This window comes from Silene latifolia, chromosome 7 (assembly GCF_048544455.1).
Source record: "Silene latifolia isolate original U9 population chromosome 7, ASM4854445v1, whole genome shotgun sequence".
NCBI classification, from domain to species: Eukaryota; Viridiplantae; Streptophyta; class Magnoliopsida; order Caryophyllales; family Caryophyllaceae; genus Silene; species Silene latifolia.
Genome location: NC_133532.1, coordinates 111636347 through 111708435, shown reverse-complemented (window position 1 = coordinate 111708435; position 72089 = coordinate 111636347). Strand labels below are relative to the sequence as shown.

General features: G+C 36.3%; 3 protein-coding genes and 1 non-coding gene across 4 annotated transcripts; 3 read left to right on the top strand and 1 right to left on the bottom strand.

Moving 5' to 3' along the window:
• The first annotated feature begins 5107 nt into the window (after positions 1-5107).
• On the top strand, positions 5108-5179 carry TRNAP-UGG (transfer RNA proline (anticodon UGG)). Its single transcript has one exon. It is a non-coding gene; the product is annotated as a tRNA-Pro (tRNA).
• A 15708-nt stretch (positions 5180-20887) lies between these two features.
• Positions 20888-22874, bottom strand: LOC141592546 (threonine synthase, chloroplastic-like). The gene has a single exon (XM_074413272.1). The coding sequence runs from the start codon at positions 22726-22728 to the stop codon at positions 21175-21177; it is 1554 nt and encodes a 517-aa protein (XP_074269373.1). The 5' UTR covers positions 22729-22874; the 3' UTR covers positions 20888-21174.
• A 21045-nt stretch (positions 22875-43919) lies between these two features.
• On the top strand, positions 43920-60348 carry LOC141592549 (myosin-17-like). The gene is made up of 44 exons (XM_074413280.1): positions 43920-44318; positions 45789-45917; positions 46340-46483; positions 46965-47110; positions 47195-47351; positions 47780-47838; positions 47973-48132; positions 48369-48655; positions 48738-48884; positions 49156-49257; positions 49369-49426; positions 49519-49620; positions 49768-49805; positions 49908-50034; positions 50112-50282; positions 50556-50687; positions 50815-50924; positions 51256-51316; positions 51622-51799; positions 52160-52365; positions 52554-52673; positions 52771-52869; positions 53003-53224; positions 53509-53634; positions 53714-53839; positions 53914-54039; positions 54115-54240; positions 54313-54438; positions 54522-54647; positions 54721-54860; positions 55346-55568; positions 55664-55699; positions 56115-56180; positions 56302-56472; positions 56782-56946; positions 57201-57401; positions 57509-57646; positions 57726-57796; positions 57911-58010; positions 58385-58441; positions 58661-58717; positions 58839-58919; positions 59576-59658; positions 59762-60348. Exons 1-44 carry the CDS (start codon positions 44316-44318, stop codon positions 59880-59882), a joined length of 5424 nt encoding a protein of 1807 aa, XP_074269381.1. The 5' UTR covers positions 43920-44315; the 3' UTR covers positions 59883-60348.
• Positions 60349-61240: 892 nt separating this feature from the next.
• LOC141590530 (uncharacterized) lies at positions 61241-61729 on the top strand. Its single transcript, XM_074411116.1, has one exon. It carries the CDS (start codon positions 61241-61243, stop codon positions 61727-61729), a length of 489 nt encoding a protein of 162 aa, XP_074267217.1.
• The last annotated feature ends 10360 nt before the right edge of the window (positions 61730-72089 follow it).

Sequence of the window (72089 nt, the reverse complement as noted above, 5' to 3'; positions counted from 1 at the left end):
CAAAGGAAGGAATGTCAGGCAACTCAAAGGCCAACCCAAGATCAGATTCATCTTATCGCTTCCTCTAAGAATAAATATACCTTGCCAGGGCTACAGCCAAACGGGACAACCATGTGGCCAATGCACCTTCGCAGCTGCACTTTTGCCTGTGAAAGCTTACCAAGATCATATATTTATGTCGAGCTTGTCCGATCGATAAGGATGTGGTTGGAAGTAATGGCAATAGATATAAAGTTGTATTATGAATCTATAACCAATAGTAATGAGTCTGCATCACTTTCTTGACATTAAGTTATGAATCTTACACCTTTTATTCTTTTCCATTTAAAAATGATAGGACAGTGATAATCAATACTCGTCTTCGAATCTTGTCAAACTCATCTTATGTTATTTCGTACTCCCTCCGTTCCGGTCATATGTTTACACTTCCTTTATTTTGTGAGGGGAAAATAAAGAAAGTGTAAACATATGACCGGAATAGAGGGAGCATGTTCTTATGGAAAACCAACTTTACATGCATGCATTGTTCTTATGGATCCCTTTAATTAGTTTTCATCATAAGTGGATTGTACAAAAGTTCTTAAAATACTCTTATGAAACTCTGGTAATATTTATGAATGACGAACATCATAAAATTAGATCACTTCAAACTGTTTGTCCTCCACTCCCCCCTTGCAAAAAAACACAAAGCAATACCATCTAGATCTATAAAACAATAGAATAATTTAAGTTCATACTCCAACTAATTAGAGAAAATTTAAAGGAGATATATAAGACAATATAAATACAAAGTTAATTACTGAATACAACAAAAAAAGCTAATATACTATATATGGGAAAGAAAATACGTAGAAACCGGTTACTGCATTAGACACCATTAATCCACCATACTCGCACTCACATCCACAACAACCGTCTGAGTTACAACGCCAACCACCAAGGCACCAATATTGGCACCAATATGGGAAAGATATATAATGATGATCGAATATTCTCGGACAACGTAATAATTGCGCCTGCTCGTTCCAGTGATCGCCACTTCCTACAGAAGAACAAAAAAAATTATAAAATTAATTTATGCAAACACTACCATGCAACAATACATTAGAGCAAAAGGCAAAAAAAACCTATAAAATCAATCGATTTTTACGAAAACTGCAATGCCACATTACACTACAAATTCCATAGAAAGAAACAAAGTTACGTACAAAACTACATATGGACCAAATTTAATGAAGTTGTATTATATTTATAAGGAGCCATTAAGTAGTGTTCTAATTAGTTTAGGAATTTGCAATGTATACAACCACGTTTCTATCAGTTTGTACAACTGTGAGGATAGAATTGTGATAGAATTTTTTACTATACGGTTGGGATAAGATAATTTATTATCTCTAGATATAAATTTATTAATAAATAGGTGTTTTATAAAAATTAGAGACTCTATAATTGCCTGAAAAAAGCCTCTTTTATATATATACTAGATTTAATGCCCGGGCAATGCCCGGGCCATTTGGTAGAGAGTCTTTATAATCAGTTGTTACATCTTCAAAATCAACTATGACAATGTCTTGTCCAAAATGATTAAGATGAAGCATAAATACTTAGCAGAGATGATATGTCAGTAAGTTATTGAGTGATCATTCTAACTATTTTTCTTGATCATCTTATTCTTATCGTGAGGGCAAAGTGAGTCTTTATACTTATTTTCATAATAAGTGTACGATATAATGACTTTAGGTCTTATTTTTTTCGGCTAAAAGGAGCTGGACTGAACTGAATGTAGCTGAACTGAATTGAACTAAACTAAAATGAATGTAGGTAAAATAAGAGTTAATTTTTGAAGAAATAAATGAGTTAAACTGAACTGAATGTAGCTGAAGTAAGGGTTAGGCCTTGTTCTTTTTCGGTTGAAGAAAGTTGAGATGAACTGAGTTGAACTGAACGGAACTTAATGAAGTTGAGCTTAATGGAACTAAACGAAATTGAGCTAAACTGAATTTAGCTGAAATAAAAGTTAATTTGTGAAATAATGAGCTGAACTGATTAGAGTTGAACTGAAATAAATCAGAAAGAAGAAATACTAATTTACGAAAAGATGATTCGAACCAAATAGAGTTGAACTAAACTGGACATAACTAAAATTAAACCAGAAAGAACAATACTCTAATTAACTTATGAAAAGATGAGCTGAACTGTATTGAATGAAGCGAACAAAATGAGAACGGGCTGCCATTGTGAATGCTATCTTGTATATAAATAATACATAATGATAATAGTAATCTACCCATTTGCAAATCCCGTATGTTGTAGGACTCGTTACACTGTTGGTACGAAAACCCTTTTGTTTACTACTCAAATTCTTGTCATAGGGAAAATGATCTTATTATGAGGTTTTTTAATTTTCTCGTTTTGTTATCTTTTTATTTATAATGAAAATAATTACAACTTCAAATAATAATAAAAAAGTATAGCTCCATGTTACGTAGTTTTTGCAATCATGAACTCTATTTCGGCATTAAATTAATTACTATAGATGATAGTATTATAAGCAATCCCATCACTCACCAAACTCTTGCAAATTAGATTTTTTTTATAAAACTACATACTCCCTCCTATTCCGAATAAGTGTTCCATTTGGACAATGACACGAAAATTAAGGAATATAGTTAAAATAATGAAAATTATTGTATAGGGGTAAGAATATATTAGTTAAATAATGAAAAGTATTGAATATGATGGGTTATGGGTGGTTGGGGTAGTAAATAAAGAAAAGAGTTAAGGGTAGTAAAGTAAAAAACCATGTCTAAATATGGCAAATGGGACAGTTATGTGAATAGACGGAAATGGCAAATGGGACAGTTATTTAGAATAGGAGGGAGTATTAAAATCCTTATACTTGCCCAAATTCAAGTTAATTATATTATTAAAATTGGTAAAAGAAATTGATGCATATTCTATTTTTTAGCTCACAAACTCTACCCGGAGACTCATCATCTTATTTTTATTTTTTTTTGAGAAAAGATCATTATCATTAATAAAAAGTCATACGACATCTACAACATATGGCAAGCTCAATCGGATACAAATCGATTACAACCATAGAAAATAAATTCTTGTTCAAAGAATGAAACACGCAAATGTAGTCTCTATCATCGATTCGCCGCAAAAGGCTTTCATCTATAAGAGGGTCTCCGAATCTTCCTTGACGAGTATCCATTTCTTCTGACGTGATTGATTGTAGCCATGAATCGGACAAAATATGTAAAACCATATAACGATCTATAACAACGCTGATCTTCCACGACTTATTAGAAAAGTGCAAACGAACCAGAAAACGAAAGCTCTCAAACTGAGAGAAGGACACCACCGATAGACGGGGACGGAGCCCTCAGAAAGAGAGACGAAACAAAAACGAAAGCGGAAATTAAACAAAAACATAAAGGAAAATAGATTGTAAACTATTGATTGAAAAATAAAGCAATTTTGGGGCTTACCATCGATTGATGATCGATGGGAACCCCGTATAATTGATGGAGGCTAGGGTTTTTAGAAAGAGTTTTTTTTTGGATTCTACCAATTTTCGGACTTCTTCTGTTTCCTTCTATTTGAGATTTTAAATTGACTTGAGAGTCATCATCTTATTAATTACTAACTAACCCTTATTATGTCACAAAATCCGGATTCTTGATGTTGTTTGAAAATCATTCAAAAACGTTGGGCTCTAGGGTGTAGTATCTAATCTAATAGTTTATAATCAAATAAAAAATTCAGATATCTTTTCATTATCATATTACACAAATTCTTAACAAAATTATTTATTAAGTTTACAATTTTTAATCTAGTAGTATTCAATTTGACGGGAACTACTACATACTCCCTATATTGCTAAAAACTGGGAAGAAGAAGTTGTGATGAATAGTGGGAAGAAGAAGTTGTGATGAATAGTTTACCGGGCTAAGTTGATGATAAGTTGGAGTAATAAATAAATACCAATATTCATATTCACATTAAGACTGGCAAAAAAAAAGTATTCACATTAAGATACTTAACAAAATCCACATGTTTGTAGTCAAATTTTATCCTCATAAACTTGTAGATATAATGAACTTTTCTCGATCATGTAAATAAGACCAATATTAACTTCCCCATTCCTTTGAATGGTAAGAAGTTGTGATAAATCCTTTTTCATTAATATCCAACTTCAGAACTTGTCATGGCAGATTGTCAGCCTTGTTTTGCCTTGTTGCCTTTTGAGTAACTGATTATACGATTTTATCGTACCGTATGAAATAATGATATACTGGATTAAAAAGACATTTCAATTCAATAATTAATAAGGGGAAGCAAATTTAAGGAACCGTTGATTAGTCTCCAAGACTTGCATCTCTTTCTCCTCCAAGAATTCCGTCATCATTTAAATCATCATCATAATCAGTAAAGAAGATGTAATTCCTAAACATCGGAAGTTTTCCATTATATGTTGGGACGATCCAATTCGGTTTCCCCAACCTGAAATCTGCCTTACTAAATCTAAAGTTAATAACACCACGTAGTTATATGCAAATATATTACTCTGTATATAATAAAAACCTTGAAGCCAATACTATTTATATAGGTTAGTGGTGTTTCCAACCTAGTTGAATTCCGGTACCCCAAAGTCAATCTCTTCGTTTAGTTTTTTTCTGGCCAAGTGACCGTGTCCTACTGAGACTCGACTAACTTGACTTTAAACGTTAGTTACAGATTTAAATGAGAGTATATCTTAATCGCATAAATATTTAATATATTAAATAGGTAGTCGGTAAAAGTTGGACTCTCTATAATCGCTCGAAAAAAACTTCCTTTATTAATATAGATAGATAGATATTGATTGATTGTGATAAAATTCACCCATTAACCCGTCATAATTTGACTCCATCATTTTGATAAGTTTAAGAAATATCATACGAAAATATTTCCATGTATTGGCACTTTGGCAGGAATTATCTCCATGAAAGTCAATCGATTGGGTGCTAAGAAAGGCATTTAGAGAAATTATTTTCCTGTACTGAGGAAAATTGTTAAGACGGTATTTAATGTATCAGTCAGACTTTATTTAACAAAAGGGCATTTGGTCTAGTGGTATGATTCTCGCTTTGGGTGCGAGAGGTCCCGAGTTCGATTCTCGGAATGCCCCTTAAATAATTTTTTCAGGGTCTAAAGTTTTGCTCCCAGTCTTATTAATTACTGTAGTTCCTAATTTTATGGAGGATACATATATAACTTTAGTATTCTTTATAGGCAGTAATACTAAGATGGTAATCTATTTTTTGTCAAATGAGCCGCAAACTATCTTATATATATATATAAAGCTGGGTTGAAACCCTGTGGATTCGACATTTGTCATCTTTTAATTGGTTAATTAAGTTGAATGATGTGTATTTCAGTCAAAGTTCGAGATGAAAGTAACATGATGGTATGTATACATGCATAGAATTCATGTATCTATGATTAATAAGAAAGAATACATGTTTTTCTTCGTAAATGTTTTTAAGAATTCAAAATAAATTGACCAAATAGAATTAAATACAAAGTAATTAAACACTTACTGCATGAATTGACCAAATAGTGCAACGTGATGAATGACCGAATAGTGCAATTCACATGATGATATTAAGTGTTTGCAATTAATTTAGCCAAAGCCATTTGACCGTAGTGCCACATATAGGCAGTGTATATGCAGTGTACTTATTACAATAATTCACATTTACTCTATATTGTAATGGTGCATTAAATGAAATTGTATATAAATACGGAGTATTTGATAGTGCAAGTCGAAACATTTTGTACAAATAAAAATCATGCCTCGCAACTTTCTATCGTCTCTATTTTGACGAAGACCAAACCAAGAGATTTGACTTTCATATACTCCATAAAGATGAAGACCAAACCAAAAGATAGATTTTGACGTTGTTCATGTAGATTATGTGTTCATCACTACAAAGGTGATTGTAAGTTCCTTAATTTTAAACTGATTTTCACTTCTTCTTTTCTACAATAGAGCAATATTTAATCTTATACTTTATTATTCAATAGCAGATGGTAATTGAAGGATGAACGATTTTATAACTATATTAATAAGACTCAATATTAATGTTGCAATTATAATAAGGTGTTGTCATTCAATATAAAATAGAGTAATTTAGCTATATACTCCATTGTTTCATTTGCTAATAACTTCAATTATCTTTATGATTCACAATTCTTGCATAAACAATGCAATTATTGAAAGTGTAAAAACTTTTTCCAAAAAAATAATGCAACTTCATCTAGAAAACTATAAATTAAAGAGAGTAGGTAAATAGATACATTTTGAAAATTAAATAAGAATACAAATGTTCTCGACAAGTAGTGTTTATTATAATAAGATTGTCTCTTCTATATTGAAAAAAATTTGGAAACACTAGATTTTATCACTTTTACATTGATGTACAATCATAAAGCGATGTATATAATTTGAGGCGAAATTAAATAGTGATATAGGTAGTATTTGTAATTTGGGGTGAAATTAATACGTCACACTTAGCTTACTAGAGAGTCTAAAATATATGTCTATAAATGTAGGGTACTTTATAAATTTTATATTTCAAGGCATTTAAATATATATTTATGTTGTCAAATTTGAAATTGGCACATGTACTAAATATCGATGTATTGCCTTGAAAATATTGAAATTTAATAAAATATACGCAGAAATCTAAAACTAAATGAATTTAGAGTATGTCTTATATCTAAATCTTAAAGCTTAAAATGCCCTACTGTTTTATCTAAGTTAAACACGACCACAAAAATTTAAGGAAATGTTGAGCAAAAGACTTGATTCCACAACCTCTAACTGAATAGTAATACCACTTCTAATTTCTATAGAGTATACAGCAATCAACTATAGCCCATATAGATTATAATACCCCTCCCTCGGCCCCCTTCCTACTTAATGTGATATTTTTTGTGTGTAGTCTTTAATTTTTAATGGTTGATGCTCATTAATAGTTGACATACTAAACATAGAGGATAAAAATGTGATTTAACATGAGTATGCATCTCAATTCAGTTCATGGATCACAGGCTACTTAATGAAGGAACATACAATAACGAACCACACATCTCAAATGATCGATATGTAATGTTCCTGGATTTAGAGAAACGATTATTGATGACACTAATTAAAGATGAAATATACGAGAAAAATGATGTCAACGTGTCTACATTCGAACAATAAATTGCATTGAAAATATAATATGGACTATTTTTATACACTTATATTTTCTTATGTTATGCGGTAACAATTCGAATTTGCTTTTGGAATAATACTTCCAACGTAATATATACAGTAGCAGTTTGCATATACAAAATATTATTGACACGAAAAAAATATGCACAAAATATTGCTCATTAAAATGACATATATAAGAATAATTGAGGGAGTATTGCAAATCTGTGGAGCGGGTTAATAGTTTCAAGAGTGAATAGACTTGGAACACGATTTTTGTAACAAAATATGGAAATTTAAAAGGCACACATAGCGGGTGACATAAAACAATTCTCTCCTTTCTCATATTAATAGTTAGTAGTCTTTTACTTTATATTCATTGTAAAGTCTATTCTAATAAAAGCTAAATAATTAAACAAATGATGGAGATTAATAAAAGCTAAATAATTAAACAAATGATGGAGATGGATTGGAGTAGTTGTGATTAATTTTTAAAATCCAAGAATATTTAGTCCTTACTAAATAATTTTATAAATTTATGATATATATACAAACATATACAAACTTACCGTGCGAAGCACGGGATTCTACCTAGTAAGGATATACAGTTAGACCTGTCAAACGGGTCGGGCGGGTGGGTTACGGGTTCGGGTAAAATACGGGTCAGGTCAATTTCGGGTTTGTAAAATACGGGTTTATACGGGTCGGGTTTATACAGGTTTCCGGTCGGGTTAGGGTCAATTTCGGGTTTGTAAAATACGGGTTCGGGCGGGGCATGTTATACGGGTTTCGGGTCGGGTTAGGGTCAAAACGGGTCTTAGTGACTCCTTTTCATATAATTGTATAAATTATTATTTTTCCATCTCTTTTTTCGAGATTTTTTTTGTATCCTTTTATTTACTCTTAAATTAATGATCAATTTATCTTTTATTTTTCTATCTAGTCATGAGACCATCCCACCTTATAATAATCTTTTGATGTGGGACAATTTATTTAGATATTGTATATTCATCAGAGTTACCTAATTTTTCAATGTGGGACAATAATATACGGAGTACTTAGAAGTACACCATATTTTTTGCACCTAATTCGACATCAAACGTGGTTTACTAATAAGCAAATACTATACTATCTATTAGTATTCGTACATTTTTTTTTTCTTTTTGTCATAATTAAAATATGTCTGTAAATAATATGACACTTATACTCTAATGATAACATTTTTTACCATAATATAAATAAAAATTATAAACATCATTTGAATATAATATGGAACATACATATCATATTGTGGAGATAATGACACAATCCCTTAAAAGCTCTCTACGACATACTGAAGAGATTCAAAAGATTTTGGATTGATATATAACTTCCAATGATTCCACTTATTTATGTTATTTATATGTAGTATATTCATCACATTTACATTATTTTTCAATGTGGGACATATAAGATACTAAGAAATACACGATTTTAATATGTGCAAATTATATGAAAGCTATACTCTAAAGACATCATTTTTTTTACCGTTAATCTAATTATATTATTTTCGTAGTTTTTTTTTTAAAATAAGTATTATAATATCACTAATATATAATCGTCTTTATAAATATTTATGTGCTTAATATTTGTATGTTATTCTTTGTGTAATGACAATAACTCAAAAAATTTTGTGTTGATGCCTGAGTGTCAATGATGACTTTTATTTAAAATCATGGGGTCAATCCAACTTATAATAATATTCTCATGTGGGACAATTCAACTATTTATTCACAGTATATTCATCACACCTATATTATTTTTCAATGTGGGACAAATAATATACTTAGAAGTACCTCCATATTTTTTGCACCTATTTCGACATCAAACCCGATTTATTTGATAATGAACAAATACTATACTACTCCCTCCATACCAGACCAACGGTAACATTGACCGTTTTGCCACTATTCATGGTCGTAGAGAATCTTCGATATTATTCTTAATCTATAAGACAAAATATAGTCATGTGAGATCTTGTTTGATTTATCGTCATGAATGCTATAAGAATATCAAATTTTTATAATTTTTAATAATATATAACAAAAGATATTTACGTTGCAAAACGTGTCTCGACAAGTGTGAAAAAGTCAATGTTACCATTGGTGTGATATGGAGGGAGTATCTATTAATATTCGTACGTTTTTTTATCATAATTAAAATAGGGATATTCTCTCGTGTACCCTCAACTTTTTCATTTTCTATGATATACCCCTCTTTTCATGCAAAAAAACTTTGACCGTCAATAACTCTTGGCTACAAGTTCAGAATACGATAAACTTTTTTTTCAAATTGACCGTCTTTAAGAGGTCTTCCGTGTGAAAAAAAATTCACCGACGTTTCAACTCGTAGTCGGGAATTATGGTCGGTCAAAGTTTATTCGTTAAAAAATGTTTGACCAACCATAACTACCGACTACGAGTTCAAAAAGCGGTGAATTTTTTTTTCAAATTGATGGCCTTGACGAGATAATCGGTTTGAAAAAAAAAAATTACCATTTCCTGAACTCGTAACAGAGAATTATTGTTGGTCAAAGTTTTTTTGTGAAAAACGAGGGGTACACCATAGAAAACGAAAAAGTTCAGGGGTACACGAGAGAATATCCCATTAAAATATGTGCAAATGATATAAAACATACTCTAATGATAGCATTTTTTTTTTCACGAATCTAATTACTTAGTTTTCATAATTGTTTTTATGAAATATATAAAAATTACACTTTTATGCCAAATATATGTAATATCTCAACTTTGTGCGAAATGTTGAACTGATAAGTTGTTATACGGTGCGTGACAAATAGTGAGTAGCGACTATATATGTATCTGCTAATCATTTGATTAATTAATCATGTGTTAAAACTATACTTTAAAACATATATCAGCATGCTTTATTTAATATTTTGAAAGTTGGAATATTTTTAATTATTTTATATTAGTATAATTTGCTTTAAATACTAAATTTTAATAAAAATTTCCATCAACGGGTCGGGTTACGGGTCCGGTCGAGTCTTGACCCTAAATATGCGGGTCATTATCAGGTCGGGTCATTTTCGGGTTCACATTTTTTTGGGCCGGGTTCGGTCGGTTTTTCGGGTCGAGACATACTATAACAGTTGGAGAGGGGAATTTGAAGTTCGGATATGAGACTTAGGGGTGTTTTGTTGGCACTTGGCATCATTAGAATGGATTTGGATCCATTTCAAATTTTCAATGTTTAGTCGAAATATTTTGGAATAGAGTTAGATATTTAATGGATTATAACTCCATTTGAATCCCTTGAATTCCCATACGCACCTCCTCCTCCCCTCCCCTTGAATTCAATCTTCATTCCTCCATATTTATTATTAAAATGAATCAAACAAGTTTTTAAATATATGAAATTGGAACTCCATACTTGAATAGTTTCTCATTCATTCCATTCTATTCTTAAGCACTTAACCAAACGACTTTTAATATTTATTAATTGTTATGCCTTAAGGCCTTGTTCTTTTGGACTGAAACGGATCTGATCTGAACTGAACTGAACTTATAGGATCTGAACTGAATTGAACTGAACTTATAGGATCTGAACTGAACTGAACTGAACTTATAGGATCTAAACTGAACTGAACTGGACTTATGGGATCTGAACAAAACTTATAAGATCTGAACTTTATTATTATTATTATTATTATTATTATTATTATTATTTTTATTTTTTTTATCAAATGCGCGCAGCTTTCATTATAATAAAAATAAAAGGTTTACATAAAATTGGTGGGGACATTGATAAAAAAAATATAGTCTAAAACACAAGGTAAGATAAAACATTTTTCCGTTTTATATACAATGGTTTGTTCATACATTATACTACGATAAAAAATAAATCGCATATTACATCTTTTTTTCTAACCATTAATTCCCATATTATTGTCAAAAATAAAACCTAACGGTCTCAACTAAATATGTAGTAGAGGCAGTCGAGTATCGAATCCACAGGGAGGAATGTAACTACAGCTATCTATTTCTAATTCTAAGGTAACAATTGGGTTTGATTAATTTTTGGTTCTAAACTACGGAGTAAAAGGAAGAGAAATAAGGGCAGAGCAGTAAGGCAAGAAAATGATTTTAAACTATCAAATAGAGAGGGACATGTCGGGAATTCGGTTCACTACGGTAGTACAACAACTCAGCAGTAAATGACTCAGACGAACTAATGTGAGACGGATATTAGAAGGTCCTTTCGGTCCACTTCCCACCCTAAAATACCACTAACTTAACTTTCGTCCTCATTAGGGTAGTCTACTGTTTATAGCAGGCCTATTTAGTCCAATCTTTCGATCCGGGGTTAATTGTAGCAGTTAATGGGTGACATAGAAGCGTGCACTCAACTAGGTCGAGAATTACAATTATATTGCTATAGTGACAGAGTCTCTTATGTCAATTCGCCTAATTCATTCACTACGTCGTCATTATTCTACCGCAGATCCCCTAATCCCAACATGAAGGGGTTTAGCTACTCATATTCGTAATAAAACTAACAGCATGTAAATTTCCAGCAGATGACATAATGAAATGATAATAAAAATTGCTAATAGAAATTAGGGCAGAAAGAGACAATAACAAAGGAAGGTTAATTATTATTAAAAGGGAAAGAGAATTACAATCCAGCAATTTCCGGCGTAAAGAACGAAATCCGAGCAAAGAAAATCCAACGTCGAAAGTAACAGTCTAATGTAGAAGAGAGTAAAAACTAGATAAAAAGAATACTGGATGAAAAGAGAATAATAAGATGACTCATAACCTAGTTAAACATAGGTTATATAGCCAAACAAAAAAGTGTTTAAGCGAAATTATTAAAACACGGACTAATTAAAGCCCACAGACGGAAATCCTCTCGATCGAGTAGGGAACACCACTCGATCGACCAACGTCTTGGCAGAAACCCCTCGATCGTCCAGAAGGGTTCTCGATCGAGGACCAGATCAAATGCAGCTTACTCGATCGAGTGAGGAACAGCTCGATCGAGTCTTGGGAAGCTTAGGGACCTCTCGATCGTCCCATAAACTGCTCGATAGACCACCAATCAACTCGATAGACCACTTGAGTCTTCAATTCAGCTCACGTCTTCACCCAAATGCTTCGTAATGCGTGCAACGACACTTCAAGTGCAGCATCTCACTCTGGGACAATCCCGTCTCCTCTAAATGCATGCAAAAAGGACGAAATGGAGCATGGTTTCGCTACTTCCGCGATTATCCCTACAAAAAGGACAAAATACACCAAAGTAGCCAATTCGGGGCAAAATACTATAAAAACAGTATATAAATGCATAGAAATACGTGCTGAAATAGGCCAAAAAGACTATACATTAGGCACGTATCAATTATCATAATCCTCATCACTTTCATCTTCACTATCACTATCACTCTCACTCTCGACTACGAATCCATAACCTCACCAAATGTTTTTGACTATGTTGTTCCGCACCTTATACATAATAATTAAGAAATAAAGAATTTCGTTTAATGTAAAAAGAAGCACGACAAACAGAAACTGGACATTAAATAAGATCAAAACGTACCTTGGTACGTGAAACGAACAATGGTGATGAAGGAGGTGATTAATGGGAGAGGTGATAATTAGGTGAGTGAGGGGAGTGTGGTAAATATATTGAGTTTATGAAGGGAGTGAATAATTTGTGTTATTAATGAAGATTGGAATCATGGTGAAATTATTAAGTTTTTTTTTTCTTTTTTTTGGTTTAATTTATTATGTGTATCGAATAATTAATATGAAATGTTTTTGTATTGGTTTTTAAAAATAATACTCCGTATATAATTTTTCTGAACTGAACTTATAGGATCTGAACTGAACTTATAAGATCTGAACTGAACTTAAATTAAGTGACTTTAAGTCCAAAAAAACAGGGTCTTAGGCCCTGTTCTTTTGGACTGAAATTGTCTGAACTGAACTGAACTTAACTTAATGGAGCTGAGCTGAACTGAACTGAACTTAAAGAAGCTGAACTGAACTGAACTGAACTAAACTTATTTGAACTGAACTGAAATAATAATAAAAAGATTATACTACTAATAATAACAATAATAATAATAATAATAAATATTATAATAATATTATTCATTAATAATAATATATTAATATAATATAATATATTAATAATAATCTAATAAGATATATAAAAATTAAAATAGTAATATAATAATAAAAAGAATATATTAGTAATATAAATGATAACATTATTAATAATAATAACTAAAAAATAAATAATACTAGTAAAATAATAATAATAATAATAATAATAATAATAATAATAATAGGTCTAATATAATAACTTAATAATATAATAATATTAAGAATAATAATAATAATAATAATAATAAATATTTGATTAATAATAATGAATATATTAATAATATAATATAATAAGTTATTAATAATATTAAATATAATAATAATAATAAATATTTGATTAAAAATAATGAATATATTAATAATATAATAAATATAATATAATAACTTATTAATATAATAATATTAAATATAATAATAATAATAATAAACATGTTATGAATAGTATTAATAATAATGAATATATTAATAAAATAATAAATATAATATAATAATAATAATAAATAAATATATTAAATATAAATATAATTATATAAACAATACAAATTAATTATTAATAAATGTAATAGTAATATAATAAATATAAAAATAATATAATAATAATAATTACAATCGTAAATAAATTAATATAATAATAATGGTATCAATAAGAATATAAAATAAGAATAATAATATTAATGTTGAAATAAACTAATATGATCTGAACTGAACTGAATGGAACTGAACTGAACTTAACTTATTAGAACTAAAATTAAGTCCAAAAGAATAGGCCTTAGTCTTAATATTACAGTTTAATTGTCAGATACCAACGACATTCTTCCAAAAATAAATCTATATCTATATATCTATCTATCTATATTAATAAAGGAAACTTTTTTCGAGCGATTATAGAGAGTCCAATCTTTAAAGAAAACTTTAGAGATATATTAAACGCGAGATTCCCTAACATTTAATAGTTTAATACATACAACAATACTAATCTAACTACAATTCCGAGTACGTACGACCATTTGTTATTGGGTTAGTTGTTATTTGTTATTGATGATTTTTGGTGTGACATGAATTCTAATACAAAACAAATGCCCAAGCTACATAAGATAAGATAGTATTCCAATATAACTAGAGTATTGTACGTCTAACGTAGTATATATATTTAGGTTTCAATTTACATCTTGCATAATACTATCTCATAGTTGAAATATTTTCCTTCGTCTATATTTTTGCTCTTTTTTATTTTCAATTATTTATGATTTTAGTTATTATATTACTAACATTGGTTAATTTGTATACTTTGATGCAGGTAAATTGACATTATTGCTGAAGATCATGTATGAATTTGACATGGTTGAAACCTAAAGAAGCATATAAATTTAAATACTTTGTTATCATAATGAATGAAGGTAAGGTAAACTATTAATGTTTTAAATTTATTCCTTTTTGTAAGATCAAACAATTTACACTTTTCCGTTATTGCTCTTATAGTTACTCCCTCCGTCTCTATTATTTGTTTTTACTTTGTTCTCATTTGTCGAATGTATATATGTCGTCGAATTGTATATAAATCTATACAATTAACTGATAGAGTAGACATGAACCTTAATTCACTTATGATAGAAATTGTTAATCTTGCGGACTTACAAAACTCCCGTGAATTCAGGTTGATAAAAGCACCTATTACCTTTTGGAAAATTCCAACACCATGTTTTCTAATATATGGATGAAACATGTTTGTATTATTTTTTTAATGTTAATGTTATAGCAGTCTTAATTGACTCAAACGCATTAAGAGTTTATACGGGGTTAATTTCTATTAGTAGCGGATCTTGGTCCTTGGAGCAAGCAAATATATAAGAGGCAGGGGCGAGTTTTAAACTATGGATTCAATTATTGGGACAAGGGTAGTCGGATGATCCAAACCTGTTACACAGAAATATAATCTATGTTACAAAAAATTTTGACATGTTTACGGCGTAAATTTATAGTACTTACGTAGGACAATAACATATGAGTTTGATAAAGTTTTTATACAACCTGACAACCATCTTCCATGTACTTAGATAACATAATTATAGCCCGTATAAATAAGCACTGCTCATTTGAATGCAATATGATGTTATTACTCCTATCGGTTATGTTTGTAGGGTCGTCTCCATAGAGATTGTTTACATAAAGGTTGTATAAAACGGATATGTTAATACAAATACCATAATATGATCTCTTCCTACAAAATGATTTCTACAAGGCCGCATTACACGAGACTTTGTATACATTTATATATAGGAATACTCAGTTTAACTTCCTATTGTACATATTAACTTCAAGAAAAATAGAATAATAAAACGTGACCAAATACGACGCAAATCTAACACTTTTAAATGGGTATGATGATTTCTTATTGGCTAGGAGGGCACATTAATGGTTCTCTTAGAGGACCTAAGAATTTTTTCCGTAATGAAACATATAAATTTGTTTATATTCTTTGGATATAAAGATCAAGTTCAATTTATACGTCTATTGTTTGACAAAAAGTATTTACCAAATTATTTTTAACAAATCGGTTTCAGTTACGTTATCGACTTCAAATAAAGCCACATACTTTTTTTTTATTATTGTAAATAAGTCTTTGTCAAACTTGAATTAAAGAATATATTGTTTTTAATATTGTTAAAGAAAATTACAAAAGACTTTACCAAGCGGCCCGTGCATCGCACGGGCATTAACTCTAGTATATATATAAAAGAGAGTTTTTTCGAGCGATCTGAGAGCGTCCACATCATCAAAAATTAATTTAGGAAAGTATCATAAATAATAATATTTGATGTAAAAAATAAAGTGGAGAATCTTTTAATTATTATAATATATATATTTCCTAAATTATATTCAAGTGATATTTCCAATTTTTATATCAAACTTTTACATTTCATTTTGGCAAAAAAGTATCGTTAAAAAAATTATTAAAATAATATAATTCGATTCGTGGTAAAAAATGCTATCATTAGAGTATAAATTTCATATTATTTGCACATATTAAAACTTCTTAGTATGTAAAATTGTGTAATTTTTAGTATATATTGTCCCACATTGGAAAATAACGTAGGTGTGGTGAATATACTACATATAAATAGTAGAATTGTTCCACATCGAAATATTAGTATAAGGTGATGTGATCCTATGATAATAAATAGGAGGCATATTTGGAACTTATGTATCCACCCTATTTTTTTTGAGTCTCATAAATATTGTTTTAAAGAGCTCTTAATATTTTCTATCATTATCTACGCTATGATATAAAAAATAAAGTGGAAATCGTTGGGAACTGCCCGGGAAAGAGTTAAGAACATGAACAAGAAAATAAAAAAAATACAAAACTAAAGGTTTTACTAATGGTAGTCTTCTGACACAGTACAAAACTAAAGATTTTACTAATGGTTTTCTTCTGAATGCAGTAGTAGAGCGTTAATGAGTCGTTATATGTACGATTTAGAGATCCATATCTAAGGATCGAGACTAAGTGATTTTACCTTCAAAGAAAAATAATATGTATACAATAGTGGTGTTTTTAAGAAGAAACATGTACTTCTTGGTATGTTATATCTTTCACATTGAAAAATAATGTAGGCATGATGAACATACTACGACTAAATAATTAAATTATGTATCTCACATCGAAAGAATAGTATACGGTATGGTGATTCTATAAATATAAATAGGGAGCATCCTTGAAACTTAGGTATTACCCAAAATTTTTGATATAAAAAATATGTACTTTTTAGTATGTTATATGTCCCACATTGAAAAATAATGTAGGTGTGGTGAATATATTATGTATAAATAATAGAACTGTCTCATATATATATACATTTTCTATATTATATTAAAGTGATGTTTATAATTTTGATATAAAAACTTTATATTTCATTTGACAAAAAAGTATCGTATGAAAATTATATAATTAGATTGTGACAAAAAAATGCTATCATTAGAGTGTAGGTTGTACTGTATTTTCTTATTATTAAATCAGGTTGATGTCAAAGTAGTTGCGAAGAAAAATGGTGTACTTAGTATGTTATTTGTCCTACATTGAAAAGTAATGTAAGTGTGGTGAATATACTATGTATAAATATTAGAATTGTCCCACATCGGAAGATTACCATAAGGCAGGGTAATCTTATGATTATAAAATAAGTCATAACTTGAGAATCTTTTTGATTCTCTTAAGTATTAATAAGTAGAGAAATTTCTTAAAAAGAGTTTGTATTAATGTCTCTACAATAATATTTCTAACCTAAGTTAATCTTTGGAAAATCTTTTAGTTATTATAATATATATACTCTTTATTTCTTATTTTATATTCAAGTGATGTTTCTAATTTTTATGACAGAGGATGGATATTTAGACCTATAATCTAAAACCTGGTATCAAGCATGTTTATTGTGATAAAATTAATCTAATGACTTGTCACAATTTGACTCTATCACTCCATGTCATAACACCTCGTGAAGAAGTTATATGGATAGAAGCAATAAATAATCAAGTGAGCTGTTTATGTTTTTTCTTCCTTCCAATATTGTCACAGTCCTAGAACAATGACCATAATAAACGCACATAAGTAGCTGAAGTTGGAAGTATCCGTCTTAACAATTGGTCTCCCTGTGACGGGTTACCATTTGTGGTGGATATTTTGTGAGATAAAATGGTAACAAAATGGGTTAGTGGAGAAAGGGGACCACATGAATAGTGTTGTAGAGAGAGAAAAAGTGGGTACATTGTGAGGTAAAGTGGTATCCGTCACTCAAGAGTGACGGATATGGGCCGTCACAAACAAGAATTTGTGCCGTCTTAAACCTATTAGGAAAACATAGTGCTAGACTGCTAGGCTAGGTAGCACCAAAACGGACACGGACACGGCACAGACACGTGATACGGCATCTCATGAAATTTAGGACACGGGACACGCTATTTAAATTTAATAAAATATACTCCCACCTATTCTATATATTCTTCCCTATTTCCTAAAACGGATTATTCAGGTTTTCTTCCCCTTTCTTATTTTGGAAACTTTTACTCTTATTTTATTCATTTCTCTCTCCTATCACCAAACCCCACTCAACTCTTTTACTCATATTTTATTACTTTCTTTAATGTTTTGACCCCACCATTTCTTATTTAACTCATAATTATTCATTCCTCTCTCCAACTGCCAAACCCCACTCAACTTTTTACTCTTATTTTATTCTTCTCCTTAACCTCCGTGCCCACAAACAAGGGGAAGAATACATAGAATTGGAGGGAGTATATTTTATAGTTATAAATAACGTATGATTTTAACTTTTTAATGTATTTGATATTAAATTTACATAATTGAAGGTAAAATTTGACCTTGACTATAACTAATTCTTATTTTCCACCTAAACTCATCTTCTAATCAATCTCTTTTGACATTTTATTACTCGTCTAAACTATAGGCGTGTGTCCGACGAGTGTCGGGTGTCGGACACGGGACAGCTAGTTAGGAGGAGTGTCCGTGCTACCTAGCTGCTAGGACAGTGGGCAATGAGTATAAATGTGACACACAAATAACACAATTTGTCACGTTTTGGCATCTTATGATTCTTATCCACTTTTATGGCTAAAACTATACGGAGTATGACCCATCCAGCATAGCCAATTTTTGCCTTGATTAAGAAAGGCAAAATTGACAGAATTAAGGGCAACCTCTTTTTGAGCTGTCAAAAGACTTGTGCCGCAGCGACCCGGATCAACCACGCAAGTGACAACCAATTTCGAGATTCATGTCGAAACCTAACATCTACTACCATGGATAAAATCGGGGAATGACAAGCATGCAAATAACCATTCATCTATGTTTTTTCCGCTACGTGTCAAATAAAGCTACTTCCACTCGACATGACATTTCGACACTAACATGAAAACTATTCACAGAAAGAGCCATGTTTGTCACAGCATATGCAGCAACCAGCAATCAAGTTTGAGAAACCTAGCCAAAGTGACATAAATCAAATATTACACAGGAAACTTTGCATCTGATTCTAAAATCATAAAGTGGAAGACATAGGTCCAAAAGTCTCATTGATATTTAAAACAACTGTGCGAAATAGAAAGGAATAAAACATGTAATATGCTTCAGCTATTTAACAATAAGACATTATCAGTGGGCAGATCAAGTCCCTTTCTGGGGAACTAGAAATCAGGGGATAACAGCTAAGCCAATAAAACCAGCTAAAGAAGGCCACACCATCCCTGTGTAGATAAGCTCGACTCAAGTTACAAAGTCAATCAACCTCATTTTGACTGCAAATAAGATGGTCTTACACCTGAAATCAACCCTTTAGCCATATAATTAACGCGGAACACAACTACTTGGGCTGGTTTCACTTTAAAGATCAGTTCATTTCAGACCGAGCAGAATGCACTACTCTGCTAAACCTATAAATGAGAAGAGTTGGCATGATCAAGAACTGACTGCAATATCGCTTCGAACTTCTAATTTGTACTGGTAACCTGCCTGCACAGTTCTTGATCATGCCAACTCTTCTCATTCAATTTCAGATAAAGAGTAAGGTTTATAAAAGTCGAGTCAAAAGCCAGAAACTATGAGCTTAACTAAGAATCATCTACAGCAGGATGGTTTTTAGTACCCAAACTCTCGATACTTGTATCCAAAATCCAAAATCATATTCAATTGCTGCTCCTCTTTTACTTGCCAACAAATCAGTAACATCCCATTCAGCTTATACCTAAAGATACTGCCGATGTGTCAACATAATCTGAAGAATTGCAGAATCTCTAGGCCGTTCCACACGAACAAGGAAACTATAGACCTACATTAGGATCAACCAAGACGAACAAGGAAACTATAGACCTACATTAGGATCAACCAAGCCTCACTATATAAAAAAGGGCGTACTGACTACATATTTTAGCCACACTGCTAAACTCGATATATGGCACACAACCCAAGTTGTCATTTCTACTTCTTCCAAACCATCAAGTGTGGCATTAGAATTTAGAAAAATCCACCCATATGCAACTTGTACACACTACACAAATACGCAGAAGTATGAGGCTGATATTCCTACTTCTTCCAAAACCAGCAAATGTGGCATTTATAGTGCTGTTTTTCGATATGGGCAGGGCCTTAAAAAAACTCGATTCTCAGTAGTAAGGGAATATGAGGCTGATATTTAACCAATACGGCCGATCCTATGCTGACCACAACTAGTATGAATGATAACAAAACAAGCCATAATGGAACACACAATTATCCATGTCATCACAACATAGTAATCACAAACTCACGATCACAATGCATACAGCAACTGAAAATCGCAATCACAATGCACACCACAATAGAATTTCATGCTTAAAAGGGCTAACATAGAAACTTGCCAGCGAGCTTCTCTAAAACAGCCAATGCAGCAGACAGTATCATAGACGAATAGGATGAACGGATAATCAAAATAAGTTATCTAGAGCAAGAAAACTACTACAACATAGTTCAGAACCTAAGTAACATCCGAAAACAGCAAAACAGACATAGTCGAACCCAGTGAAGTTCAAAAGCAACTAACATATAACAACTCAAAACTTGTGGTAAGTATAAATGTAACACCTCTAGCTCCGATAGAGGCACCATAATTTGCTCAACCTAGCCAAGGAAAGTACATTAAAAAAAAGCGACAACAATAACAACCACCATAGTTTGTTGGTTTTTTACCACCTCACCTTAAATCAAACCCTTTTAGATTTATTCAAATACCCTTTAAGCACATCCATGACAGCTCCAAAATCCGCCTTAACTTCGACAGGCGGGTTAGCAAACTTGCAGGACATATCAGGTATAGCCTTGGAGTGATAATCAATCTTAGACTGAGTAAACTTCAACCCATGAGCCGTACTAACGACAACAGTCCTATCATTCGGTCCAATAACACCCTTATTCCTCAACTTTTCCAATGCTGTCAACGCAACACCGGTATGAGGACAAATAAACATCCCAGTAGAATCAGCCTTTGCCATAGCATCCATCAACTCCTCCTCAGTCGCTTCCTCGACAATGCCATTACAATTCTTCAAAGCAAACACCGCCCTATCAATACTAACCGGATCACCAATCTGAATAGCAGACGCAAAAGTAGTCTCTGCCTTAACAGACTTAAAATCCTTCCACCCATTCTTATAATACAAATACAAGGGATTCGCATTCGCAGCCTGTGCACAAACCAACCTAGGCATCTTATTAACCAAACCCAATTCATAACACATCTTAAAACCCTTATAAAACGCGTAAATATTCCCCAAATTACCCCCCGGTACAATCACCCAATCCGGCACCTCCCAATCAAACTGCTGCAATATCTCAATAGCCGCCGTCTTCTGCCCTTCTAACCTCAAACTATTAAGCGAATTCGCGAGGTAAATAGGTAATTCAGCAGTAACCTCCCTAATTAACTGCATACACCCATCAAAATCCGTATCAATACTCAACACAAACGCCCCATTCGCAATCGGCTGAACCAATTGCGCCATTGATATCTTATTCGCCGGTAAAAACACAATAGACGGAATCCCAGCCGACGCGCAATACGCAGACAACGCAGCAGACGTATCCCCAGTGGAAGCACACCCAACCCCAACAACCGGTCGGTTCATTTTCCTCAACCGGTTCACCTGACTAACCAAAACCGTCATTCCCAAATCCTTAAACGAACCCGTATGCGATATTCCGCAATGTTTTACCCAAAGATCGGACATTGAAAAAAACTGTTTGCCATACCTTTCGGCCCAGAAGAGATTGGAATTACCCTCGAAAGCCGAAACGATGTCGTCGGAGTCGATTTCGGGGAGAACCCATTCTTTTTTAGACCAGACACCGGAACCGTACGGCCAAGTGGTTTTACCAACACGGGAATCGAAGAGATTGCGCCAGTAATTACCGTCAAATTTGGCTAAAGCGGACATGTCATGGTGGACATCGAGGAGGCCGCCGGAGCGAGAGCGATAGACGATTTCGTCGAGAGAGTAGGATTCTGTTGAGGTGGGTGGTGCGTTGAAAGGGACGTATTTAGCTGTGAAGTTGTTTGGGGATTCTGGGTGGAGGTGTGCTGCTTCTCGGATGTTTTGGTGTGGGGTTGCGCGTGGTGGTGTTGGGGTGGATGGGGTTGCGGTGGCGGTGATGGTGAGGTTGCGGCGGTGGAAGTAGGGGACGGTGGATTTGGGGGTGGAGGTTGGGAAAAGTGGGGTGGTGGTGATGGTGGTTGGGTGGAGGAGTGAAGAGGGTGACATTGTTGTTGGTGGTGGTGGTTGGAGAAGGAAAGAGGAAGAGGGTTGAGAAATGAAAGGGGGTTTTAGGAGTAAAGACCTAGGATTAGGTTTTATTCAATCTAAATCATTCATGATGAATTGATGCATTGGTGATTGGTGATGATGATTTGTTCCACTTGGTTTTTTAAGTTTTTTGGGAATAAAATTACACAAATTCTCATTATAGACGACACTATCCGTCTATACGTATAGACGGATACTATTCCCCCTCACAAAATATCCATTTGTCATAAAGTGGAAAGTACATGGGGTGCCCCACCTTGTCCTCCCTACCCATTTTATTAGAGGTCTTTACCCGTCTGTTCGTCTCACCCGTCTATACCAAGACCTATTGATAAAATTAAGAATTCTCTTTTTCAAATGATGCTCACTAAAAGATTATTTTGTTTGTTTTGGATTTGGGTATAAATTATTTGTTCTTTTTTTTTAAAACCGGTAAAGATATGTTACATTATGTTGTCGCTTTGTCGGTCATTGTTGCACGTTAACCAATTAACATAACTGCGGAACAGGTAATTGGGCATGAACGTCTTCATCGCAAAAAGATAACAGTATAACACGGTTAGATATTAGCATTTGTCGAAATAAGATAACATGGTTGGATAAGGTGCAAGTTGAGGGAGTACAGGAAATTAGGCACGAGCGTCTTCATCCACATGCATCTACAAAACTAACAATTTGTCAAGTACCATTCGAGAGATTATGGTTGTCGAATGACAAGAATAAAATGTATTTATGTTATAAGAGCGTAAAAAAAAGGTCATATGCAAACTAATGAAGTCTGCCTTCCATGGAGAAGATACTCCTAGATATTGGCGATTGAACTCAGCATTCATTTTTTTTTTTTTGGTACATATGAGGGGCGAAGCCCCGAAACTAAATTGCTATAATACGAGAAATGGAAACTCCTAGCACGTCCTCACGGAGAATGTCTCGTAAACCAATCGGTGGAGCTGTAAGGAAAGAAATAGACGAAGACGATATTACTCCTTTATTTGCGAGCCAGTCAGCGGCTCGGTTTGCTTCACGATAGGAATGATCAATTTTAACTGTCCATCCATTCAGCCCTATTAATTCTTTGCAACGTTGAACAATGGGACGTAACCCGCTGCTAAGGAGTTGTTGTTCCCGAAAGAAGCCTACACGTGGACTATTGTCCATATGGACCAACACTTTAGTCAGACCGAGAGCACGGGCGTGTTCCAGACCCGCTAAAAGAGCGCGCATCTCCGCTCTCATCGAGTTGCAAATGCCACAAGAAAAATAGTACGCGGATACAAAATTACCGGAATCGTCTCGTATAATTCCACCACAGCCTGCCTCTCCTGGGTTACCTTTTGCGGCGCCATCTGTATTAAGAAGAAACCAACCGAAAGGGGGAGGATGCCACCTCACAAATATTTCTTCATACCTAGAGCCTGGTGGGGAAATGAACAGCGAGAATGGGTCAAAAGCATTCTTAGAGGAGGTGACTTGTTGTTCGAGGAATCGAATGGGATCAATAGGATTTTCGTTTCCTCTACTGAAAACCTCATTATTCCTCCACTTCCAAATCCACCAACAGGTCAAGGCAAACTTCATAGGCCAATCAACTGGAGCAATCTGGGATGTATTACGTATATTGTCTGAAATCCATTGATGAAACGGGGTGGAGAAAAAGGATGTTTGGGACGTGGGTAGTCCAAGCTGGTGCCAAATTTTCGTCGAGAAGGGACAGGACCTAAGGACATGGTCCGTGGTTTCGTCATTGCTTAAGCATCTGGGACACATCGGGTCATCGGCTAAATTACGACGGACTCTATTGTAGTTGCACATAATACGATCATGGGAGGCTAGCCACATAAACATCCGGATCCTTCGCTGGACTGGAATTTTCCATATGAGGTGCCAATCAACAGTGTCTGGGATCGTGGGCACCTCAGTTGGGCGAATAAATGCTAGAGCTGATTTTATAGAAAATTTACCACTGGTGGTTCCGCTCCAAAAAAAAAACATCCTCAATGTACGGTTCTGGTGCGAGAGTATAAGTGTTAATTTTCAGTAATTCCTCTCTTGGGAGATAATTTGAGAATAAGTCCCATTTCCAACCTGACGATTCGTCCCACATCTCGCAGACCGTAGCGCCTAATATGGATTCGGGTATAGGCATAATAAATTTATCGGATAGGCAGCCTCCATCAACCCAAGAATGGTCCCAGAAGAGAGTAGTTCGACCATTACCTATCACGACTGATGTACCTGCCGAGACAATCTTGGCTTGTGAAGTAATTCCGGCCCAAACGTTGGACATATTTGGCTTGGGTTGAAACATATCGACGTCACACCTACCATTACAATATTTGGCGCGAAGGACCCTTGCCCATAAACGTTATGGTTCAGCTAGGACACGCCAATCAAGCTTGGTAAGGAATGCGGCGTTGGACTGTCGAGAGGATCTTATACCGAGACCTCCCAAGCTCTTCGGTTTTTGAATAGTCTCCCACGAAATTAAGTGTATCTTCCTTGTGGCTTCATCACCTCCCCATAAAAATCTGCGGGTTTTCTTGTCCAACGTATCACAAACAGTCTGAGGTACTTTAGCAGTTTGCATATTATAATTTGCTAAAGTCGATAATGTCGACTGCACTAGTGTAGCTCTCCCAGCTAGTGATAGATGTTTGGTCTTCCAACCAGCCAGACGCTTATTAATTTTTTCTTCTAAATGGGCAAAGGTAGCCCTCGTTACACGCCCATTAATAGTAGGAACTCCTAGGTAAATACCGAGATCATTAGTAGCTTCGATACCCAAATAGTTCGTAATTGTCTCCTGTGTAGCAGAGGGCGTGTTTGCCGAGAAAAAGACCCTTGATTTAGCAATGCTAACTTTCTCTCCCGATGCTCTACAGAAGTTGTCGAGGACTCCATTGATTACTTGAGCTTGTTCTAGACTTGCTTCCGCAAAAAGAACCATATCGTCGGCGAAAAATAAATTAGAAATTGAAGGGTCGTCTTTGCAAATAGACGTGGGCTTCCAACGTTTTGCTCTAACTTCGACATCGATTGCTTGTTGTAATTTCTCAAGGCACATAACGAATAGGTAGGACGATAATAGGTCGCCTTGACGTACACCTCGGGTTGGGGTGAATTTTTCAGTGGGTTCTCCATTCCACAAAATTTGCATAGTAGTGGTGGTAACGCACTCCATGACCGTATCAGTAATTAGCGGCGGGAAGCACATGTCCTTTAAGGTATCCCTAATAAAGTCCCATTTAAGCCTATCATAAGCTGTTTCGAGATCAATTTTGATAGCCATAAGACCTTGTATCCCACGTTTTTTCTTCATGGTGTGAATAGTCTCTTAGAAAATAACAATATTATCCGAAATTTGTCGGCCGGGTACAGAGCCACTTTGGTTCTCTGAGATTAGCCAAGGCAGAACTACCTTGATCCTATTAGCAAGAACCTTGCTGACGATCTTATATACCACATTACATAAGCTTATGGGACGAAATTGGGAGACTTTTTTCGGCCTTGTTACCTTTGGAATTAAAACAATGTTGGTGTCATTTAAACCCGGTGGCATGCCCTTCCCTTCTAATGCTTTCATTAACATAGCACAAACGTCTTCTTTAACCGTACTCCAATGTTTTTGGTAAAACAAGGCCTGAAAACCGTCTGGACCCGGAGCCTTGAGAGAACCCATTTGAAAAATAACACGTTCTATTTCAGCTACTGAGTAATAACGAGATAGCCCGTCCCAATGAGTATTGCTAAACTCCTGAAAGAGGTCGTATGGTATATTGGTGTTTGCGTCATAGGATGTATCATCTGTATATAGCTCTTTATAATAATCAAGCACACGTTTCTTCACGTCAGCTGGTTGCTCAACCCATTCGTCATTATCATTTTTTAACGCCACAATACGGTTTCTCCATCTTCGAATAAGTGTGCTAACCTGAAAGTATGAGGTGTTACGGTCTCCGTCTCGCAAATAATCAACCCGTGACTTTTGGTACCATAGAAGTTCTTCTCGTTCAAGAATTTCATCCAGCTCTTTTCTTAATTTAGCCTCCAGTTTAATGAGATTGCTAGTCCGTTGCACCGAAACGTATTTCTGACAGCCTTCAATACGAGCTAGAAGATGTCGTTTTTGCCGAAAAATATTGCCAAATACCTCTTCATTCCACTGTTGTAATTTCTTAGATAAGTTCGACAGTTGGGTTACAATGTTCTCTGATGGTGACCAACTGTTAGAGACAAATTCACTGAATTTCTCATGAGTTAACCACACGGCTTGAAAACGGAAAGGTCGTTGTATCGAATTCAAAGGAGCAAAGCCATTAGGAGAAATTAAAAGAGGGCAATGATCAGATTGGAATGCTGGCAGATGCTTAACACTCGCCTCACTAAACATCAAACTCCAATCACTATTACATAAGGCACGATCTAACCTAGCGCTCTGACGTGTTTCCAGCGAGTTACCCCGAGCCCATGTATGAAGCGGGCCGGAGAATTCAAGCTCAATTAACTCACCGTTTTCAATCCAGTTATCAAAGTTTTCACATCTCCGAGCCATATTATTATCTCCTCCATGTCATTCTGCTAGGTTACGGGTTTCATTGAAGTCTCCTGCTAGCATCCAAGGATGGTTATTTGCTCGGGCATAGGTCTCCAATTCAGTCCATAATTCTCTTCGATTCATAGGGTTCGGACTGGCATAAACAGCCGAGAAGAACCAGGGAAGTTCACCTCTTCTAATGACTTCAACTGTGAGATACTGATGGTGTTTAACAACAGGAACGATATCCACCAATTCTGGTTTCCAGTAGAGCCATATACCACCACTAAACCCGATGGCATCAACTCGGGTATGGCCGATGTACCCAAGGATATTGCACAATTTTTCAGCATGTTCTCCGTTCATATGGGTCTCAATAAGAGCCATAATCGTAGGTTTATATGTTCTGACAACTTCTTTTAAGGTAGTAATCTTAAGTTTATTCCCCGTCCCTTGTATGTTCCAAACCATACAAGATATGTGGGAAGAAATAGGACTCAATCTAGGAATTAACTCTGACATATGAAAAAGGGCAGTATTGTAGAGCTGTTAGATAAGCGCGACTTACAAGCGACAAAACATGCTCAATCCTCCATGGAATCGACATCTCTATCAAGAGATCTGTCGACTCTTGTTTGATCGTTTCGAACATGATCTCCATCACTGGACTCTCCGGTACCATCACCCTCATAAAGGGAGCGAACATCTCCATCCATAGGGGTATCGTGATCTGAAACCGGGGGGGAACCATCTCGAACTGGGGATGTTGTGGGAGGTTCTGTAGTTGAGGAGGTGGGTTGTCTAGGTATGACACATGGGGAGCCGGAACGAGGCCATTCAAAGATGTTGGAATGGTTGGGATGTCGGAGTGTGTATGCGTGGTGGCTAGATCAGTGGGACTAACGTTGGGATTTGTTTTTGCTCTGTTTTTTGGTAAGTTTGCAGTAATCTGTGAGATAGGTGGTTGATTTGCAGATGGAGCAGAGGGTCTAACAGGGGATTGTGAGAAAGACGCAGAATGGACTAAAGGGGAATTTGTAATATCTTGCAAAATAATTGATTGATTTTTTGGAATATTATTATTGGTTGCATTTTTCTTAAAATATTTAGTAGAATTTTTAGGAATCTTTGTATTGACCCGATTCTGGGTTATATTATTATGTTTAATATTCTGGGGAGGATTAGGAAGTATATTAAGATTACTAATACGATTGGGAATAATATTATTTGGCATAATAGGTGGATTATTGCTAGGAATAGGAGAAAATTTTGGAGGAATTTGAGCATCTAAATCAATCCTTTCCTCGGATAGGGAAGAGAATCTCGAGCCCGGACTGGTGCTCTGATTCTTTCCAAAATCGAAAATGCTCTTACTGTTTCCCGTTTGGAATGGATTCGGATTCGGACTATCCGGTTTTGCAGTTGTCTTCCTCCTTAGAGGTTTTTTAACCAGCATCCATTCTCCGAAGTTAGCCTCTGTTTCTTGCGGGGTAGTGACTTCTGCCTGGTTCGGACTCACAAGTGCATGGGAAACTTCGACTGAATTGTGGGTCTGGTTGTCAGAATTCTCATTAGGAGTCGTGATCTTATTACCCGAACAATTTTCTCGCAAGTGACCTAGTCTTCCACATTCAAAGCAGATCATCCGCAGACCCTCGTACTGAATGTGATACATCTTTTTATTCAACCGAAATTTAGATAGTAATGGCTTATCTATGTTAACTTCAATACTCATACGAGTAAACTGACCGCGTTCCGCAATCTCAGTATTCCTGTCTATTCGAATGACATTTCCTATCTTATCCCTTATTTTCATAAGGAATTCTTTATTGAAATACTCGACTGGAAGGTTGGGGATACGAACCCACGCTGTTAAGCGACTTATTTTGTCCTCGGTCGGGACAAAATTCGGGATCCATTTCCGAATAGTGAGGTAGTGGTCGTCTATCATCCATGGACCTTGAGTCAAGACATGATCCAGGTCTTCAATGGTAGTAAAGCGAGCCACATAGTAGGAGTTACCAAGATCGGTCAGTGTGAGTTTACCTCGAATTGACCATTTTGCTTGTAATTTTCTCATGAGAGAAAGGTATCCTATTTGTTCGTCGAACATCTTGATTATTAGGGACCGCCTCCAAGGTTTTCTAATTGACGATTTCTCATCTTTAGATAGCCTGATAGTAGGGCAAGTACCATCTTCTTCTTCTTCTATATAAGTGGTATCTTCGTCTTCTGAATCGACGGCCATATCATCTAAATCGTAGATATCATCATTCATCGATTCATTAGCATAACCCTGGACCATGTTACTATATGAAATGCCAGATCTGATTGAAGGTGGAGTAGGAGGATTCTGATTGATACTAGGCTCAAAGTTCATTGAATTATCAGACTCAATGACCGACTTCGGAGCATTAAAATCGCTGATATGCATAGTCTTGCGTTTGGTTTTTTTTGTGAACGATCTTAGAGAGTCAGTCTCCGGAGGGAGACCATCAGGCGGGCTTTGCATTCAAAAAGAGAGGAATTCTAGAGAGAGAAATTTCTAGAGAGAGAAATTTCTAGATTATTGAACTCAGCATTCATAAGAACCCAACAAATAGATGAGCAACAAAAAGCAAGAAACTAATCTCGATTAATTGGCCCAAGCCATCACAAAAATGAAGACCATCTTATCAACCCAAACCGGATGTATAGTTACCATTATAGGCTCACATAGGCCATTATCGCACTTAACATTGAAGATCAGTGATAAAGAACCCTTATTTAAAATTTAATAAAACATAAACGGGCTAAAATTACAAAAAGACACAGTAAGAAGTAAGAACAACCACTGTCTCCGTCAAAGCACCACCATCGTCACCGTCAATGCAAAACTACCACCAACACCAAAAGCTTATAAGAGCATCACCACAACTAAAAACACACACATATTAATCAGAATCTATAAAAGAAAATTGAGAAAGAGGTTAGGAGTTTAGACCTAGGATTAAGCTTTATTCATTAGTTTGATTATAATGATGAACTAATTATTGATGATGATGGATTGCTTCCACTTGGTTTTAAGTTTTGGGAATAAAAACCAATAATTTTGCTTTTGATTGAGATATTAAAATAAAAAAAATGTTTTTTTTATTTGAATAGAATTTATTTGAACTTTTTAGTGGCAAAAAGAGATGCAATTACATGATGTTTATTGTTTCTTTGGATGACAAGTGAACTCATAGTTGATACGGTCGTTATGTACCAAAAATAAATACCTAAGTACTACTAACAGAAGTCAGCGATAAGTAGGGTCGATCTCCACAGGGAGGCGGTAACTATCTACTTGTCAATTTAGTCTGTTTGAGGTCACAAGATGGGGGGTTTGAAATGTTTGAACTAAACTAAAGAGCTTAAAGTAAGAGAAAGGAATAAAGAGATTAACAATAAAGAAGGCTTGATTCCACTACTTTCTGGTCCATTCCTGCAAATAAGACAAAACAAACCAAAGTAGCATATTCGGGGCATTTCGTAGCATAAAACTACGAGGATAGTATAGAAATACGTGCATAAAGAGGCCTAAAAAGACTATATAAAATGCACGTATTTGTCGTTACTTTTCAACTACCTTTTTTAAGAAGTGTCGGGATTGAAGTAAAATAGAAGGCATAGCCTCCCGCCATTTTACATTTTTACCTCCACAAGATTGTTTTTGGTGAGGTTTGAGCCTAAGACCCTTGTGAGTTCCACCCAAGTTCTAACCACTAAACTTCACCATTGCAGGCAAACATGATGTTTAATGTTGTCTCCGGCTCTCAGCCATAGTTACACATTAATTAGCAAATACGGAACAAATAATTATAAAATAGGCATTATCACAAAAAGATAACATGGTCACATTTTTGGCAGTTAATGTATTATACAAGTGGTTGTATATACAACTTAGTCAATATAACTGAGCGTTGTTACAAACTTGTCGAGCTCTATTAACAAAATTATTGAGATACGGTACAAAGTTATTGAGCTTACCAGAATAATTATTAAGCTCAATAACTTCGCAAAATAGCTCAAGAACTTGTAAAATAGCTCAACAACTTTATGTAAGAGCTCAATAACTTTGAGGCGGTTGTACAATCCTATTATACAATTGGTTGTAGGATAGTATTTGTGCATTTTAGGAGCAAGTTGGTGAAGTACGAGATATTGAGCACGAGCGTCTTCATCTACCACAACTAACAACCCACAAAAAAAAAAACGTCATGTGACGAAGCCAACCTAAACCGGACAAATAATTACCATTACTGCCTCATAAAGGCCATTGTTCATACTTGCAGTTGCATATACACAGAAACCGACATAAACCAACTAACAAACCAAGAAGGGTCACTCTGCTTAACGCCAAAGATCAGCTATTAAAGTGTAACACCTCATTTAACCAAGAGCTTTTAGCAAGACATTCCCAATTCAATAGGGTTGTTACCATCTCGATTTTTCAAGATAGTACATATGAAAACACAATAATAGAACAATTTAATATTAAAAGTCTTAATGAAGTAACGATTACAAATCAGATGTAAACCCCAAAAACGGTATAGCTGAAGTCTAAATGAAATCAAATATCAAAACTACTAATGAGACTACTAAGTGACAGGTTCTCTTGTGAATAGTGTCATCCTCCAACCCAGTCAACATCCATAACATATCCACATCAATTACCTATCAGACTCACTGCTCACCATGTACCGGAAATATCAAATGGATCACCTCAGGTAATTAATTTAGAAAAGATTGAACACACAACAAGCAAACAGTCAACCAAAAGGTTGAGTAGGAATAGCCAATACACAAAACAATCATCAAATGCGACAACTAGGACAATATCAATCACAATAGCCAACCTTAGAATCCAACATCCATAACCAACATCAATCATCCAAGTGGAACTTAAATCACGTGGCGCACATGCTGGTCCACAACCTGCGTGCTACGATCACACAACCTTGCTTGCGCTCTACTATCACGTGGCTCTTTGAGCTACACTCATGCGGCCTGCGCACTACAATCACGCGGCATCAATCCCTCAAATCATAAATGTGCACATCGCCCTTGTAGCGGGCCCAGAAGTGGATACTCTGGGGTGGCGTCCGGTGGAGGCGAAAATTAGTGGCCCGTATTCATTCCCTCACACTACAATCATGTGGCATCTCAATCCGATCCATTAGTCACAATATTAATCCGAATCGACAATCACAATATCAATATCCATCACAACACTTAACAATGGCCAAATTGTCATCATACGATAAGACATGCAAAACATCAAACCCAAAAGATGAGTAGAGATTATCCTAACTCAAAGTAATAATCTGCACAAAATAGAGCAAATCCAAGGATCAAGAAACCAAGCAATCAAAATCAATCCTCAATAAATCTGTCATCTACAAGTAATAATTGCACATACAATTACCAACTTAGAATCCCTAACTAGTGATTTCCCCAAATTTCAAAAACTTAGGGTTATGGCATAACTACACTAATAAGAATTATTATAGAAATCTAAAGAAGAAACAAGGACAATTGAAATCAAGAGGGTAACAGTTTACTTATGAATCAAAGAATTAGATTAGGTCAGAAGTAAGAAAAAAATCCTCAAATCGGTTGATGACGAATCCTGTAGTCTTTCTCTTAATATGTGTTTAAAGGTTTTAGGAGTTTAGAAACTGATTCTAGGCTTAAATACAGTTTAAGAAAGATTAGAAGCGGATTCGGAAAAACCCTCTTAACATCGCCATGACTTAAATAAATATCAAAATCGTCAAAACCGCTGAACCGCTCGATGATGCGTGCCTATTTCATACATTTACTTTACTCATTTGCACGCATTTCTATGCTTATTTAGTAGCGGCTGGCTACTATTCTCCCATGAATCGGCTACTTTGGGTTATTTTGTATTTCATGCAGATATGGACCCGAAAGAGTGTAAACAAGCCAAAACCCGTCCCTGGAGTTGCATTTGAGATACTAGTGAAGTTAAGCTCGGGAATGATCATCTTGGTATGCGTGAAGACGTAAGGAATCATGTTTAAGTGATGAAGGACGCTGCTGTATCTGAAGAAAAATCGATCGACAACTGCTTTTAATTGATCGACTGGCTGCACTTGAAGAAAAAGTCGATCGACTGATATGACTGGTCGATCGACAACTTTGCTCTGAGGATTGGTCGATCGACTATTATTTTGGTCGATCGACTATTTCTGCTTATCAGGCCGTGTTGGCTTAGTTAGTATTTCGGCCCATTAGTCGTTTATTCAATAACTAGTTTAGCTCTCGTGCAATGTATGCACGGTATATATAGAATTTTACTTTTTTTTAGTATATTATACTTATATATGAAATATAAATTAGCTAATTTTTTTTTTTTTTACGTTTCTTATAGTTATATTATGATTTGAAAAATCAAAGTTTAAATCGTATTAATCATGAAATAAGTATTTCAATGAAAGTTTTTCCTATTACCGAGAGATTAATGGTGTTATTTTATAAAATTTTACTGATAATATATTTTTATCCGCAAATTTTTATCATGGAAAAGCAATGAATTTTTTCGTATGATTCTTTAAACAAAAAAAAAAAGAATTTCTTTTTATATCATAAGAAGATTGGAGATAATTTTGTATAGAATGTAAAATACTAAATAACATAAATATATAAATTTGAAAGATTATGTGTATTATAATGCACAATATTTATAGAATATGCTAAAAATAACTAAACTTTATATTAGGAAATATGTTTAGGCGGGAAAATTTGGAGCTTCGCCTATTCATTTAGTAAATAGGGGATTCTCAGCTTTTTCTATATAAAGGAGAGCTGAGAACTTGATTAGGGCATCTTTTACTTTGGCAAAAATGCGGTTTCACGTTACTTTTGTTCTAAATTCCGGATCGGAAGCTTTGTAATCTTTCTTCTTCCATTTTCATTCGGTAATTTATTTAACTTCAGTTCTTCAGTTATTTCTTTCTATTATTTCTCTTGTTTTTCCTTGTCTTACTTTTATCGTATGCTTAATTATTATTTACGTTTCGTCGTCATATTTAATTCGATTATTATTGTTATTGTTGAATTAGTTAGTTTAATTATGCGTGGCTAAACTTCTCATGCTAGGATTTAGGGGATCCGCGGTTCTATAACATAATAGGTTAGGGTTTTAGGTCTAGCTGTTTACTCCGTCTGAATTGTTAATCGTGGCATCTGATAGCGGTTTGATTAATTAAGTGCACATAATTAGTTGACCATCTTGTTAAACCTTGACCTGGATCGAGAGATTGGAAAAGGCGAAGACTTGCTATGAACAATAGGATACTCTAATTAGGGCGAGAGTTACATTAGAATTCTAGGGCGAATAGTGGACCGAGAGGACCTGTTCAGTACCCTTCAGACCGTTTATTGCTGACCGTTGACTTTAACTTAGATCGTTGTAGACCGCGGTGAACCGACCATCCTAGTTGTTTCTCTCTTATTTGAAATCGTTTGTCATTCTATTTTCTTTTGTTTGTTACCATAGTTATTAGACAAACCTAGTTCAAACCCCCAATTTTGTGACTCAGACAGACTTGAATTGACATTTAGATTTGCAAATAGCCTCCTTGTGGATACGACCCTGACTTCCTTTGTACATTAGTTTAGGCCAATTGGTTTATTTTTGGTAGGTATACGATTAGCCTGTCACTCGACTCAGTCGAGTGACCTCAAACCACTCGACCGAATGGCCTTACTCAACCGAGTCCCACGATCGAGTGATTCTCTCTGAAACTTCCTGCATCTTCCACGACCCAACCACTCGACCGAGTGCTCTAAGAATACTCGACCGAGTTAACATCCTCTGAAATACAAAGTATGACAGTCTTCCCTCCTTAAAAATAAAATTTATCCTCGAAGTTCGTACATACACTACCATACCAAGCTGCTACAAACACCAAGTCTTCATGTGCCACCAACATCGATACTAACCATCACAACTAACTCAACCGATCAACACCAACAAATTAAAGCCTTCACACCAAAAAAACAATATGCCAAACCAAGCTAGTCAATACCATACCAACACAACAATGCCAACCACAATGGTAAACGAGGTAGTATTACACAAAGAACCTTTATTAAAAAGCGAAAAAAACGGAAAAAAATAACAAACGCATTAACCAAAACTAACACATGATTCATTACCAGAACAACCACTGCCACTGCCACCGCAACCCAAAAGTCAAACTCACACCACTAGAACGAAAAACAAACAGAGGTTATTCTAAATTTAGAAAGATCACATGGAAACCAAAATCCTTGCTAAATACAATGATGCAACCCAATGACCAATAACCATATCAACGGAGGGATGAGAGTAAGGGAAAGGGTAATGAGAGTACTATTTCTCCCCTTCAGTAACATGCAAGGAGTACAATGGATAGTTTAGTAAGGATGACACAACAACATCATGTCTAAGATGGTATTATCGGGCATAGCGTGATTGTGAAGGGGACATGACGAGTGAGGAGTAAAAGGGCAGGGGACGTCAATACGGAGAATATAATAGATCAATACAGGAAAATGATAAGTCTTACATGAGTAGACCGATGGTGATGGACCCAAGGGTGGTCTCGTCATCGACGGTGGTGGTGGTGGTGACAGAGAACAAATGTGCGGTGGCAAGGGTTATTATGAGGGAGAGGAGAAGTAGAATTTTTTGGTTAATTAGGTTTAATTAGCAAATTAATTAGGTAATTAGCGTTCAATTGAAACTATTTACGTTTATGGTGTCCACGTTATCACTTTTCTTTTTTTACCAGACTTTCAACAAAGCCGCTAATGTTCTTAGCGGCTTTACCAATTCTTCATCCAAAATTCACACTAACCATATCCAGTAGCTACTGGAGTGCCTAAATTCGTGTTATTCAGGAAAGCCGCTGAGAATCATAGCGGCTTTGTCAAGTTTTTTTTTTTTTTAAAAAAAAGAACGTAGTAAGCCGCTGAAGTTCTTAGCGGTTTTACCTTTGGATTTGAAAAAAAAAGCTTCCACAATCAAGTAGCTACTGGACTCAAAAATCGCAAAAGAACACAGACAAAGCCGCTGAAGTTCTTAGCGGCTTCCTCTAATTTGTCACTAGACATTCAGCTTCCACAATCCAGTAGCTACTGGACTCAAAAATTGCAAAAAACACAGAGAAAGTCGCTGAAGTTCTTAGCGGCTTCTTCTAATTTTCATAAAAAAAAAAAAAAGAAACCACCTAAGCTGCTGTAGTTCTTAGCGGTTTTACCTGTGGATTTGAAAAAAAAACTGCAAACACATAAAACCCAATGCCTAAGCCTTCACCATGACAAACACAGCTGCAAATACAGCATTCACACCTGCACAAACCTTCACCATGACATACACAATGCCTAAACAAACACACTCCAAACACGACATTGAAATCCGGAAATGTAATTCATGTCATTGATAACAAAATAAACCAACAAAGTTCGTACTACAACTCCAAAAGTAATATAATCTTGAACTAAAGTCATACTTTGAAATAAAACTAAAGTTCATACAAATTAAACATTTCCATCAAACTACTTGACACATTAGCCCAATCTCGAGCGAGTCCTCTTTGACCTTGAACTTGAACCGGTAGGTGTCTCCTCCTCACGGATAGGGGTAAGCCTATGCTCCAAGTGATGTAAATGATATCTAGGAGGAGGTTGGTGTAGAGGGCTTGGATGATCGGCGTCAATGGGTTGGACTAGATGCCCGTGTCCCGTGCGTTGCAAGCATTCGAGTGACATAGTCTGCATCTCGCGCACCATGCCTACATGAGATAGTGGAACATCCTCCGGCATGTTACCAAGCATAGTAGTAGCATGGTTATAGTTGTATAAATGACCCTCGTCTGCAAAATTTAACAAGTACAATTTTGCTAAAATTAAACTAATACTAAACAAATTTCATTAAACAAAGGTTGTTAAAATTAAAGACTTACAAGTAGCATGTTGTCCGTCGCATTAGGATAGAAATTGTGTTTCTTCTCATACAAGTCTTTGCTTTATGTTTCGGTACTGAGGTTACTAACTACTAGACGAGTGATGGCACGATACCATTGTAGGTATGCATCATTGTAGTCAAGGTAACCATTGTAAGGAACACCTCTAGGGGTCAATCTAGTCTTGCGGTTATTCCACTTCGCAATGCTTTATTTATGCATACCTACAATGGTATCGTGCCATCACTCGTCATGTGTTAAAATTAAACTAATATTAAACAAATTTCATTAGACAAAGGTTGTTAAAATTAAAGACTTACAAGTAGCATGTTGTCCGCCGCATTCGGATAGAAATTGTGTTTCTTCTCATACAAGTCTTTGCTTTGTGTTTCGGTACTGAGGTTAATAACTACTAGACGAGTGATGGCACGATACCATTGTAGGTATGCACCATTGTAGTCAAGGTAACCATTGTAAGGAACACCTCTAGGGGTCAATCTAGTCTTGCGGTTATTCCACTTCGCAATGCTTTATTTATGCATACCTACAATGGTATCGTGCCATCACCTCTACGGGTCAATCTAGTCTTGCGGTTATTCCACTTCGCAATGCTTTATTTATGCAAGTCCTCATAATCAGTGGCAGTTCCTCGATGATCAATTTTATGAAATTTTTAGATGTTTTACATAGAGGGGGAACCGTAGGATGCCAACCAAATTTCATACCTACAATGGTATCGTGCCATCACCTCTACGGGTCAATCTAGTCTTGCGGTTATTCCACTTCGCAATGCTTTATTTATGCAAGTCCTCATAATCAGTGGCAATTCCCCGACGATTAATTTTATAAAATTTTTAGATGTTTTACATAAAGGGGGAACCGTAGGATGCCAACCAAATTGCCTAACAACCCTATTAGGAAAATGCCACTCAACGGATTCAAAGCAAATGAGTAGTGCATTTACAATCCACTCACTAGGATCTTCGGTACAAATGGCGAGAAGAAGGGAAAGGACATCCGTAGTATAGGGTTGCCAAGTGAACATAGTGTAGGTCATGGTATCAAGTGCATGCCTACATTGAACTAATCCAACAAGTGATCCTTGTAAGCCCGATTTACTCTTAGCCACCTACAACCAAGTGGGTCAAACCCTCCACCACTTGCGAACCAAGAGGGTATTCGACACCGGCTTGCTCCTCTACTGTTGATGTCATGATGGTAGGTCGACTAATAGATTTATGTTCCCAAGCCCAAAGTTGCATTAGAATAAGACAACCACCAATTTCTATCGCTCCTTTTGTACAAGCCGTACACAAGTTTTTACACAAATAAGCAAGTATTGCATTTCCCCAACTATATTCATTCAATCTTTCCAAATTTGTCAAAAGGAGGAAGTAAATTAATTATACTCTATACTCACTTTTATCCGGAAAGAGCACGGTACCGATCAAATATAACAAGTAAGCTTTTACATATGTATGAAGTTGTTGCTCGGTTGTATCTTGTGGTAGGCCTTGAAAATTTGCTCTTAATCAAGAAAGTTTCAAAGTTTTCCCCTTAAATGCATCAGTTGGTGGTTTAATACCTAAGTGATGCTCCAATAACTCAGGCCAAAAGTAATCAGATTTACCAGTTATAGGTAATCCCCCGACCTTTAGACCCAACAAAACATTAACATCTTGCAAAGTGATGGTGGCTTCTCCAACTGTTAAATGAAAAGTGTGAGTTTCTTGTCTCCAACGCTCAACTAATGCAGTTATCATATCAAGACGAGCTACAACATAAGCTAACCTATGAATACCATGAAACTGGGTTCCACTAATGAAATTCTCAACCGCTGGGGCTACGATGAATTTAGATTTGGAATATAGATGATTTCTACATTTTAGCGGCTCGATATCCGTTAAAAAAAATTAACATATATGTTTTAAAATAAGTTAAACAAGTACATATTTTTTTTAAAGATAATACGTTAAGTAGAACCGTTAATTACCTTTCCTTCCCAAATAACCGAGCTTCTATGTTCCTTTTGCATTGTGAGAACGCTATCATCTACTGGACTCAGCTCCATTTGACCTAAACACATAAAAAAAAATAAACATTGTCAAACTCCAAAAAAAAATAACATGGTTTTTAATATTTCAATGTTAAATAATGAAAAAATAACATGATATATTAGTATATTACCCCCTAGATTTATTTGTTGCACATGACCGTTTGTTATGCCCCTCTACATTGCACAAACTACAAGTAACGGTAGACTTGGAAACCTCATCCATTTCATTACGAATTCTTTTAGATACCGGTCTTCCCTTTCCTCTTATCAAAGTATCATTAGGAATCAATTTCTTCTCCGTCCATCTCTTCCAATAACCCTCATCGGGAATAGGTTGAAAGATTGCACGATAACAACCATGATATTCCCCGGAAGAGTATAATCGGTCAACATATTGATCCATGTCGATTGAAAAAGCACGACATACCGCCATTACATGTGAACAAGGATAATGAAAGTTTTGCCACTTATTACAAGTACAAGTCCTTTATGTCAATCGTACCGTGTGACTTCTTCTACCACGATTTCCAAGCCTACGACCATGACTTGTAGTCACTTGATAAAGGCCTTGCTCAAAATCGTGTTCACTAACTTTATGATGGGCAGCAATTTCTTCAATTTCATCCAGTGTCTTAGTTACTTTATCCGACCATTTAAAACCACCTAAAAATCTATCCCTTGTCAATTTTCTTCTATCAACGAAATATTTGTTAACTCGGGTAAAAGTGGCTTTTACAAGGGCTTGAATTGGGAGAAATCTTACCTCCTTTAGCACACCATTGAAACATTCACACATATTTGTTGTCTTCAAACCATATCTTTTACCACTATCATGAGCAAGAGACCACTTACTTGGAAGGATGCTCTCTAACAAAGCTCTAGCATTTGCATTGATCAAACCAATTTTCTCCATACCTAAGTCAAATTTTCTAATTTGGTGTTACATAGCGGTCTCGGAGAAAGTTGATTTCAAATCTGAATTTTTGAACATCTTGTTAATGTTGGATGCATGATGTCGAATACAATACCTAAGAAAAGCGTATGGCTCTTCCCAACCACTCCCCACTTCATTCATTGATTTTAAGATACCCGGGTGACGGTCAGACAAGACACAATGACCTCTACGCCGTGTCACATAATGTCTTATGCAAGCCAAAAACCAACTCCAATTCTCATAGTCCTCCTTTTCAACAATGGCAAATGATAATGGAAAGAATTGGTCATTTGCATCAACACCCATTGCAATCAACATAACCCCTTGATATTTGCCATATAGATGAGTGCCATCTATGGTAATAATGGGCCTACAATGAGGGAAGCCTTTGATTGAGGGACCAAATGACCAAAATACTTTATCAAATAGTTGGAAATTGGGATCATTAGTTGGCTTATTGACAAAATGGACAGCGGTTCCCGGACTTGCCTCTTTAAAGCATCTAGGTAACGAGGAAGAAAAACATAAGACTCCTCCCAGTCTCCATAAAGATCTGCCAACGCTCTTTGTTTAGCCATCCAAGTCTTTCAATAAGAAATCTTGAAGTTGAATTCCTTTGTTATGGATGCCCTTAACAAACTCACCTTAGCCTCCCCAATCTTCTTTCACAAGATGCTTAATAGCATTGCTAATAAACTCCCCCCTTAAATTTGGATGATCAAGAGATGGTTTCCGAACCACACAAGATGCTTCATGTGGACCTTTGTATGACACAATTGTGAAAACATCCATGGAAATGTTTTTTTTTACTCGCTCTCAAATACCAACTAAAAGCTAAGGGTTGTCTATTGTAAATAATCAAACGAAATACAAAGTAGAACAACCAAGCTACTAATTTGAACAATCAAAGTAACAAAATAACCTAAAAACAATTACTAAATTAAGCACAAAATAATTAGTAAATTGGGGAAGAATTACTAAAGTATGCACGAAATTAGTAAATTAGGGTTGAATTATTACCTTTAGATGAATATAAGATGAATTAGGTTGATGGAGAGAAATTGATGAAAGAAATTTGATAGATTTTGAGTAAGAAATTGGGTTTTCGACTTATTAGGGTTCCGGGTTTTAATTGGAACAATTGGGGATTTTTGTGTTCAATGGAATGAATGTGAGATTCGCGTTTTTTTTTATATTAACAGCAAAGTCGGTATTCTTCTTACCGGCTTCCATTGGTAATAAGGGTAAAATCAAACATCGTCTTAATAATTTGCTAAGGGAGGAAGCCGCTATGATTCTCAGCGGTTTTGGGTGTTCTTTTTTTTCTTTTAGTAGCTACTTGTCAAAGCCGCTGAGAACTTCAGCGGTTTTGGGTGTTATTTTCGCAATTTTTGAGTCCAGTAGTTACCGGATTTTGGAAGGTGGATGTCTAGTAAAAAAGAAGGAAAACCGCTAAGAAGATTAGCGGCTTTGTTGAAAATCTGGGAAAAAAAAGACTGATGACGTGGACACCATAAACCTAAATAATTTCAATTCAACGCTAATTACCTAATTACTTTGCTAAATAACGCTAATGAACCAAAAAATTCGGAGAAGTAGGTATAAGCTTTAGATTTTTTTAGAGCATTCTCAAACCTCTTTTTCTCACTTAACAAGACTGTTTAGATAGGACGATAGATGTATTATAGTTGAAGTTATATTTTAGAATTTTAGGGGAAAATAATAACTTCATTTTATTTTATTTTAGCGTTTAAGACTTTAGGTAGGATAATGGTAGCCTGATAGGTGATGTAGTTATTAGAGTATGAATCACACACGTTATGTGATTTTATAGAGAAATGCTAGTGATAAAATGGCGGGCTATGAATTTAAAGAAGAAATCAATTTTCTATAAATTGAGTCATTATGTTAAAGACCTATCATGCGAACATGCATATAAGTTTGTGTAAACGTATTTGATTTAGATTTTGCAATGGGGTAGCTTATAAATATTCTCTTTAATCTAATATGGACCGCATATCTTTAACTTCATCGTTCACTTCGTGAAGTTAATTAGTATTGTGAATAAGCCTTTTTCATACCATTTAGCGAATTAACCAAACATGTTTACCAGTGTTGTATTCTTAAACTTTATGTTAACATTTAAGCTCAAATAACACATATAAAAGACTATGGTAAGCATAAGACTTCGTATACCCACATTCTGCTTTATAAAAAAAATGCCCTTATACATATATTTACGTTAATTACCAGTATTCTCATTATCGGAAACAATGACAAGGCAAGTGGAATCACTGAATATTTGAAGATTTGGCTTTGATGTTGATATATTGATGAATTGGTATGAGGAGATTCCTTCAAACCTTGCATGAAAAACAAGAAAGCAAATTTTAAAACCAATCTCAATCTTCATTTTGTTTCAAAATGTTTTTTTTTTTTTTTTTTTTTTTTTTTTTTTTTAACAGTAAGGGTAATGCTCCATTAGTGAGTCTGTCATTGTCTTATATGAGACTCGACCTATTTGTATGCATATTATTATCTTTTAGGTCGTGTTTATGACTCTTATAATCGTGATTGTCATTTAATCACTTTAACCTTTGTCCATCCGTTTTTTTAGCACCCGTAACTTACTTTATAACTATTATAAATATAAAAGTCACTTGTGATGATACCATCTAGACATCTATAACCATTGTCTACATTCATCTCCTTCTTTGTTTGAGAAAAATATTGATCATATAATTGTATCCAAACACTCGGGATGTTTGGTTAGACCTCTTTAAATGGATTGTAATGGATTTGCTCCATTTCAATGTCTAGTTAGAGTGTTTTGAAATGGAGTTAGATGCCTAATGAATTCTAACTCCATTTCAACCCCTTGGAATACCATACGACCATACCCACTCCCTCCCTTTGATTTTCAACTTAATTCCCTCCTCCCACAAATGTATGATGAATCAAACTACTTTATAAGGAAATTGATTTAGAACCTCATAACTCTATAAAATCATATTCCAATCCATTACATTTCATGCTAGTGAACTAAATGATCCCTAAATAATTGAGTACACAACTTAGAAGAGTATCGACTTTTGTAAATACACATTGACGCATACATATCGTATTAGATAAATACTCGTCTCATACAGTATATAACGAATTAATGTCACAACGTCACAAGGTCTTTTCTTCTCCAATTATCTTCAGATCATCCATGCCCTTTAAAAAGTTAAGATCCCAATATTCTCACTAATCCCCCTGTTTACGACACATATCCGTCTTAAACTTAATACCAGTCAAACAGAACAGATGAGATATTACGTGACCTGTTTTAATTTTAAAACGCATATACCGCGTCTTAAGAGAAACCATGACAATTTATCTCTCTCTTTTTCCTTTTTTTTTTTTTTTTTTTTTTTTTTTTTTTTTTTTTTGAAAAACCACAATATCACCAATAGAATATCCTCAATAAAACGTGGGCAACAACCAAGCAAAGACGATGTAGGAAAGAAAGCGGGAGAGCACGAACACAAAACTAGTTGTCCAGTTCTTACACTTTCATACGAAGCAAACATTACAAGTTTACAACACAATGACTAACATTTTGACCAACTAACAAACATGACTACTTCTCCATTTCTTCATTTCTTCTACCATTTACCGTTACACCTCCCGCCTTCATGCTTAAAACTTCTTCATCACTTCTTTTTTATTCTTATTTATATTCCTACTTATTCAACCTCAAATTATTTTATATATTTATATCAGTTTCATTTCAATTATTTATTGTTTTATTGATTTTGTATAAGATCATATCATTCTTACATTCCCCCCTCAATTTTTCATTCATACCTTCAAGAAAAAGACCTTCTTTTAGAAACTTTCTTTCTCCATTCTTCCAAAAAGCTTCATTTTTTGAGTTGGGTTTTGTTTATTTAAGCTTTTTGGAGCTTTTTTTTTTTGAATTGGGTTCTTTCCAATTAAGCTAAATTTTGCTATTTAATCCCATTTTTTGTGTATATTATGGTAAGTATGATTCCTATTTTAGTCTTAATTATTGATCATGATTATGAGTTGTATTCTAATTACTCTTTTCGTCTCGGTTATTTGTTTAACTTTGATTAAAATAACTGAACAGATGATTGAGACGAAGGGAGTATGTTTGTGGGTTGAAGTTCAAGGATGATCATATGTTTGACTGTTTGCATGTGTCAGCTAAATTCATATTTGCTTGTTAACTATTTTTGGGTATTTTTAGTTTGATTATTTATTGCTAAATTTGACTTTAGATTGTAAGGTTTTAGTGCTGAATTTTGATTTAGATCAATATGATTAAGATTAAATGGGGGATTGTTAAGAAAGATGAAAACTTTGAGATTTTCGGAGATTCGGTTGGTGGGTGTTTGTTGTTGAACAGGTTGTAGGAGATGATTAGATGAACTATATAATTATTCGAGTGCCGAGTCAATATATAGAGAATTACTAAGGGCATTGAACATTTGAAGATATATACAAATTTACTATTAATAACAATTGCAGTTGTAATTAGCAATTTAGGCATAGTTGAAAAAGGAGAGAATTGCTTGTAGATGGATCTTGTGGATTGTTGAATAGGTTGACTTGATTGTTTTAATGTCACAATCAGTTGATGGTTGGTTGAAGGTTGGGGGGTATAGGATTATTTTGTTATGTTATTCCGGCTATTCATATTATCTCGCCTACCTATGTTGAACACTCGACACTCCCACTTGGGTATGACACCTGGACACTTTAATTTAAACCTAAATCATGAGGATTGTTTTTATTAAAGAGCTGAGCTGTGACACTGGGGACATGTGCACGTGTCAGATACTTCTAAGTGAGTTTGAGTTGCATAGATTATCTCTGATTGATGGCAAAAGCATTGGTTTAGTTGTGCTAGGCGAGTTATGGTTTGAATTGGCGTTTGGGAATAGGATGTTAGCGGGGATTGGATGTTAAAGATTATGTCATGTATGGCTAAATAGATGAAAATTTAAAATTTCAGCTGGGGTAGTTGGCCATCATGAGTTTGGTAATATCGAGTTTAACTGGAACTCAAGAGTGACGAGATTTTAGTATTCCTGGTGAAGTGATAGACACGGTGTGAGGAACCAAGGGATGAAGTGTTGGAACCTTGGAAGATGTTTGCTGAAAACCATGCTCCTTTCTGTTTTAGGATGCTGTTGATTGTCATCGACAATTAAAAATGGTTGCTTGGTGCATTTTGAGAGGATGTATTGTGTATATGTTGTATCAGTAGGCACATCAATGCAGTCTTGAGAGGATATATCATGTATATGTTACATCCTATATTTCACGATGTTATTTCCCGCAGCAAATTTGAAAATATATGTCAGATTGTCTAGGGTGCTGAACTTCATGAAGTTCTACAAGCACTTGTTTATCAGTGTAAACTGTGAAGCTCTAATCTCATGCATGCACATGTTTTGATGAATTTGGCCTTCTCTTTAACAGGCAACTCCAGAAAATGTTATAGTAGGTTCAAAAGTTTGGCTTGAAGATCCAGAATTAGCATGGGTTGATGGAGAAGTCTCACGGGTAAATGGTACTGAAATTCAAGTCCAAACAACAAATGGAAAATCGGTGAGTAATTGAGTATCATTATTCAATTTATTGGCCGCGGAACCATTGTAATTTTGTATTTCGGGAGCATCTTTATTCAAGTCTAAGGTGTAACACAATATCAGCATTTCAGCTTAGCTGAGTTATGTACTATTAGTGAAATCAGTTCAGTTTGGTTTAGTTCCAAAAGTTTCAATTGAAGAGAACTAGAGCTTAATAAGACTTTCTTATCTTAAATGCAAATTGTTTTTTCCTAATAAATTTGTCTTCTTTACATAATTTTTTTTTAATATACTAGGGTGTTGTAATTTTACACAAAAGCTCAAAAGTTTAGGCTGTTAATGAACTGTAGGTTTCACAGTGGGTTTGTATCTTTGGTTCTAGACAACTCATCTGAAGTTCTATTCGTTTCTAATATCTCTGAGAAATTTATCTGTCTGCAGGTTGTCACAGACGTTTCAAAAGTATATCCAAAGGACGAGGAAACTCCTGCTGGAGGTGTCGACGACATGACAAAGCTTGCATACTTGCATGAACCAGGAGTTCTCTCTAATTTGGCCGCTAGATATTCATTAAATGAGATCTATGTAAGCTGACATATCTATTTACGATTTATATTACACTGACAAGGTTACTCATGTCAAATATGGGTACATATGTGAGGGCCGGACTCGCTATGATTCAAAATTTTCAACGTGAAGAGTCTATCCTAAAATGGGGAGTTGAGGACACCGGATGGGAACGTGTCTTGAAAACAATTTAACCAAAAATTTAAAATACTAAGCGCTCTAGAAGTGAAATAAAAATCATAGAAGGCATACTAAAGCTTCATACCCAGTCTCCTTTATTTTGGCCATGCGAGACTCCAATTTTGTCGTTACTAGAAGTATCGGATTGGGAATGTCGGGTACGGGTCCCATATCTACCTATAGCCTTGAGCGACATGTCTGACATGGGTATACCTCAACAAGTGAAAGAGTCCCAGTAAACATAACTCGTAAAACAAATCTTGATCATAAGTGGTGTGCAGATGTTCTTGGATAACGCTGAGTGTACTTCCGTTTGCAGACATACACAGGAAATATTCTTATTGCAGTTAATCCATTTCAAAGATTACCTCAGCTGTATGATATTCAGATGATGGAGCAATATAAGGGAGCACAATTTGGGGAGCTTAGTCCTCATGTGTTTGCAATAGCAGATTCTTCATATAGGTGACATATACTATCAATATTTTAATTTGTTACCTTTATTTAAACCTAATCCTTCAACTGACTGACGTATCTGTTGAAACAAAGAGCAATGATTAATGAGGGAAAGAGCAATGCAATTCTTGTTAGTGGAGAAAGTGGTGCTGGTAAGACTGAGACAACGAAGATGCTTATGAGATATCTTGCATACTTGGGGGGTCGGACTGGTGTGGAAGGGCGTTCAGTTGAGCAACAAGTTCTAGAAGTAAGGATCTCTACTACTTTAGTCTCTTTGATTTCTTATTAAACTATGGCTGAGTAATGTTCTGTATCAACAACTACATTGCCAAGTGCCTCAAAGGCTCGTATCGGGATTGGAATAGATGCTGGGCTGTCTTGACATAAAAAAAAACTAATCACTGTTGTGAGGGGTGGATCTGAAAACGATTGTATCCGCTGTACTGTTGAAGATTATAAAGTTTTTGGAATACAGAAAATATAAATCTTTAGCTTTCGAGTATAAAAATATGGTTAAATGCAAAAAAAGTGATTTACCAGTATTCCGGATCCCGAGTCCCTCAATATAAATCCGCCAATGACATTTCATTTTATATTGATTGTTGATTCAGCTTTTAGTCTTTTGATAGACATGAGGAAAATTTGCCTTCTGAACTTTGCTTGGTGTTCTGACAGTCAAATCCAGTTCTTGAAGCGTTTGGAAATGCCAAAACTTTAAGAAACAACAATTCAAGGTTAGTGTGAAATCAGCTCCCAAGTTTTATTTTTAAAATACCTTAAGGCTCTTGTTATGTATACTCGTCATAGTCCTGCTATTCTTCTGAGGGACTTATTGCTTGTCTGTTGTTCATTTTGTTATACAATGTAGTCGTTTCGGAAAGTTTGTTGAGATCCAATTTGACAAGCACGGGAAGATATCTGGCGCTGCTATCCGTACATACCTACTAGAGAGGTCTCGTGTCTGCCAAGTTTCAGACCCGGAAAGAAATTATCACTGCTTTTATCTTCTGTGTGCGGCTCCTCAAGAGGTACAACTATTGGAAGAACTATAAACTTGGATTAAAAAGTGCACTGCTATGCAATTTACATATTTTCTTTCTAGTTCTTCAGTTACTCTTTTCTCTTTGCCCCGTCATACCTAGCTTCTATTTCATTACATGTTAACCTGCTTCAACCCAAGAAAAAAGGTGTTTTGAAAGAATGTGGATAACTAAATATAGATGCATATATGAGAGACAACTCTAACTTCAGCGGATTTATGTAGGTTAGAGATAAATACAAGTTAGAGAGCCCTGATAAATACCATTACTTAAATCAAACCAATTGCTACAAGTTGGACGGGGTTGACGACGGTGAGGAATACCTAGCCACCAGAAAGGCTATGGATGTTGTTGGGATAAATTCAGACTATCAGGATGCAATATTCCGAACTGTAGCGGCAATTCTTCATCTTGGTAACATTAACTTTTCTAAAGGCGAGGAGGTTGACTCTTCTGTTCTTAAAGATAAAAAGTCAAGATTTCATTTGGATATGACTGCGGAGCTTCTTATGTAAAGCTCTCTTGCCATTCTTGTTGCCTGTTTACAATTCTTGTGCGTAATTCTATAATTTATTAACTCTATTTTCTGGTAGGTGTGACGCCAAAAGTTTGGAAGATGCACTTATTAAACGTGTAATTGTGACTCCTGAAGAAGTAATTAGTCGAACGCTTGATCCTGATTCTGCACTAGGTAGCAGAGATGCATTAGCTAAAACCATCTATTCACGTTTGTTTGAGTGGTAAAATTTCCTTCTTACACCTAGAATTATTTCGTTATTTTGCGCATGACTCTACATGAAATATTAACATAAAGCATCTATATAAGACTTGTAGACTTGTAGTAGATCTTGATAATATAGTGTAACATTGTTTTAGCCTGTTTAAACTTGCAATATAGCATGTACGCCGTATATTTTATCTGGGTCTCTATGTATCCTCGTATACACAACATTGATTGATAGTTAGCTGCACCATTGCCTTCAGATCCTATAAAGTTTTGTTTTTTCACAGGCTTGTGAAGACAATCAACAATTCGATTGGGCAGGATCCTACATCAAAGTGTATTATCGGGGTTCTTGATATTTATGGTTTTGAAAGCTTTAAACTCAATAGGTTCGTCCAGCGACATAGCTCTATCCTGTTCTACATTTGAGTAAATGGTTTCTTTATTCTTGTTTTTGTTTTGTTTTAATTTATCAATCTTTGAATGCTTGCTTGTTCTAGTTTTGAGCAGTTTTGTATCAACTTCACCAATGAAAAGCTGCAACAACATTTTAATCAGGTAAGCTTACAGGATCATTACTTTTCGCTGCAAAAACAGTATCTGATTTTAACTTTACTTATTGTATGTGCTTCTATCATTTGTACCTGTAGCACGTCTTTAAGATGGAGCAGGAGGAGTACACGAAAGAAGAAATAAATTGGAGCTACATAGAATTTGTGGATAACCAGGATATTTTAGAAATGATTGAGAAGGTATATTTTTTGTTAATCGCTGGTTTGTTTAGTATTATATTACCATCCTACTATCCATGAAAGTTGATTCCATATTGTCTTTCTGTTTTTATGTTCGGCAAACCTACGAAGAGGGAAAGCCTTACCTTTTTTTGTGATCTTTTGCAGAAACCCGGAGGAATTATTGCTCTTCTTGATGAAGCATGGTATGTCTGTGCTAAATTTCATTGCTTGTCTGTGCTTAGAACATAACATAAATCTAAATCTCAATTTGTTGGATGAATGTTCAATTTGATGTGAAAATGCAGCATGTTTCCTAGATCAACTCATGAAACTTTTTCCCAGAAGTTGTATCAGACATTTCCCAAAAATAAACGTTTTCAGAAACCGAAGCTCTCTCAGACCAGCTTTACTATTTGTCACTATGCTGGAGATGTAAGAAGAAAGTACCAAATTTCTCATCTTTCGTACTGCATCACCATCCGAATCTCACAGTCTCCCATTTGATTCAGGTGACTTATCAAACTGATCAATTCCTGGACAAAAATAAAGATTATGTTATAGCCGAGCACCAAGATCTTCTGCAAGCCTCAGAATGTTCGTTTGTAGCTGCCCTATTTCCTCCTCTTCCACAGGAAACTTCCAAGTCATCTAAATTTTCTTCTATAGGAGCAGGCTTTAAGGTATCCAATTTTTAACCTTTACCCCTATGCAATGCAACAACATTATTCAAGTGCCCTAATAAGGCTCTCGCCTCTCGCCTATGGCAATGTAAGGAGGGAGCAACCTTGTCCGTATGTTGAAAATACTCGAGAGGTTGTGTGAGGTTGGCCCATAATAAAAATTGCGTTGAATATGAATGTCTCTTTAGCTCATACAGTTTAGAGAGCTTTTTTGCTTTATTTTCGTCCTAAGCTTTAATCATAATTAAAAATTTAAAACATTCTGTTTTTCAGCTACAACTGCAACAATTGATGGAAACTCTAAGTTCAACAGAACCTCATTACATCAGATGTGTGAAGCCAAACAATGTACTGAAGCCTGCTATTTTTGAGAATGTTAACATCCTTAACCAGCTACGTTGTGGTGTAAGTTTATTGGCAAAGGACTTAATTGCTTCTGTTTCAGTTGTACATGGATCTTTATGTTTCAGTTACCGTACCTGCTCCGAAATGAGTAATTTATGGATTCGCTGATTTTTTTTGTTTTCCTCAGGGTGTTCTTGAAGCAATCAGGATTAGTTGCGCTGGATATCCTACTAGACGAACATTTACTGAATTTCTTCAGCGATTTGCTGTTCTTGCTCCAGAATTTTCGGACAAAAAGTAAGTTTTTATCCCCTTGACTGTTCTGCTTCTAAAACAACCACACTACCCCAATGCTTCGTGCTTTTCAAGGGTTCCATGGATGAAAGGGGTAATGCTGGTGGTGTTGGTGTAAGATGTACGTAGCTAGACACAGTTTTCCAAACGACTCAGAATAAAAATCACTTTGAATTGCATCTAACGACTGTCACTTCACAATGAAAAGAAGTGAACCAATTTAGTGGTCCATTTTACTTTATTCTATCATAGTCCAGAACTAAAGTATAGCGAGTCTATCCGTTCTTTTCCCTTTTGTTTTTGTGCTAACGTAGTGTCAACTTGCTATTTACAGATGTGATCAGAAAGTTGCATGCCAGAAGATGTTAGATAAGATGGGGTTACAAGGCTACCAGGTGATCTACAATCTTATTCATGTTTTAGTTATAATAAGATACTGACATACCGATAACATTCTGATGTTTAACTACACCAATTAAGATACTAGCATACCGATAACATTCTAATGTTTAATAACATCTACTGAAGAAATTAGTCCGTATAAGACATAATACATCGTAAACGTGTACTAATGCTTACATTCACACATTTTTAACCTTTTCCATTTTCAAAGATTCCTGAAATCAGTAATTCCTCTGGTCGAGTCAGGCGTTTGAATGGTCGTATTCTTACATTTTACTTGTGCTGGTTGATATGTCAGATAGGAAAGACAAAGGTTTTCCTTCGGGCTGGCCAGATGGCAGAGCTAGACACGAAGAGAATAGAAAAATTAGGAAACGCTGCCAAGAAAATACAAAGATGTGTCCGTACATACATTGCTCGCAGAAAATTTATTACTCTACGAAATGCAGCAATTCAAATTCAATCCTGCTGTCGAGGTACCTCTTTTGCAGTATTGCCATTAGTCTCGTTGTGGTAAACCAGCACATATTAAGACTACGTATATCTGACCCCTCCCTCAGCCTTGTATGAGACGGTCTCACTTTGTCACATGTCAGACCAGCCAAATATTTACTTTATAGTTCCATAGATTATGGGTTGGTGAGTTGGTCTCACAGATATTTAGTTGTGCACTGAATATTTACTTTTGGAGGGTTGCAAAGCTCTACAATGTTACCTATCTTTATTTTTACCTGAAATTCGCTTAAATTAATAAAAGTTTTTGTGTCATCTTCACTTGACAATGTCATTCTAGGTACAATTTAAGCCTAATTATTGTCTTGTTGGATGTCATTCAGCTGTTCTGGCTAGCAAGGTTCACCTAGAATTAAGAAGACAAGCATCAGCCATTAAAATCCAGAAATACTTCCGTCGATATGTTGCCAGAAAGTCCTATGGGAGACTGAGGTTGGCTGCAATCTCACTGCAGACTGGATTAAGAGCAATGCATGCTAAAAACATATTCAGATACAAAAGGCGAACAAAGGCTGCAGTTATTATCCAGGTCTACTACACATGTTTCTCAATATTATTACCGAAATATAAATGTTGGTACAGATTAAACGAAATTTAAGTTTTTTATTAGTGGTTGACACTGCAAAAACAACAGCGTTTTTCTCGGGGGCGTGGCAACCTGGAGTTGCTTAACATAAGCATTTTTCTATATTTTGAAGACTTTTTCTTGCATTGCAGGCTCGTGTACGTTGCCACATGGCTTATTCTTACTACAATAGTCTTCAAAAGGCTGTTCTAGTGACCCAGTGTGGTTGGAGACGAAAAGTGGCAAGGAAAGAGCTCAGAAATCTCAAAATGGTTTGATATCAACTTTGCCTTGTTTTATTGTATGATTTATAGGAGAACGATATATGAGTGATCGCCTGAGCCACATTTTTGCGCTTTCTGGTTTCAGGCTGCCAGAGAAACTGGCGCCCTCAAAGAAGCAAAAGAGAAACTGGAGCAGCGTGTGCAAGAGCTCACATTGCGCTTGCAAAATGAGGATCAACTACGGGTATACTTTACATTGTCTAAATACCTGATTATTATAATTATTTCAATGTAGCACTTGTTAAGAATATGGAAATTTGCGGCACAAGGCATGGATCATACATTCATACTCATCATACATCTCTAATTGTGAACAGAAAAAATTGCTCGAGGAAAAATCTCAAGAAGCTGTCAAGTTACAGGAAGCTTTGCAAGCCGCGCAATTGCATGTGGAAGAGTTAAAAGATTGCGTAATTAAGGAACGAGAGGCAGCTAAGAAGGCTATTGCGGAAGCACCCCCAGTTATTAAAGAGGTTCCTGTCATGGTTGAAGATACGGAGAAGGTTGAGTCATTAACAGCTGACGTAAATAATCTGAAGGTAACATACCACAATATTCCTTTGCTTTCTGGTGCCTCTTTGTTTTATGTTTGACATTCAACTACCAGAAATTGAGATTGATAATCGTCAAATTAAACTGTAAAGGGGACAATATTTTCATTGCCTTGACATGAAATTAATTTATCATTTATCAACGTACCAAAATATTTACCTGTATCTTCGTGCAAGGAGCAATAAATTTTTTACGTATGGCTCTGACTTACACGATAAGGAATTATAGAGTTGAATTGAGTAATCATCTAGTAACTTCTATGAATTTGCAGGAACTGTTTGAACGAGAGAAAGAGGAGTTAGAAAAGGTGAGAAAGGCTTTCTTGGACACTGAAGAAAAGAATTCAGAGCTGCTTAAGAAACTCGAAGGTTCAGATGCTGAGATAGATCAACTCAAAGTATGTGTGTGTGGCCTTGACTTATCGCATAAAGAATAATCAAGAGTTAAATAATTGTCTAACTTCTCTGAATTTACAGGAACGGTTACAACGAGAGGAAGAGGCGTCAGAAAAGGTTAGAAAGGCTTTCTTGGACACCGAAGAAAAGAATTCAGAGCTGCTTAAAAAACTCGAAGGTTCAGATGACGAGATAGATCAACTCAAAGTATGTGTAACCCTGACTGATAGCATAAAGAATAATTTAGAGTTGAATAATCGTCTAACTTTATAAATTTGCAGGAACTGTTCCAACAAGAGAAAGAGGCGTTAGAAAAGATGAGAAAGGCTTTCTTGGACACTGAAGAAAAGAATTCCGAGCTGCTTAAAAAGCTAGAAGGTTCAGATGATGAGATGGATCAACTCAAAGTATGTGCGGCGCTGACTCATCGCATAAAGATTAATCTAGAGTTGTATAATCGTCTAACTTGTTTGAATTTACAGGAACTGTTGCAACAAGAGAAAGAGGCATCTGAAAAGGTGCGAAATGCTTTCTTGGTCACCGAAGAAAAGAATTCGGAGCTGCTTAAAAAACTAGAAGTTTCAGATGATGAGATAGATCAACTCAAAGTATGTGTGACCTTGTCTTCTCGCATAAAGAACTAAGAGTTGAATAATCGCCTAACTTCTTTGAATACACAGGAACTGTTACAACAAGAGAAAGAGGCGTCCGAAAAGGCGAAAAAGGCTTTCGTGGACACCGAAGAAAAGAAGTCAGAGCTGCTTACAAAACTAGAATGTTCAGATGACGAGATAGATCAGCTCAAAGTATGTGTGACAGTGTGAGCCTGACATATCACATTAAGAATAGCTAATCGTTGAATAATCGTCTAACTTCTCTATATTTGCAGGAACTGTTACAACGAGAGAAAGAGACGTCAGAAAAATTGAGAAAGGCTTTCTTGGATGTTGAAGAAAAGAATTTAGAGCTCCTTAAGAAACTAGAAGATTCAGATGACGAGATAGATCAACTCAAAGTATGTGACCCTGACTTATCGCATAACACGTAATCTAGAGTTGAGTAATATTCTAACTTCTCAGAATTTACAGGAACTGTTACAACGAGAGAAAGAGGCGCCGGAGAAGGTGAAAGAGGTTTTCTTGGATACCGAAGAAAAGAATTCAGAGCTACTTAAAAAACTAGAAGGTTCAAATGACGAGATAAATCAACTCAAAGTATCTGTTCAAAGGTCGGTCCATGGTTTTGATCATTCAAGCATCAGATTGCATTGTCAAAAATATCAAAATTTCTTGTCTATCCAAGACTTATTTGAAGTTTTTCTTATTTCGAAGTATTTTCATGTTAAAAATTTTTTGTTAATCGCTTTTATGCTTATCTCACTTATATTTTTGAATTTGATAATACAAGAAGACTAAAGGGAATATAAAGTATAGTTTCCGCTTAAAAAAAGCGAGTTTAATTTTTAAATGCTTAATGCTAATTAGCTACTGTAGAGATATTTTGTCTACTACATCTAATTTTTTTTTTTAAAAAAAATACAAGGAAAATGTGACACGTAATTTTTGTTTATTTTAGTTCTGAACCATTTACCTTTTCGTTCTATCTCAAGTATTTTCATTTCGAAAAAAAGCTTTCTAGTGACTTTTAGCTTTTATCTTGTTTTAACCCCTTATATAATCTAAAAAATTTAGTTGATACTGTTACTTCTATCAGAATGGAAGAGAAACTTTCTGTCGCTGAGTCCGACTCTCAAGCAGTACGCCAAAAAGGAGTGGAGATGAGTCGAAAACTTTCTTCAGCAGAGTCAGAGATACAGGAGTTGACTGAGAAACTGAAGAAGGCTTTGTCAGAAATCAAAACTCTTCGTCAACGAGCCCTTACTATGACACCTATGGCAAAGTCTGCACCACTCCGATCCAGGACTATGGTCGTACATGTATGTCCATCCCGATAATCTTTTCTTCCTCTTGTTAGTTGAATATACAATCAATTTTGCATTTACATGTGAGTCTTTTTTTTTTTGTATTATAGAGGAAACCAGAAAATGGTCATGCACAAAATGGCGAGGTAAAAAAACTACTACTTCCGTATATTTTTTCCCTCTGTATCACCATTTGTTTACGTATTTCTTTTTTATCCGCTTTAGCCATTTGTTTACTTATTTCTTTTTTATCCGCTTTAGCCATTTGTTTACGTCTCCTATTAGGCAGTTATTTGGTAGTAAAAGAACTGTTTCCCCCTCATTTGTTTTTTGAGTTGTATTCGTGTGATTGGTGGACCCTACCATAGTTCTCCTGTTGACTACCCATTATAGAATAGATACTACTCCTGTTGTGTGTGCTTGCGTAAAAAACTGATCCAAAAGCAAACGTATAGAAATTGGCGGGACAAGGGGAATACTGTTTTTTTAATCTCCTTGAAGTTTATTGCATTACTGAGTTGATGTAATATTGTTTCTCTTATACTGGTTATATATCTCTAGGTCACAACCATTGATGAAGACTCACAAGAGGATGGACCGCAGAGTTCCCTTTACGAGAAACAGCAGGTCAGCATCAGCTTAATGCATAAAATGTTTCTGATATCTTTCTGAATGAATCACATTCTGCTGGTTCACTTTCTTATCTGTGTAACTAATCACCACAAACAATATCTTTTCCAAATTTCAGGAGTTTCAGGACTTGCTCATTAGGTGTATATCACAGAACCTTGGATATTCCAAGGGAAAACCAGTTGCTGCTTCTGTCATATACAAATGTCTTCTTCACTGGAAGTCCTTCGAAGATGAAAAAACCAGTATATTTGATCGTATTATACAGACGATAAGTGCTGCTATTGAGGTACCGTCCTTGCTTTGTCTGAGTAAACTTCATGCTCTACTGTTTGGGGTATCCATGAATGAACTATTAAACTTACTATTTGGAAATTTTTCTTTTTAGTATGTTGTGTGGTCGTAATGGTTTGAGATCTAGGTATTTCATTAAGTTCCATTCCCGTCCATCTTTGTGTTCTTAATCCTTGTGCAAAATACACCTATCAATTTTCTCTGTGGACAGAGGTAGTAATTACAGACAGTGTTGGATTTAGATATGGGCATTTGTCCTGTTGTAGACATCACCTCATTCATGTCTGGTTTCTCTTAATTTTAGGTCCAGGATAATAATGACATGTTAGCCTACTGGTTATCAAATACATCATCTTTGTTGTTGGTTCTTCAAAAAACACTAAAAACCACTGGAACAGCTGGGAAGCCTGGGATTCCTCCACAGCGTCGGCTGACGGCGTCTACTTCTCTATTCCAAAGGATGACATCGGTATGAGCTGATAGTTCTTCAGTGATGACTGATGACTTTGATGTAAAAACTTTGCAGCGAGTCTTATTTGAGACGGTCTCACATGTAAAACCAACCTAAATACTTATCTATTGCGCATTCAGTTGTATGTTGACGGGTTGGTCTCATATGTAAGACTGTCTCATATAAGTTTTTATGTTTGTTTTAGAGGGTTGGGACTCGTTGTGATTTTCCTTTTCAAGTCACTTACACCATTCTTCTATCTGGGTTTGCAGTTGAGATCATCATCCCAAAACCCGGGTTTATCATTTCTTGCTAGCCAGGTCAACAAGGCAGATGATGTTCACCAAGTAGACGCCAAATATCCTGCGTTGCTGTTCAAGCAGCAGCTTAGTGCTTTCCTTGAGAAGATATATGGCATGATTAGAGACAATCTTAAGAAAGAGATCTCTCCATTATTGGGGTTATGTATCCAGGTAAATTTCTTGAGTATGCTAACTCCTGTATCGATGACTTCACCAGCTAATTATCACGGGCATACTCAAACCACTTTGAGGAACTTAAGTATTTTAATGATGTGCAGGCACCTCGGACTTCACAAGCTAGTTCGATGCAAGGACGAACTCAGGTTAACTCAGGTGGCCAACAAGCTCTAATAGCTCACTGGCAAAGTATTGTAAAAATTCTCAATAATTACTTGACGATGATGAAAGCAAACAATGTAAGATTACATCTTTCTATGAGACCTGTCATCTTTCTCTGCGAGTCTTATTCAATCTCTAATGTCTTGAAATATACAGGTGCCATCTTTCTTAGTACAGAAAGTGTTCTTCCAGATATTCTCGTTTGTCAATGTTCAATTATTTAACAGGTATTTTAACTCTTCCGAATCTAACGGCCGTTATATATTGATGTCAGAAAAACACCTAAACCTTTCGTTTTGCCAATAATGTTCTAAAATGACATTTTTGACTGAATTCTCCAGTCTCCTTCTACGACGGGAATGCTGCTCCTTTAGCAATGGCGAGTTCGTAAAAGCAGGTTTGGCTGAGTTAGAACAGTGGTGTTATCACGCGTCCGAGGAGGTCAGCTCGCATTGCATCTCTGATATTCTGTTCATTAGCTTTAAATTTAATACTCCCTTTGAGTCCTCTGAAGTCAAAGTTAATTACTACAAAACTTTGGAACATAAAGTTTGGAAAATCTAATTGTAAGATAATACTAAATGTTTTATAACAACAACAATAGCATCAAAGTCTTAGTCTCAAAATGATTTGGGGTCCGCTAAGATGAATCATCCTTTAAAACCGTTACAAAAGTTACATTTTCTACCAATAAATAGTACTCCGTATCTAAATGTTAGGGACTAGTGAGTATAAAATTTGGTCAAAGTGTTTTCTTGGATTCCATGTTACGGAGTATGTAGTATGACTCATTAATGGAAATCCTTTTTCTTCAGTATTCGGAATCTGCTTGGGATGAATTGAGGCATATTAGACAAGCGGTTGGATTCCTGGTATGTTTGAGGGTTATTTTGCTACTTGTTAAATGATTTGAGTCACCCGGTAGATACTATACTCAATATCACCATATTCACATCGAATATTATGTTAATGTGAATATGGTGGTACGGAAACTAAGTATTGCCTGGTGACGTCATGTCATTTTTTAGAGTCGGTGGTTTAATAATCGAATGCTGGCGCAAATGACCCTCTCATTATGTCATCCTGAACAGGTCATACATCAAAAGCCCCAGAAAACCTTATATGAGATAACAAGGGACCTCTGCCCAGTATGTTATCCTATACATCTTATGTATTTGCTGTCTTACAAACCTTCTTCATCTTGTTATTGGCTTCTGCGCAGTTTTAATCTTCTGTTCACTCATTTTTAACGGTCTGAAATATCTGCAGTCCCTCAGCATACAACAATTATATAGAATCAGCAGCATGTATTGGGATGACAAATATGGAACTCAGTCTGTATCTTCTGATGTAAGTCTCCATTTTTGTAGGTTCCTGTACTTCCTTACCTTGCACACTCTATGTATTGAATTATTAATTACGGGATAAATTATGGATGGTATTAACTATCTGCGATTATGCTATGTATTACTGTATTGGATTTTCAGCTTGCCGCATGATATTTTCCAATACGTTTAGGCTATTAATAACGCTACTCAAAATTAACCGCACTTAATATATGTGAGTGTAAGATTAAAATAACTTCAAATTTTCAAGGAAGGATTAGAGTGGCACAACTGTTTTGCGAGTGGCGTTATGTATACCATACATTTAGGGGTTAAACTACCGAGTAATAGCTTATACTTCGTATTCGGTAAAATTGGCCGACAGTCCGACACATGTCTCACATGGCTGATATTTGTCAGAGTTGACACCCCATACTAGATCAATGTGGCTGATATAACCAACACAAAAACAAGTCGTAATAAACTGCGACATTTACACGCCATTGCAACAGTTAGTGACCATTACAACGCCCGATACCTAGATTTAGTACTCTGTCCGTCAGGGGTTCAGAAATCTGATATGAGCCTTTTGTAGAGGGTATCAAACAAGTGTTTACGTTTAGAAAACTGTTCCAAGGGTTTTTTTTGAATAAGATCACCCTAACAGTGTAAGCTACGCAGGTAATCTCGTTTATGAGAGTTCAGATGGCCGAGGAATCTAACACTGCAGCGAGCAATTCATTCTTACTTGATGACGATTCAAGGTAAACATTTCCACGCCATCAATTATTTTACTTTTTCCATTTAATTTAAAACCAATCGACAACCATCGTTTACCAGTCACAAACTTCATCGCAACCATTGCAGCATCCCCTTCTCATTGGACGATATGTCCAGCTCAATGCAACAACAAGGCACTAGTGATATTGACCCTCCCGTACTACTGCGAGATCACAAAGGATTTTCATTCTTAATCCGGCAACAATAGGGTAGAAGAAGGGGAATCTCCCCGTCCTGAATCCCAAGTCTTGAAGAGCTAGTGGTACAAACTACACACGACATTTTCCCTCATCGTACATATTGTGAATACATATTCATATCCGTTCTCACAATTCTTTCTCCGTCATCTCGTTTTAGCATGATGGGTATTTTTTGTAATACGGGATGTTCATATACTCTCTATCGAGTATAAAAGTCACACCCTCTAAAAAAAGAAAGGGTGCATATTTAAAATGGTTCTGGGTTCGTTTAGATTGCAGCATTGCAAGTTAGGGTAATATGTGAGGTTGATTGAATTGATTTTGATTAGGTTATACAATGTTATAGGTGAAGGTAGCATGTGATGGGGTGTATGTATTAGTTGAGATAATTTCTGAGGCTATATTGCTTGTTGTATTGAGGAAATATTACCTGTATGAATTCAAGATTTTGCAGTAAATGAAATTGTGATAGTCCCATTTGTGTTCTTTTTTCGAAGGTATTGTGTTTCAATATGTTTTCCTTGTTCATACCCGCTCTCAGCATGTGGAAAATTAACATCAATCTTCCACACGCAACGAAAATATTGCAGAACAAATAATATAAAATGTAAAATAGATCGATTGTAAATTAAGCCAAGATATGAGGTCAATATATAATATATATCATTATAATTTATATCCATGACAAAACCTCTAAGGCGGGGGTAAAATACTAAAATCCACCGGTCGGGAATGACACCCCTATAATATACTCCGTAGTACCCACATAATAAAGGGCGATGATAACATCACTATCGTTTTGTTTAATGCCACTCAAATACAAGCTAATTATGTGGAGATCTTACTACTCACTCTCTCACAACTTGAGTGACATTAGTAGAAACGGTTGTGGAAATAGTTGACTAACTAGTTTGTACATATGTTGACTACCTACCTCTTGTATATAAGCACTTGACATTGTACAGTTTGACTAAATTAATAAAAATCACTCTTTTATTTACTCTCTCTCTACAATATTTTCTCTCACTAAACCTTCTAGAATTCTCTGTAATTCTTCATCCTAATTCCGCCATGGCAATGAGCTCAAGCTCCGCTGCTCATCTTCACATGGTATCAGAGAACCGGTCGACCTGACTCTGCATACGCATGATTCTTCATCTTTTAAATTCTGTAATCAATCGTTTCTTTTTAAACCCTAATTTTTCCGAAAATACCTAAAAATTGCGTTCGAAACCCTAATTTTTCCAGAAAACCCTAAAAATTCAATCTTTTTCACTCTTTCTTTCTTCGAATAGCTTCATATCCTTGATTCGCATCAATTTAAGTCGCTAATTTCGTGAAATCGATCTGGTTCAACGTTCACAAAATGCCTGAAAACGTTGCAGAAACTTATCAGAATCCGTACGATGATCTTCTCTACTTGTCGCAATCAGATTATCCTTCAATGAAGCTAAGCGATACGATTTTCAATGGAAAAAACTATGCGCACTGGAGTCGCAGTGTGCTTCTCGCACTCGAATCGATGAATAAACAAGGATTCGTTACTGGAGGAATGCCTAAGCCTGAATCTACTTCACCGAAGTTTCAACAATGGTTGAGGAGCGGTTCTATGGTGCGGTGCTGGATACTTCATTCGACTACGGGTGAAATTAAGGAAGCGTTTACGCTGTTAAAGACTGCAAGATTGCTTTGGATTGATGTACAATTACGATATGGCCAATCTAATGGTCCTCTATTGTTTCAATTGAAGAAAGTAATCAAGGATATCTCTCAGGATAGTGATTCTGTTGCAAAATACTTCAATAAGCTCAAACGTCGCTGGGATGATATTGAAGAAATTGGAACCTTTTCCTGAGTAGTTGTGGAACGATGGAAAAATGTACTTGTAATATCCTGAAGAAAGTTTTAGAAGCAGTTTCAAAGGAAAAGCTGATTACTTTTCTGATGGGATTAAACAGTTCTTATGAACATCTCAGGACTAACATCCTCTCAATGGACCCTCTGCCTAATATCAACAAGGCATATTCTATTCTCCAGCAAGTTGAAAGCCAAAAGAATATTTCGCAGATACTACAGTCAGCTCCTGATTTTAGTACATTGAATGCAGCTAGAGCAGATTATTCTAAGAAAGGTGGATCTCCAGGTTTATGGAAACGAGAGGGACGAGATGGTTAAAGGCCAAAGCTTGGTGACAAATGGTGTTCTGCCTGCAACAAAGGAGGACATACACCTGATACATGTTTTGTGCTACATCCAGAACAACGAGCCAGCTATCATGCGAGAAAGGCAGGTTTTCAGAAGAATGCTGGTTATAATGGTCCTAATAGCTATGGTGGCTCAAAGTTCGTGTGTAACACCCGGATATTTTGGGACCCGCAAAGGAGCCTTGGGATGCGTGATAAGATCTTATGCTAGACGAGAGGCCACTCGGGAGTGAATTATAACTATGAAGTGGACCGAGTATAACCTATACTCGACTTAGTGGAGTTGTTATAATGTCCGCTGATGCGTGTCATTTATATGATGTTTTACATCCCATTTTACACGCATTTCGGAGCTCATTCTTGTAGTTTATGCTACATTTCTCCCTATTTCCGTCTACTTCCGTATTTTGTACATTATTGCAGAAATGTGAAGAATTCAACGGGAAATCAAGCCAAATCCGTCCCCGAGTAAACTGCATTGCAAATGACGTAAAGGAATCACTTAAGGAACGAGCTTGGTGCGCAATCCAAGGCCCAAAAGACAAGTCCACGAGTTTCAAGAAGTCGAGTAGCAGCTCCATTAGTCGATCGACCATCTCCCTCAGTCGATCGACCAATGTTCGGGTTCCAGAAGCTACTGTTTTCTTGAGGAGCGATCGATCGACCACCTTATCGATCGATCGATTGCTATTCCAGGCACGAGAATTAGAAGACCGAGAAAGCGCAAGCCCATGATGCTAGGTTTAGGAAATAAGATGTTACGTTATTTGCTATATAACGTAACATAAAACATTCAGTTTAGGATAGAAGTTTTTATCACAATTTCACACAGTAACTTTCAGTTTTATTCATTCGAGTAATTAGGGTTTGGAACATCGCTTTAGCATTGGAATTCTGTTCTTGTTCTTAATCTTTCCTCTGAAATCTCGGTATTCCTTCTGCCCTAATTCCAGTTTATTGTTTTATTTTCATCATTAGTATAGATTTGCTAGTTAGTATCCCGAAAGCCAATTATCGTATTATCGTTGTTTGTTATTTACTTTAAGCATGAATTCAGTAATCGTTATTAGTTTTATTGTTGTTATCACTTTCATCATGAGTAGCTAATTCTTTAGTGCTAGGATGTAGGCGATTTATGGCATAGGCGGCATTAGATTAGACACGGACTGTCTCGCGTGTTGGTCGATCGACTAACATTGTCAGTCGATCGACTGACCTCGTAGGGTTTTCCTTCGTTTTAATTGAATTTAATCTTTTATTTAACGAATCGAATGCATGCGACCAGTTAGATACCTATTTTGTGACCGACCCATTAGATCGAAAGATAGGGAAAGTTATTTGACCATCAATTAAATCGACTAAACTGTGCTAAGATCGAAAGATAGGTATAGTTTAGACCGTTAGTCACTTTTCAGGACGAAAGTTAGTATTAGTGATATTAGGGACCTATAGCGAGATCGAAAGATGCTATTTGCTAATAGTGGACCGAGAGGACCTCTTTATCTCCGCCTTACCCGTGTTTGATTCAGACCGACTTAGTTTAGTTTGCCTTAGAAGCTATAATGAACCGATCATCCTAGTACCTTCTTTTATCTGTTTAAATCGTTTATTTAGTTTACTATCTTTATTCACTTTTAGTTGTAGACCAATTCCATTCAAACCCCACAATAGTTACCTCAGACTGAACTTAAATCAACTAAAATTTACATCTGCCTCCTTGTGGTTCGACCCTGTTACCACTAGCCTAGGTTAGTCTTAATAGGAATTATAAATTTTATCTTTGGTACTCACAACGACGGGTATCAAATTTTGGCGCCGTTCCGGGGAGGCAATAGTCCTAATTTTAGTTGTTTTTATTTTTAGTCTTTCTTAGTTTAAGGGACATCCGTTCCTTAAACTTTTCTTATATTCTTTTTGTAGTTTCTTCTTATGCACAGGTCACAGGGTGGAGAATTAGTACCGTTGAACCCTGAGCTTGAAAGATCCTTGCGCGAGTTGAGACGAACAAAAAGGATACTACCGACAGAGGAAGAGCTGAGTACTCTGTCAAGCTATTACGAGAACGAACTGTTCGAAGATAATCCACCATCTTCGCCCGTTTCCACTTCTTCAGCCGAGACAGTTACTTCTCCGGAAATTCCAGTCATGGCCGAGGAAGCAAGTATAGCTAGTTATTCTGAGCCGACAGCCGATAACTTATATAAGGGGTTCGAGCTAGCAGGTGATGCCAGGAAGTTCGAACCAAAGCCTGCCTACATCACTATGGTTGAGAGAAACCAGTTTGGGGGAGCTGCAAATGAAGATGCAGCTAAGCATATGGAGACCTTTATTGACTACTGCTGTTCCATACCCCCACCAGCTGGCGTGACCCAAGACCAGATCAAGGAGACTATGTTCATCTTCTCCCTTCGTGATGCTGCAAGGGAGTGGTATAGAGATTTGGACCGGACCGCTCAGGGGATCACTGATTGGAATACATTGGCATTAGCATTCTACAAGAAGTACTTTTCTGCTTCAAGGACGATTGCTATTAGAGCTCAAATCACGGGCTTTAAACAAGGGCCAGATGAGAATTTCCACGAAGCATGGGTCCGATTTAAGAAGTTGGTGCGAACCATACCGCACCATGGGTTCGAAAAGTGGAGCTTGTGCAATCATTTCTACAATGGGTTGTACGACGATCAGAGGGCCATTTTGGATCTTTGCACCAACGGAGATTTCTTTGAAAATTTGGGAGCAACCAAGGGGTGGAAGATCATTGACGATCTAGCTACCCACAAGGCCGAGTATGGGAATTCTAGAGGGAACCAGAAGAGAGCTGTTGAATCCTCCTCTGTCGCTACACTTGAGGCTCTTACCGCGAGATTTGACAAGTATGAGCTAGGAGGAGCTTCCAAAGGTGGGATGTACCAAGTCAATCTTTGTGTCGACGGTCCCTTCGTCTCGTGAAAGGTGTGGAGGTGAGGGCCATGTCTCGAAAAACTGCCCTAGTCCCTTTGAATCTTGTGCTGCCTTTCAACACTATAGGCAGACCAACACCTACTATGAGCCAAACACCCATCCGAACTTGAGTTGGAGGAGCCAAAATGTCCTTAACCCAACTCAAGCTCCGCCGCAGCAACAACCCTATATACCCCCTCATCAAAAGCAACAACAATATCAGAAACCTCCTTATGTGCCACAGCAGCAACAATCGCAGAATTCTGAATTTTCTGAGCTTAAGAACCTGTTGCTAAAGGAGTCCCAAGCAAGAGAGGACGGGATGAAGTTACTAGAGAGCCAAATTGCTCAACTGGCTAGCAAAAGTAACACTCGAGCTCCCGGACACTTACCTACTCAACCTGAACAAAAGGAGACCCTAAATGCCATCACTTTGAGGAGCGGGTCCACCCTTGATGGTCCTGCCATGGTTGAGGACGCTGTTGGAAAAGATGAGCCGGAAACAAGTCAAGAGAAAGCTTCAACGAACAAATCAAAGAAAAAGACGTCTGCCAGGTATTTCAGTCGATCGACTGATATACCTAGTCGATCGACTGAAGCACGGGTTACAGGAGCTTCGAATCAGACATCTCGATCGATCGACCGAGGACGATGGTCGATCGACCGAGATCGCTCGTCGATTGAAGAATTTCGTCCTTTAATGCCAAATAACCTACGAGACCACTTGTTTCGGGGAACCACAGTCCCGAAGATTTTAGGACAAGACCCGAGTGCTGATGGGTCAGTCCCAGTCCCGAAGTTCGACCCAATGACGGTGAATGGTTCTCATTTGAGACGGTCTGAAGAGAAATCTAGCTTCAACAAAGAGAAGGTGACGGACTTTCAGCCTAAGTCCAAGGATGCCGGCGCGCGTGAATTGGAGGAGAGAGCCAAGGTACTCCTCACAGCCCCATATCCGGAGAGACTCGTGCCGACGAAGGAACAGGTATCTTTCAGTAAGTTTGAGAAAGTTATCCGTAGTCTGAATGTACAAGTCCCCTTCCTTGAGTTAGTTAACCAAGTGCCCGCTTATACTAAATTTATGAAACAACTGTTGTCCAAAAAGCGGTCACTTGAAACAGTGCACACTGTCACACTCACCAAGGAGTCTTGCTCCTATCTGTCTCACACTGCGCCCCATAAGTTAGAGGACCCGGGTAGCTTTTCTATTCCTTGCAAAATAGGTACCTTCTCAATTGAGAAGGCATTGTGTGACCTAGGGGCCAGCATAAGCGTCATGCCCTTGAGTTTAGCTAGGAGGCTTAAGTTGACCCGGTTTGCTATCACGACATGACAGATTCGAGATGGCCGACCGATCCGCGGTCGAGCCTATAGGAGTCCTAGAGGACATACCCGTCCAAATAGGGAAGTTTTTCTTCCCTGTTGACTTTGTTGTCCTGGACATGCCTGAGGATGCCCATATACCGATCATCCTAGGTAGGCCGTTTCTGCACACCGCTGGTGCAGTTATTGACGTAGGCTCTGGAACTTTGACCTTCAAAGTCGGGAAACACTCTATCATTTTTGCCCAATCTGCTAAAAAGAAGGATCCCATGTGGCCTGTTACTTGTAATACGGTCTCTGAAAAGAAGTCGTACTTTGTGCTTCCTGAATTGCCTGTCCCTATCACTCACTTTGTGTTAACCCCTCCGCCCCCAGATTGGGAGCAAGAAGGAGGAAGAATCTGTTGTTTTAGATAATGCAGGAGCTGGTTTGGGGAAGGAAGTGCTACAAGTTGTGCCAGCTGTAAAGAAGCCGATCATTCAAAGAGGAGGCCTTGGATGCCTAAGCTATGGGACTGATGAGGAAGTGGAAAATGAGCCAACCAAGGTGAGACGGTCTGACTTGGATTCCGTTGAACCCAACGGAATTCTTGATTGGGGAGCTGACAAAGTTGATCCGTTGAGCCCTCCGACTGTCGAAGCTAAGAAGGGTGCAGCTGATGAGATGAGCACCATTGAGGCTACCTCTAGTAGCCAGAAGCCGACGAAGTGGGCCATACCGTGGTCCTTCTTGATCAACTATTAGTTGATCGATCTCGTTATAAACTTCATTTATTTGCTTTGTTAAGACATTTTTTATTGTTTTTTGTGTGCGCGAAAACTTCGCTTTTATTTTGTTTGCTTAGGATTTTCAAGTACTTTAGACCTTTTTCTGGGTTTTGCGAAATTTTGGGCGCGTATTATTGTGTACTTGCAGGTATTTCGAGCTTGTTAGCTCAAATTATTGAGCTAATACGAAGAAATTGGAGGTTGCAGCAGTGTTTTCAGTCGATCGACTGACCCACATGGTCGATCGACTGATTTGCAGGTTACAGGAGCTACTGTTCACGCCCACCTGGTCGATCGACTAATCTCAGTGGTCGATCGACCACTGCTGCTGCTATATTCGTTCACGACCTCTCCCCTGCTGTGTTTGGTCGATATGCGGACCTAAGGGAGTTTTCTACTCCGCTTTATTTTCCGTTATATTACTTCTTTCTTCAAGTTCTCTTATTTGTGCACAACTTTACCGTTTCAAAATTGTTTTCTCAGTCTTATGCGTGGTATTTTCTGTCTTTCAGGCACTCTTATTGGTAGCACTGCTAGCTACTGAAACCTCCTAGCTCACGCTGGTTTGGGGAGGTTTCCTTTGCTGCGCTTAAAGTCTTGTGAGTTCCATATCTTTCCTTTGTGTCTTGCTTGTTTATTTTCTCGCAAATTCTCATTTCTCTTTCCTTCATTACATGATTTTGCACAATGGGGACATTGTGCGATTTGGTTTGGGGAAGGGTTTTGCGTCGCATATCATTTGCTTGCATTCACGTTCAATTTTGTTTTGCATTGTTTATTTCATTTCTCTTATATATACAGAAAAATTCAAAAAAAAATTGAAAAATTTCAAAAAATTCCATAAAATGCACGTTTATTTTAGCATATAGGTCGAGTCGGAACGGTAGTATTTCTATGATGATTTTGCATTTGCACCTGTTTTGCCCGAGCCCTGCTAGATTAACATGTTATTAGTAGAATCGTAAATGCATATCTACGAGTTTTCGTTACATTCTTGCTGAACTTGAGACTTGAGTTTGATTTTTGGCAAACTACATCATATTTCTGAGAATTAGAGCCTATAACTGGTGACATTCATGACCGGTTTAATTAGGAATGTGAGTAGTACTCCTTATGAGACATGTTTCCTTAATTTGCATGAATATAAATTTGATCTACTTAATACCTGTATACATTCGGTTTGTGGTTTGTTGACACATGTGGTAGAGGTTGCCTTTTCTCATTTTACCCATAAGCTTCACACTGCCAAAAATACCCCTTTTTGTCCCATTTACTACATCCTACATTTAGCCTGTCCTTTGTCAAGCTAGTAGTCTGAGTTTTCGGGATTGTTACTCATTTTTGGTGGCATATGCTCTGTTGAGATGATGATTGGAAAATGAAAAAGGAAAGAAAGAAACAAAAGAAAAAGAAAGAAAAAAAATGATTCGAAAAAGAAATGAAAAAAAAGAGGTTCTGTACTGTTTAAGCAGTCGATCGACTGCCAAATATGGTCGATCGACTGAGATTCGAGGAAGAAGTCAATTCGCATAATTTAATCCTTATCTTTTGGCGATTTTTGCTCCCATGTTTCATTGATATCCTATGGGGAGTTTATTGATTTGATAGTTTGGAGATTGTGAGTTTTGTGCTTGCTATAGCACCGTTTCGCTTGATTATGAGCAAGAAGCTGGATGTTGCCACTTGGTTCTGTTTTGGTACTAGCTTGATCACCTGTACCTCCACTTTACCATAAAATGTTTTGCCTCTTCTTACCCATACCTCACATATCCCATATATACCTCGGCATGTGTCATTGGTCATCTGTTTGGTTGGAATGCGTATGTACGGTTGTAGAGGTCATTTTCATATTTTATTGCTGGCATGTTTTCATAGGTCGTAGTTAGGTGAGAGTCACTACAAAATTAATTCTTTCTATCTTACATATATATCACCTCTGCTTATTGAGTGATTTGAGCGACCCGCGAGGGTCCAATTTGATAAGTCTCTACAGTTGACAGCTCAGCAGTCTTTATCGACCTCATAACTCGTTTGCATGATTCACGTTACTAGTTGATTGTTGGTTGTGCATTAAATCGGTTTAGGCTTAACAGTTTGCATTTCGCTCTGAGATTGAACTCGTTCCTTTAGATCGAGTCTAGTTCTTGCTTGGGGACAAGCAAGGGTTTGGTTTGGGGAAGTTTGATGCGTGTCATTTATATGATATTTTACATCCCATTTTACACGCATTTCGGAGCTCATTCTTGTAGTTTATGCTACATTTCTCCCTATTTCCGTCTACTTCCGTATTTTGTATATTATTGCAGAAATGTGAAGAATTCAACGGGAAATCAAGCCAAATCCGTCCCCGAGTAAACTGCATTGCAAATGACGTAAAGGAATCACTTAAGGAACGAGCTTGGTGCGCAATCCAAGGCCCAAAAGACAAGTCCACGAGTTTCAAGAAGTCGAGTAGCGACTCCATTAGTCGATCGACCATCTCCCTCGCCGATCGACCAATGTTCGGGTTCGAAGCTCTTGTTTTTTTCGAGGAGCGATCGATCGACCACCTTATCGGGTCGATCGACCAGATTGCTATTCCAGACGAGAATTAGAAGACCGAGAAAGCGCAAGCCCATGATGCTAGGTTTAGGAAATAAGATGTTACGTTATTTGCTATATAACGTAACATAAAACATTCAGTTTAGGATAGAAGTTTTTATCACAATTTCACACAGTAACTTTCAGTTTTATTCATTCGAGTAATTAGGGTTTGGAACATCGCTTTAGCATTGGAATTCTGTTCTTGTTCTTAATCTTTCCTCTGAAATCTCGGTATTCCTTCTGCCCTAATTCCAGTTTATTGTTTTATTTTCATCATTAGTATAGATTTGCTAGTTAGTATCCCGAAAGCCAATTATCGTATTATCATTGTTAGTTATTTACTTTAAGCATGAATTCAGTAATCGTTATTAGTTTTATTGTTGTTATCACTTTCATCATGAGTAGCTAATTCTTTAGTGCTAGGATGTAGGCGATTTATGGCATAGGCGGCATTAGATTAGACACGGACTGTCTCGCGTGTTGGTCGATCGACTAACATTGTCAGTCGATCGACTGACCTCGTAGGGTTTTCCTTCGTTTTAATTGAATTTAATCTTGTATTTAACGAATCGAATGCATGCGACCAGTTAGATACCTATTTTGTGACCGACCCATTAGATCGAAAGATAGGGAAAGTTATTTGACCATCAATTAAATCGACTAAACTGTGCTAAGATCGAAAGATAGGTATAGTTTAGACCGTTAGTCACTTTTCAGGACGAAAGTTAGTATTAGTGATATTAGGGACCTATAGCGAGATCGAAAGATGTTATTTGCTAAGAGTGGACCGAGAGGACCTCTTTATCTCCCGCCTTACCTGTGTTTGATTCAGACCGACTTAGTTTGCTGCCGCCGAAGCTATAATGAACCGATCATCCTAGTACCCTTCTTTTATCTGTTTAAATCGTTTATTTAGTTTACTATCTTTATTCACTTTTAGTTGTAGACCAATTTCATTCAACCCCCACAATAGTTACCTCAGACTGAACTTAAATCAACTAAAATTTACATCTGCCTCCTTGTGGTTCGACCCTGTTACCACTAGCCTAGGTTAGTCTTAATAGGAATTATAAATTTTATCTTTGGTACTCACAACGACGGGTATCATCCGCCTATAGAAGGGTTGTCTTAAAACTATCATAACTTGAGATCTAAACATGGTATTTATGTGATTCCAATTGGAGGAGATAGCTTGTTCTCTTATGAAGCCAACGGTAGGTCACACGCCCAAAATGACCAAGACGAATGAGATATGACTGTTTTACGAAAACTGGTTATTGTTGAGAATTGCGTAGTATTCGACCGAGTGGACTGAACACTCAATCGAGTGGAGGTCACTCGATCAAGTGTGCTCAGTACTCGATCGAGTATGTGTCACTCGGTCGAGTGAACTCTCTACTCGACCGAGTGAGTGGCACTCGACCGAGTGGACTCGGCACTCGATCGAGTGCCACTGTGCAGTACCTGATAAACGCCAATTTCGGGATTACACCTTATCTTATCCAAATCATTTCCTCCTTCGTCCTTCTTACTCTAAACTCTCTCCCTTCTCTCTAAAACCCTCACAAACACACTCTCATGGGATTCAAGCTTGATTTGGTGGATTGTTCATCCTCTTCCTTCCTTCCTCTTACTTTGTAAGTTAAGATCTACCCTTCTCTAATTAGTTTAAACCCTAATTTTTGGGGGGTTTTTGTGGTGAGTAATTAATTAGTAATTAGGGTAAGTAATATGGGCAATTAATGGGTGATAATAAGGGGGTTTGTAAGTGTATAATAGTTTAGGATGTATTTGTGATAGTATTGTGTGGTTTGTATAGAATGAGACGGAATCGGGTCGGATTCGAGTAGCTTACGAAGATTGCTAAAAGGTAGGTTAATCCTACTCGGTTTTCAATAATGTGGGTGTGTATATTTGCGTGTCTTTTACATTATTTCCATATTATGAGTAGTATTGCATCACATGGTAATGTCTGAGGAATCTTGGTGAGTCTCTTATGTTGTTGGATTTGCATTATAACATGTGGTTGTTGGTATACATGGCTATGTAGTATGATTGGAAATCATGATATATGAGAAAAGGCACGATTGATAAGAGGTATGCATATTTATTGTGAAATGGGCATATTGGCATATTATGATGCATTTAGTGATACATGTGATAGTTGGAACTTGTTGTTGGTGGTGATACTTGTTGTTGAGGAGACGTAAGACGGTTGGGAGATCGTCTTACACTTGAGTCGCCTGTTGGAGCTTCCCACTCCAAGAGGGATGTGCACATTAATCACTTGAGTACGGAAGGACTCGTGTGGTTGAGGCACGACGTCTAGTAGGGGGTTCGGTTGGCTTTCGGACCCGATACGTTTGGGCGTGTCTCGGTACCTGTTTGTGAGGTGTGG

Coding starts and splice junctions, on each gene's coding strand:
- LOC141592546 (XM_074413272.1), bottom strand. CDS start 22,728: ATGTCACCCTCTTCACTCCTCCACCCAACCACCATCACCACCACCCCA.
- LOC141592549 (XM_074413280.1), top strand. Junction 56,473..56,781: donor CGATAAGTGCTGCTATTGAG/GTACCGTCCTTG, acceptor TCTTAATTTTAG/GTCCAGGATAATAATGACAT. Junction 58,011..58,384: donor GTTATCACGCGTCCGAGGAG/GTCAGCTCGCAT, acceptor CTTTTTCTTCAG/TATTCGGAATCTGCTTGGGA.
- LOC141590530 (XM_074411116.1), top strand. CDS start 61,241: ATGCCTGAAAACGTTGCAGAAACTTATCAGAATCCGTACGATGATCTT.